Source organism: Saccostrea cucullata, unplaced genomic scaffold (genome assembly GCF_032062105.1).
Source record: "Saccostrea cucullata isolate Sc308-1 unplaced genomic scaffold, CSIRO_AGI_Scuc_v1 ctg2605, whole genome shotgun sequence".
Taxonomy (NCBI): domain Eukaryota; kingdom Metazoa; phylum Mollusca; class Bivalvia; order Ostreida; family Ostreidae; genus Saccostrea; species Saccostrea cuccullata.
In genome coordinates this window covers 2,108-74,196 of record NW_026940953.1, presented here as the reverse complement: position 1 = coordinate 74,196, position 72,089 = coordinate 2,108, and the positions used below count along the sequence as shown (strand labels likewise).

General features: G+C 33.0%; 2 protein-coding genes and 2 long non-coding RNA genes across 4 annotated transcripts; 2 read left to right on the top strand and 2 right to left on the bottom strand.

The window, feature by feature from the left end:
* The first annotated feature begins 20,219 nt into the window (after positions 1-20,219).
* LOC134256702 (uncharacterized) lies at positions 20,220-26,110 on the top strand. The gene is made up of 3 exons (XR_009989772.1): positions 20,220-20,949; positions 24,209-24,393; positions 24,525-26,110. It is a non-coding gene; the product is annotated as an uncharacterized LOC134256702 (long non-coding RNA).
* Positions 26,111-52,676: 26,566 nt separating this feature from the next.
* On the bottom strand, positions 52,677-53,846 carry LOC134256703 (prostaglandin E2 receptor EP4 subtype-like). The gene is made up of 2 exons (XM_062739381.1): positions 53,061-53,846; positions 52,677-52,898 (listed from the first exon to the last, which is right to left on the bottom strand). Exons 1-2 carry the CDS (start codon positions 53,814-53,816, stop codon positions 52,677-52,679), a joined length of 978 nt encoding a protein of 325 aa, XP_062595365.1. The 5' UTR covers positions 53,817-53,846.
* Positions 53,847-55,539: 1,693 nt separating this feature from the next.
* Positions 55,540-59,768, bottom strand: LOC134256701 (uncharacterized). The gene is made up of 3 exons (XR_009989771.1): positions 59,692-59,768; positions 59,331-59,499; positions 55,540-55,591 (listed from the first exon to the last, which is right to left on the bottom strand). It is a non-coding gene; the product is annotated as an uncharacterized LOC134256701 (long non-coding RNA).
* Positions 59,769-67,527: 7,759 nt separating this feature from the next.
* LOC134256704 (uncharacterized) lies at positions 67,528-69,027 on the top strand. Its single transcript, XM_062739383.1, has one exon. The coding sequence runs from the start codon at positions 67,528-67,530 to the stop codon at positions 69,025-69,027; it is 1,500 nt and encodes a 499-aa protein (XP_062595367.1).
* The last annotated feature ends 3,062 nt before the right edge of the window (positions 69,028-72,089 follow it).

The window sequence follows — 72,089 nt, the reverse complement described above, 5'->3', positions numbered from 1 at the left end:
CCCCCTTTTTAACAGAAATTGCGGGTGGGTTTAGACAGTATTGGATAGTTTATAAAATATATTTGTCATTTTTGTAGGATAAATATTAAATCTCGCTCACTTCAATTACTGAAGAAAATACTACACATTTCCCATCAGAATGCAACAGGGAGGACAACGTTATTATTATAATTTTGAAAATTGCTGCTTTTCAAAAGCATATTGTTTAAACATTAATAAGTGTAAAGTGGATCCCGTTTAATCCAATAGTGAGTTTGTCAGCCTTCTGGTATCAGAATAGCCGAATATTCGAATAGCTGATTGCTCCATTTCGAGTCCAAATATTAGGCCTACCATGTGTTCACCAATTTTTACACTCTTTACTGGTATTCTATTTTTTCCTTATTACTAATCGATAGTGGTTCATAAATTGTGAAGTACTAAAGAAGGGTCTTAATTTATATAGATAGGTATACAAAGGGATCGGTTGGTGGGGAGGGGGGGTATTAGGACACATTGTTATTGTTAAAAGTTGTTAAAAGTAGCTTAGTACCTTAAGCCAAGAGGTGACACCGTGACAGTATCTTGTCCTTTTCCAATTTTGGTTTGTTTCAGTACAAAATCCTTTAAGACAACTATAAGCAACACTTGCAAAGATAGTTATATTTTTCTAAGTTTTATATTACTTAGTCACGCAAGGAAACTTGGTAAGAGGTGTTTTAATGATTTAAAAGCCATATAAAGAGTGACAGCTTTTTAAGTAAATTATACAAGTAACCAATGGAAAAATACAGTGTCGGTAAGTATCAACAATGTTAGAGGAAATAGTAGTTGTTTTATACGGACAAGTCCTTGGCTCCTTTTGTAAAACTTGTGTAATCACTTATTCTGTAAATTTTTATTGGTGAATGAGCAGGCCCTGGTCGACGGTGACCATTTGCGTTGAGGTACTGCCGCCGTGGTTCTTGGCACCCCATTGGTGGCGGTTGCAGTTCCATGATTACTCGTAGTAGACACGAGTAGTCATGGCCCTTGCAAGTGGCGTATTCCGTCGCACCTCAACGCAATTGGACGAGTGCAACACATATTCTTACGCTCATTCCATTGTTTATTGACTTGATTGATATTTGAATTGATTGATTGATTAATAATTGATTGATTGACAAGTAATTAACTTGATTGATATTTGAATTGATTGATTGACTGATTGATTAATAATTGATTGATTGAATTTGATTGATTATTGCATTGGTGACGTTCTTCTGAAATAAACTCACCTATCCGAGACCAGGCTCGTATAAGTGGTATTATTTCAGATTCCCTATAAATCAAACAAACAATATGGATGTTATTTTGCTTGTTTAATATGGCGCTTCTGGCCGCGGTGATCAATTTGCTGGGGCTACCACAGGGCTGCCCCACAATCAACAATCAATACAACAAATGTGACGACCCAAATCGGGCGGATCATGCACTGGGTAGGTCACAAGTGCAAGAACGTCACCAATGCAATAATCAATCAAATTCAATCAATCAATTATTAATCAATCAGTCAATCAATCAATTCAAATATCAATCAAGTCAATTACTTGTCAATCAATCAATTATTAATCAATCAATCAATTCAAATATCAATCAAGTCAATAAACAATGGAATGAGCGTAAGAATATGTGTTGCACTCGTCCAATTGCGTTGAGGTGCGACGGAATACGCCTAACAGTTTAACGGCATTTCCCAGCATTGATTGCATTAAAACATATCTTCAGTATTAAATTGTAACATTTGATATTTGTTATTTATTCTTCTTAAAAGGATACCAATTCAATACATGCTTAAACACAGGTACAAATTGTATTATTTTAGTATTTGTATTCAATGGATCAAGGTATTAAGTATATTTGATTTAATGTTTTTCTTAAAGTCGCTGATACTTTTATTCATTAACAGAACAACATAGTGTAAATTCAAATTCAAATTTCAACAGGTCACCGAGTCTGCAAACTTTCAACCTGGTAATTTCGATATGCATTATGTTTCACAACTGCAGTTACCTGATAAATATAATTAAAAAAAGGAAACGTCCTGAAAGAAGGGCGATGCAAAGTAAATTGATCATCAAAGAATTAATATATAAACAATGAGGAAATATGGAAAGCTGAAAAAAAAATTGATAGAATAAGATACAAAGCAAAGAGACATGAGAATAAGAGAGGTAGTTCAGTCGCGATGAGAGCAATTACACTAATTATTATTCGCTGAGAGAGAATTGTTTCACCGGAGAGGCGGATGAAGGGAAATATTGTAATATTGTGCACTTGAATTAATTGATACATAAACATTTTGTCTATAGGTCATAATAAGTGAATAGGTTAATATGCACTAAAAACATTGATCCCCTTAATTTTCTCTCAATGCCACGTTCTAGTATGTAATTTCAATTTATATGTATTGTTCAAATTTAAAGATACTAATCGTGATACAGTCATTAATCCAAAGCATGATTTCTGAGGGAGCAGTAAATGAATTCGTCCATACAGTCGTTTTAAGTCAAATGATGACTTTTTTTTACGTTAATGATCAAGAATTTGTTTCGTGACAGTTTGTATTGCATTCTTTTTTAAATCCACCTCAAAACACTTTTGTGTAGACTTAGATTGATTGTAGATGACGAGTCAAGATATGAAAAATTTCGAGTTCTATTTATATTAAATAAGTTGTTATTATAAGAATGCCCAGTCTTTTTGAACGTGAAAATTGTTATTTAATGTCTAGAAAATTTGGTCGGGTGTTTAGAGAATACATATGTTTGAACAATTTTTTTCGAATTTCCTTTAAGTTCTGAGTTTTTGAGAATTAAAATTGCTTCTTGAATGTGCTCCTGTTCTATGAAGTTGCTCCGTTTCAGGAGTTTAAATCGTTCTGAGGAGTAAAGGTACATGTAGGTACTCGGTAGAGCATATGATGGACCCCATAAGGTATCTCTGTACATGCTTTAATGAAATTATGGAATACAACATACAAAGATCAAACTCAACTTGGTTGACTGGAATATTAAAACTTTTATAGGCTGAACAGTGATTTTAAAGAATTGCACCCTAAAAAAGTGACGTGAGAGCATTAGCTAGATTACCAGATGTAGAATATAAAATCAATTTTTTTCTGTAATACATTTGAAAGTGATTCTTACATATTTACAATATGAGGATAATAACGACCATCCTCATAAATCAATTGCAAGTAAACGAAACGAATCGTAAACAGGCTAAAAGACAAATTTCACCAAAACGAATCCAACAAATGACTTGAATTATCAATTAGCTAGAAAATTTCAAGAAATTAAAGAGATTTTGAACATTCAAATACAAGCTAGTAGATCACCTTTGCTATTGGTTCCATGTTACTTTGACAAACCGTTATTAAGTTTGAAGCTTGAACGAAAACATAAAGAATTAAAGTGGCAATAACTCACATGAAAGGTCTTCAAGTCCCTTTGAACTACATGTAAATAGACTGGAGCTTTGACTTCAGTATCTGAAAAAAAATGATAAAGGTTTTGTGATTTTACGGTCTGTTGTTTTAGATAAGTAGCTATAACATTCTTTGTTGTAAATGTCACAATTACTTATGAAAATGAATGAAAAAAATGAAAAATTTAAGACAGATTCTGAAGAACATATTAAAAACGCAATAATTGTAAAGATAACTTTTATGAAATAAGACTTTTTTATTACAATGTTGCGAAGGATACATTTCTTGCTTTTAAATAGAAAAGGTAACTTAGACAAAATCAAGCTTTTAGTTAAACTTTTTAATCTTCAAAGAAAGTGGGAGGATTTTCTGGAATGTAGTTACTTTTTATTCTTGATTATTAACATTTTTCAAGATCTTGTGTTTGACTCGTGTATAGGTTAATTTGAAATCAATTGAAGCAATTATCGACTCATTTAAGACATTTTTAAGAAAAAGCATAAAGATTTCTTTTGGTCTTTTCTCTATGAATTTGAAAGCATGATGTTTTACCTTTAAAAACTACATTTTCTAAACGACGATCCAGAGACCATCGTTTATTAAATTTTGGGGAAAAGATATCAAGTGGAAGCGTAAAATGTCTGCTTTAATAACAAACTAATTAAAATGAAATGTTAGAGTCCGCTCGCACACTCGCTACACTAACTCAAATTCCATTAACCAATTTAATCGTCGCATGCAAAATCAACGTGTATTTGTTGAAGCGGATATGTCTAGAGTTATTCCGATTTGACCTCTGACGTGACGCTATGGGATGTTGTTAGATGTTAGTGTAGCGAGTGTCTGAGTGAATCTTATTTAGATTAGACAGCTTAAATAATGCTTTTTTTTTTAAATTCTAATGATTGTTATCTCACGAACTACAGGATTTACTACTGAACTTGTAACCGATCTAAGAAAAAAAATGATTCTAGGGTTGAGTAATTTTTCATAACTTCAAATATGTTAAAACGACTTTTGTGAGATTTTTTCTAAGTAATCTTACATTGTAATTTCAATTTAGCATCGCCTTTATGCACAATGGAATATTCTGGAAATATCCTGTTATGAACTTACTTAATCACTGTCTAAATGCGTGGTTTAAGTGCATAATTACTTTTGTGGTTGGTTTACTAATGAATTAAAAAACAAAGACCAGGGTTCTCCATGAGCTGTTTTACTGTGTGGGTCCCGACACAGTAAACATTTCTCCGACACAGTAACTATTCATATTTTATGTGCGCGACACAATAAAAATTTTGACGAAACAATAAGATCCGTGATTATCAGAAAAATCAAACATATATATAAATTCTCTTCAACTGAAACTTTAATCAAACAATTCTACTGTCATTCAATTCTGAAAGATAGATGGCTTAATTAGGGCTTAGCCTTGCATAAACAATTATCTCCTACACCCTCGAATGAAAAAACAAAGACAAATAATTTGTTTTCACTTCCACTTTGAAACGGTTAATTGATAGTTGCAATAAAAATTCATTGTAAAAAAAAATACACGTATGTCTTAGCTATAGAATTATGTTGGCACTGCAAGTCAAATATAACATTGTACCGAAATCATTTAGTCGATGTAGATAAATTGTTTTAATTTTCAATAAATTTTTAAAAGTATATTACTATTCTGAAGTTTCTTTTTTTTTTTTCGTAATTCGGTGATTAAAGCAAGAAGATTGACAAAAATCACGGACAAATTTACTTTCAATCAAAAATGGTAAGTAGTTCGACAGTATCGACTAGAAGTTCCTCTGCTTTTCAGAACATGTGTTTTAAATTGTATCAATATATATTATCATATATATACCCTTTGTGTAGCGCAGTAGTGATTTTAAAAAAAGTTTGTGCATGTATTCTTTAATTTGCCCTTATAATGAATTGCGATTAAGTTGCAAATTTGATCTCAAAGATACCGCGAAATTTTAGTGCTCCGTTTAAACTCTAAAACATTGTAAAATTTCAAACAATGGAGAACACTGCAAAGACACTGGTATTGAACGCATAAACAATCTTGTTTATTTTGGTAGAATCAACAACACACACTAAATGTTTGTTTACTTTATTTTTTAGCAAGCGGATCATAACCCTCATGTACAACTAGCATTGGGGAAACATGGATGTTGCAATCTCTTATTTGCTGGGGGCTGGGGTTTAATCTTCGCTGTATTCAAGGCTAGAAGACTAACTCGAATTGGCATTAATTGCGAAATGTGAAATTCCATATACATAGAGAATAATGAATACCCTTTCCATATCACATCCTGTATCAGCCCGAAACACCAATATCAGCTAGAGGGCCGAAGGCCCAAAGGCTGATATTGGTCGAGGGCTGATGCAGGATGTGATGTGGAAAAGGGTATGTTTATTATATTTATTACATACTTAGTAATAATACAGTTTTGGAAATTTGTTTCTGCATGTACTTCTATTTCATATGTCCTCAATCCTTAATTTTAAAATAATCTATTATTTATCAGTTAGATTATCATTCCACTCAAAACGTTAAAATTAAGAGAATTATGTAAACCTCAAAATATGTGGATGATCACAAATACTGTTTTTTGAGGTTTAATTAACTAGTGGTGTGATATTGATCCGTATCAGCCCTGCAGGGCTGATAACCTATATCAGCTCTGCAAATCCATATCAGCACTGCAGGACTGATACGGCTATTGTGACGTCAGCCATATCGCATATGCAAAAATCCTGTATTTATTTCTAAGTATGTAATAAATTGTATATAACTAATCCACACTTCCCGATTTGCAAAAAGAAATCCCCACAAAACAACATTTTTGTTTTCTTTAAACATAAAAAATTTGATCCAACAGAAAAATTTGATTTTACAGTAAAACTCCCTCTTAATATGACTCTCAACGATTTTCTGTATCATTTCCATAAAATTGATTTTGATCAAATTTATGGAAAGTCGCATTAGAATTTATAAGACGATTTTTATAGGTCAAGAATTATCATTGCTTTCAACACTATTTTGCATTCCAAAGGACTGTGTCTTAATTATTGCCTTTGCATTTACACTAAAAAAAATATATCTGAAAACAAATCAAATCAGTTTTACAACGAATTGACATCCACGGAAATGTATATTTATTATGGATGCATTGTTACAACGCGAAATGTAATAACAACGCGAAATGTAATAAACCTGAATTATTACATTTTGCGTTATTACATTTTGCGTCGATATCAACGAAAAATGTAATAACGCAAAATGTTATAACATTATAATATTTTTAGATTATTACATTTTGCGTTATTACATTTTGCGTCGAGATCAACGCAAAATGCAATAACGTCCTTTTTCGTTGTTACATTTTGCGTTATTTTATTTTTGCATTGAAGACAACGCAAAATGTAATAAACAATATGTAATAAAACAAAACAAATTTTTTTTTTACTGCGTTTAACAAAAAAGATTATAAAATTGATCTAAATATACACATGTTACCAACATGGGAAACACGCTGTTAAAATATTTAGAACTAAAACAATGAGACTAACTTTAGGGCTTTTACGGACATAAGAACATCTAAATGTATCGTTTTTCTGACTCTAATTTTAGTGATAATGAATGCACTGTACTTAAATATACAGAATTGATTTTGATTGGCATATTTATGATATTCTTATTCAATTTCTAACCAGTAACACGTAGTTAATTACCGAAGATTGGCCATAGGTTCATTAAAAGCTCTTGATATGCATATTCGGCATGTATACATTTGTTAACAAATTAGAAGTGTATGTGTGTGTCAAACGAGGAGGGGTAGGGATAGGGTGGGGTGTTTACTTCGTATGTTTATTATTGCATTATTGTAAAATGCAGAAACAATCCATTTTTATTAAAGGATGGAAAAAAGAGAGAGATAGAATTTTGTTTTTCCTTTTCTGCAATGCTGTAGATTTTTCCTTTTTCGTTGTTACATTTTGCGTTATTTTATTTTTGCATTGAAGACAACGCAAAATGTAATAAACAATATGTAATAAAACAAAACAAATTTTTTTTTTACTGCGTTTAACAAAAAAGATTATAAAATTGATCTAAATATACACATGTTACCAACATGGGAAACACGCTGTTAAAATATTTAGAACTAAAACAATGAGACTAACTTTAGGGCTTTTACGGACATAAGAACATCTAAATGTATCGTTTTTCTGACTCTAATTTTAGTGATATTGAATGCACTGTACTACACTTTGAAAACTTTGGCCAAAATTTTGACACTTTGAAAAACTTTAGCGAAAACTTAAACACTTTGAAAAACTTTATCGAAAACTTTAACACTTTGAAAAACGTTATCAAAATGTGTGATACTTTGAAAAACTTAATCGAAAACTTGGACGCTTTGAAAAACTTAATCGAAAACTTGGACACTTTTGAAAAACTTTATTGAAAATTTTGATACTTACAAAAACTTTGACTCTTTGAAAAACTACACCGAAAACTTTAAAATTTGACAAAGTTTATCGAAAACTTTGAGACTTTCAAAAGCTTTATCAAAAACTTTGACATTTTGAAAAACTTTATCGAAATTTTTAACACATTGAAAAACTTTAGCGAAAATTATGAAAATTATGAAAAAAATTATCGAAAACTTGGACACTTTGTAAGACCTTATCGAAAACTTTAATTTAATACTTTGATAAACTTTGACACTTTGAAAAAGTTTATCCAAAACCTTGACATTTTGAAAAACTTTATCGAAAACTTTGACATATTCAAAAACTTTGGCGAAAACTATGACACTTTGAAAAACTTTGACGAAAAAGTTGACACTTTGAAAAACTTTATCGAAAACTTTGACACTTTGATTTACTATAGTTAACTATAGTTAACTATACTTAACTATAGTTAACTTTAGTTTTTTTGTTAGGGATAGTCCGGAGTGTCGAGCATAGGTCTAAATTTGGAACCCTTCAGCGACATGAGTGAAAAATGTCGAGAGGGACGTTAAGCTACATACAATCAATCTTTTTATTCTATCTGTGTTGATTCTTAAACTTTAAAAAATGTTGACCAACAATATATGTATATTGTATTTCCAAGACACTTTAATGCTCTTCTGTATACTTATATTCTCTCTTTTCAAAAATTATAATTTTAAACATTAATTTAATTAAATCATAGTTAATTCTACAAAAAAAAACGTTGTATTTTTATTTTTTTTTTGATTGATCACTGTTTATCTCTTAGTCATATTTATTTTCTAATTGCTCTGTGAAAGTTGAAAAAAATTCAAAATTATTGTGAATAAATCAAAATCTGTCATTAAAAAAAGGTCAAACAAAGTTATACCATTTTTTTCAAAAGTCATTGATATCAAAACAAATGACAATTTTACTTTTTATACAATATCCCACGAACAATGAAAATATAAACATTTAATTTACCGAAAAATTTCATCTGCATTAAAAAGAAAAAAAAAAGAAATCAGAAATCTCCATGTCTCTTAATGGATCATCAGAAGAAAATAATTAATCAGTTAAATATTATTTCATGACTTGAATTTGATTTTAAAAGCAGGTTGGATTTTCTTCTTAACAATATTTATGTAGTTTTTTTCAATGATGTTTTCTGACAAAACACTGAAAAATTTATTGCGACTTAATCCGCTTTTCTGCCAAGCCTTTTTTGATTAAATATGATTAATTTTTTTCAAAGTATCTGCCTCTTTTGTCTCAGATTTCCAGGGTTTTGTTTCTCATACCCTTTTTCAGTTGTGTATAAAAAAGGTTTTTGAAATTGACCATCCTTTGATGTCATTACCCTTTTCATAAAGAAGTGATTTTATGTGACAAGGCACCTGATCGCAGTTTTGATATTTCAATGTTTGCTCTGCCCTAAACTAATTTTCGCCCTATACACATCTGCACTTTCTACGTTGTCGATATCCCCTCATTTCACAATAAAATGAGTTGTTCTTGTTTGTGCAGAGTGTGTAAATCTAACAAGTAATCATAATTAAAAAGGCCTTAGTCCCCCTATGCACCTGATTCCACCCCTGAAATGTCAATGAATTTGCATTCAATGCCCTACTAGCAGATCGGTATTGTTCAAAGATTTCCTTATTTTTAACAATTTCCAGAAAAGACGCTGAACCAGTTGAGAGAGAAAAATATTCAATTTTTGATCTAACATAGTAATATCAAAATCTTCTACCATTAGTGTTGATGGACATAAGATATTTTTTCAATACATAAGCGTTTCATTTTAATTTGTCAGTGTAACGCATTATGTTTCACACGAATTTGAAAAAAAAAGTTAACCTCAATAAAAAAAATTGTTAAAATCCCTATTTTACTCACAACCCCATAGGCATTAAAAAGCCTTAATAAATAAAAACAGGTTAAGGTACCAGACCTGTTAGTCTTTTGCGCGTCGTGTAGCGATTTAGAGCAGAAAATTCCAGACAATCTGCCAAAAGCACACAAATTTATGATTAAAAAGGTAGGGAAAAATCTCTAATGTGCTTTTTGAGTTGAATAGTCTTACGGTCATCTAATCAAGACTGTTCCAAAGTTCAGGATCGCATTTTTAGGTCACCTGAGTAAACTCAGGTGACCTATTGCTATTCGTTTTCGTCCTTCGTCGTGCGTCGTCCGTCGTGCGTCGTGCGTCGTACGTCGTGTGTTAACATTTGAACATTTTCAGCTTATTCTCTGCAACCACTGAACCAATTTCAACCAAATTTAGCACAAAGCATCTATGGGTGAAGTGGAAAAAAAAATGTGGATTTCATGATCCCTGCCCCCCCCCCCCCCTTGGGGCTTGAGAGGTGGGCCAGAACCACTAAAATTAATCCAATCTTTAAAAATCTTCTTCTTTACTCCTGGACATCAAGTAGTCAAACTGTTTGCATGATTGTAATCAGCATTGAGTCCTCTACCAAAATTGTGAAATTCACGGCCCTGGGGTCGGGGTTCTAGTGCTAGAGTAGGGCTAAATAAGTATGTAGTGAAAATGCATCATTTCTTTGAAAATCTTCTTCTCTGCTCCTGGGTATTAAATAAACCAACTAAGTACATAGTTATGATGAACAAGAGTGCCTCTATCAAAATTGTGAATTTTATGGCCCCAGGGTCAGGGGTTCTGGTGTTAGGGTGGTGCTCTATTGATTATATATAGTGAAAATACATGATTTCTTTGAAAATCTTCTCTGCCCCTTTGTATTAAATTAACTAACTAAGTGCATAGTTATGATGAGCAAGAGTGCTTTTACCAAAATTGTGAATTTTATGGCCCCAGGGTCAAGGGTTCTGGTGTTTGGGGGGGGGGGTCTATTGATTATATAGTAAAAATACATGAATTCTTTGAAAATCTTCATCTCTGCTCCTAGGTATTAGATAAACTAACTGCCTCTTCTAAAATTATGAATTTTATGGCCCCAGGGTCAAGGGTTCTGGTGTTATGGCGGGGCTCTATTGATTATATAGTGAAAATACATTGTAATCTTTGAAAATTTTCTTCTCTGTTTGGATATGAAGCAGATGAACTACCTAAATAGTTATGATGAGCAAGGGTCTTAATCTTGCAGAATTGTGAATGCAAGGCCCCAGGGTCAGGGGTGGGGGGGCGGGCTCTATTTATATACTGAAAATGAATTAATTGTTTGAAATCTGCGCCTTTTTAAAATGTGTGCAATGTGTGGACCTAGGGTCAGGGGTTTATGTCACAGTGTTAGGGGCACTACTGATTATTGCTGAATATTACTGATTAGTTGGAATGCAATTTTGTTCCCTACCCTGTGTATGGATATTCAGTAACCAAGCTAAGCAACTGCTAAGTGTATTGTTATGATGATCAATGGTGCCTCTTTCAAAATTGTGAATGCCATATAGCATCTGGCTTAAAACATGAATCAAATTCAATAACTGGAAAGTTGTTGCATTTTGCTCAGGTGACCTATAAGGCTCGTGGGCCTCTTGTTAAGCTAACTAATGGTTTGGTTACTGACTTTGGGTGTCGTATGAAATGAAGTAAAGAGATAACAAACGTTTATTTGATAAGATATATTCAGTGTTACTTATAATAAGGGATAGCAATTCGTAACCGGTTAATCGATAAATCGGTCGGAACGATTCTAATCGGTTAAAAATTCGAAATCGGTTAGTCGGAAAAAAAATACAATATATGTAAATTTGAACGAGGTTTCCTTAAAATTAAAATTTAAAAGGAAGCCGCTGCATAGATGTTTTTTTTTTTTAGTGTTTTTAGAATCTTATAATTAAAAATATTTGCAGATAATTATAGTTCTCCAGATTGAGATAGCAGGGGTAATTGGTCAATACGTAAAGTGTTAATAAATCTTCTTAAAACATCATACCCAGATAGTTCCGTTTTTTTTATGATATGAAAAACACCTTTAAGCACTTTTAATTATGGTATGTCTATATTTTGCCAATATCTATTAAATTACATTATTAGAAAGAACGTTGCAAATTGTAAATAAAGTGAGAGCTCAGACAGTTTTGATCATGTTGACAATGCAGCATTAACTTTTTTAACATCTGTGTTGAGAAATTGTCCCTGTCTAATTTCTCAATCAAGCTTTTTCAAATTTCTTTTCCTTGTCTACTGAAATCAAAATAAAATAAAATATACTCTTGTCTAAATAAAATTCCCCGATCAAAATAATATAAAGAATCTAACTTCGATTCTTTTTATAGCGTTCTTGTGTATATAAAAAGAAAATGTCTAAATGTATATCTTGATCCGATTAACCGGTTAGGTTGTTGGAACGTAATAAGGAATCACTGTCTAGTTAGTATAGAATGCCAGGGCATCAACAATAGTGGGAAACATAGGATAATTTGCATAAATTATCCCATGTCTCCCACTATTGTTCATGTCCCTGGCATACAATAGTAACTAGACAGTGATTTCTTATATTTCCATTTCATTGTGAAATAAAATTGTAGATTTAGACTTTTAAAATGTAGACAGAGATTACAATTACACGAGAATTCCCATGCCAATTAAAATTGTCCGCGCCCAATGACGTCAAACACAAATGCAGCCGCACAAGATTTACATGCATATTTGGCATCAGCGTCAGACACAGAGACAGATGCGGACGAGATTTGCATGCGTATTAGGCCTCCTCAGCTCCTGACCTATCGACCTGCTTAATTTACATTCCTATAGAATTATCAAGAAATCAACTCCGCTAACTTTCAAAGATTTATCATACAGAGAAAAAAATAGCAATGGAAATATTAGCGGTTAACCGATTAATTAGCAATTCTGCAACTGATTGCCATCCCTACTTATAATTATCAAAATTACAATACTTCCGTCATCGATCATTTGTCTGATACCACGAACAGCTCGAAGTTTTCATCTTCTTTAAAAACATTTTAGCTGTCAAACACTCCAATTAATTTCTTCTTTCTTAATTTACTTTACTGTTATTCGTATAATTGAACAATTTTCTTCTGTCATGGACTAATGTATTTTAAAATATTGCTATTCGAGCCTGTTGTTTTATTTTGTCTTTGATCAATCTAGATACATTTTAGATTTTAAAAAAATAGATGAAATATCATGTCCAGTTCTTCTGTTTTCACAATTCTCAATGCATTTCCTATGTAAATGATAAAAATTATGCACTTTATTTTCAACCAAACGACGTACGTGGGTTGATCCAAAAGTAATGTCACCGTGTCCATATCTTTTATATTTGGCGTCATATTATCAAATATAATATACCAAAAGATGCACAAATATAAATCTAATTAACATTGAAATTTTAATTAAATGATGTTTATTTGAATTTTTTTTGTAAATGTTTAAAACATAGAGCATATGGGGTGTCAACGCGTCACAACGGAACGTCACGATCTAAAGTGTATTTTTGTGTAGAATGAAAAAGACAAACACAATGAAAGGATTCTAAAAAAGCACGTAATCTCCCAGTTTTTTAAAAAAATTCTCGTTATTTTCTAGTCTTTAATTGAAAATAAAATGACGGCAGTGGTATTCATAAACGTTGTTTTACTCTGTTGAATTGAACAAAGGAATTGTCGAAATAAAAAAAAAAACGGCCGCTCGAAGAGTTTTAATGCGTTTGTTGCTTCAAAATATGGGAATAATCATATGCGACAGTAGCATAAATTAATCAGACTTACAGAATAAAGAACCTAAATAAGAGACACCTTAATAGATGGTTTCAGCAACTTTGGGCGGGTGATTGGTCACTGCATGATCAGCAGAGGACAAAAAGACCGAAAAACAGGAGATCGGACGGAAACGTTCAATGGTGTCTGACGTCAAAAGAGACAGACGTACATGTATAGAGTGACATGCATATGTGAATTTCTTAAAGTTGTCTTTGCTACTGTTCAAAAAATTTTGGCAGAGGACTTAAATATGAAACGAGTGAGTGTATAATGGTACCAAGAACTCTTATAGAAAGTGGAATTTGTGAAAGTGTTTGCGAATCACAAATATTTTTTAATGAAAGAAGGGGAAATGCTTAAAAGGATTAACTCTTTACAACTTACTAAACTTTTATACAACATACACTTAATGTTCACGTCGTAGAAATAGAAATTTACCATTTCCCCGCAAGCACCTTATAGGATGGCACACGTTTCTCTAAAGTTAGTGTAAATAATATCATCACGTAATATTTTACTACAAATATAACTTTTCTTATTTTATGAGATTTTTGTAAGTAATAAATAGAAGGAAATTGGCATTAAATTTAGGATAAAATGAACTTTCAAGAGTGCGTGAAAATGCGTGATTGCGGGGAAACGGTATTTGCGTGATTTTGTGTTAGAAATAGGAAATGATATATGCCTTAAAATGAGTGGCTGCGGGGAAAGGGGTTAAGGTGCGTATTCGTAATATTACGTTATTTTAAGGTGCGGCGACTACCATAAACGCATATTTTTTAAAATCCTATATTTTGATCTACAAGAAAAGCTAAGACCTCTTTTTGGTCCCCTTGAATGATGCAACATTTCATCAATGCAAAACGTATTGGGTCTAGGATATGGGATACAGAGGGAAACCCAGGTCAAAATACATGTAGTGTAGAATCCTAATTGTTCGTGGGGATCAATTGTCCCGAATATCGTGGGTTACCCTTATCTACGAATAAATCTCACCACGAACGTTTATTTTTTTACCAAATTGAATCACTGAACCATGGTACTTACAAGTAACCCATGAAATGACGTCCCAATGAAAAGGTTAAATTTTGCTAACCAGCAAACCTTGACCCCTACGAATTAAAATGATTCTACAGTATAAGTCAATTTAATTTTTTTTTGTAAATTCTCATTGAATTGTTTCAGAAAACGCACAAAACAAGCTTGCCTATCTACATTTTTTTTTATAATTCATACATTAGTATTAGATAATCTAATGTATACCAATCTCAAATAGGCAAACTTTGTTATATATTACCACTTATACGAGCCTGGTCTCGGATAGGTGAGTTTATTTCAGTAACCCTATGTCCTTCCATTCCGGATGTCTTAAGCCCTTACAGATATATAATTATATGTACTTTTAGTCCCAACCTATCAATCCGGAAAATTTAGGTCCATTTACATATACTAGTCTAATACTTAGTTGTTTCCTCCTCTTCCTTTCTTGATAAATCGATAAAACGGTAAGGTCATGGAAAATTTTGTGAAGTTGAATTGTTGCAATGTTTTAATTTTCGTAATGAAATAAGTTTTATTTCATGAGTAACTATCATGGTTGGTGATTTCTAGTCAAATTAGACGTGCCGAGGGTGTAATTTTGCTTTGGATATTGCCCGAGATTTTTAGTTAAGATCAAACGTCGGCTAATTGGTTGAATTTACACTATATGGTATAATTTGAATGATAGATAACAGCAATATGAAACATATGGAAGTCAAGGGATGGTTTAACTTAAGTGATTATTTTTAGGAGTAAACCATAAACAATTCCAGATTCGCTTTTGGTTGGGGGGGGGGGGGGGGGGGGGCAAGCGCAGAAATATTAAGTCAGGCATACTAATCTGTGTTAAGCTTTGTTTTCCAATGTTATGAAGCCTGAAGAAGGTACTTAGTAATTACACATTTTGCCAAAATTTAATAGTCTTTAAATGGCCTTTACTTTTGAACATTCACGAGAAATGCGTCACTTTCACTTCTGCAGTAATCAAAGTACTGAAAGTACCGAAAGGATCTTGGTTAATATCATCATTGTTATTGAGTCATTTGCAATTTGGCATCGTTTCATTTATTTGCTGGTCTATGGGAACATTTTAAGAAAATGCATAAAGGCATACACAGATAATGTTTTACCGAAAAATAGAAGGTCATAGTTTTATATGAACTGATTTTTTTTCAAGGGGGGGGGGGGGTATTAGGACTTTTTTTTTAAGGGGAAAAGGGGTCTCTCGAAATGAGGATACTCAATGGTTAACCTTGGAAATTGTTGTTGTCCACCTGGTCAACGACTATAAAAATAGAATTGTAAGAGTTTTTAGAGTGAGCTTTTTGCCTCAGGGTAACAAAGGTTCTAGCACAAGAAAGATGTAGAATTTGGGTTCATAAACCGTAGCATAAAGCAGCAATAATCAAGCATTCATATGCCTTAGAATAGATATGCTGGGTTCAGCCACAAACAAGGAGCAAATCATATTAGTGCAAGGCGTTAGAGTCGCACAAGGGTAAAAAGCTGTTACTTTTATCTCAGGATGTCTCGAGCTTCATACTGGTCCTTTAAAAATGAAATTAAACTTCACAAATTGATAAGAAAATAAATCATTCTGCTCAGATTGAGTTTTTGATAACTTGATAGGATTGACTGGAATGCAAATTAAAGCTTGTAAATAAGCATTTAAATAGAAATATTAATAATTTCAATCTCTAATAAGACTAAATTCTCTACCCTTAAATGTCGTAATACTCTGACACATTAAAGCACTTTATGTTCAAGCAAGCATTGCCCAGGAGAAACAAAATTCAGTAACTTAGCAGTACTTAATTAACAAAGATTGCATTGGGGGAAAGGGATCTTTAAGCAAATAAAAATTAAAATAATACTAATAGAATATTATAATTATATACTGGGGTGGAAAGATGTATGAAAACAGTAGAAATAGAATGGCAATTACAAAATAAATAAATAAATTAATAAATTAATTAATAAATTAAAATAAAATAAAATTAAATATTTTAAATTAATTGTTTTGATTAATTTAAATGAAGGGAAATAATACTTACCAAAATTTAAGGTCATAAATTAGGACACATTCCACCCTTACATGCTAATGGTAATAAATGAGAGTTATGTCAAAATAAATTGAGTATTTAACAGTACACTGTAACACATCTTTAATGTATTCAATGTCACAGACCTTCAGCATACTCCAGACTCTATATTCTCAGATATTTAACTAATTTCATCATTCAAAATTGTTGTACATTGACCAATCCATTTTCATTTACATATAGGTATGTCCATTGCCCACCAACGTACATTATGTATCTGAACTATTTTGCCTGTGTGACTGATCGTATAAGAAGCATTGTTTAAGGAAGTTCTCAAGTAACATAAACCAACTACAAAGCCATAAAAGACATATGTGCTTGCTTATTGTCATACATTACAACCTGTTTCAGAGTACATAACCCTCAAAATTCAATTGCCAAAATTTAATGTAGAGTATTTTATATTGTAGATTTTCACCAAAACACAAAATCAACAGATTGATCTTGAGTCTGCATCACAAAATCCCTTATTTTTTTATAATCATATTAACTCTCAAATGATTGTATTATGCTTATATTATGCCTTGTTGTATTGGATAGGATAATATCTAAGGTAACATAATTGATAAGGCACATGTTTTATCATGATGGATCAAAATAAGCTTTACAAAGCAGTTTTTGGGTTAGGTATACCCCAATTTTAGTAATATATAGTTTACCAAAAATATTGGCAAAATTTTAAAAATAAAAATATACAAAGAATCATGCTCTCTTGAAATGAATTTTACATCTAACGTAAAAATAAAAACAATTCCCTTTTAGTGTTAAGGCAACTAAGAATTGGGTGTATCCTTATGTGTGTCAGCATACAATGACCTAGCTTGAGTTAATCAAACTTGCAGATGGCAAATATTAATTTTCGCATGAATAATGATATACCAAATTCCATATGCTCAACAATCTCAAGTAAACATAACAAAGACATATATTTACTAATTTAAGCCAGATTCGTTTAAGTTAGGATCTACCTTAATTACCAAATATACATTTACTAGGTTTAACGTTAAGGGCGTAAACTTGATATAAATTACTATTACCATCATTTCTGAGGGGAAACTATTCTCTTCGAACAATTTTTTTTGGTCAACATTCTTACAATTCTTGTTTTTGTTTTAACTGTGTTAAATTGCCCCGTTGACAAGATGCAATCTAAATCTAAAATATACGGTTCCTTTAATCGAAGATGTATATGAGAGGTTGAATGGAACGTTTGGCTCAACCCCCTTTTTAACAGAAATTGCGGGCGGGTTTAGACATTATTGGATAGTTTATAAAATATATTTGTCATTTTTGTAGGATAAATATTAAATCTCGCTCACTTCAATTACTGAAGCAAATACTACACATTTCCCATCAGAATGCAACAGGGAGGACAAGGTTATTGTTATAATTTTGAAAATTGCTGCTTTTCAAAAGCATATTGTTTAAACATTAATAAATGTACAGTGGATCCCGTTTAATCCAATAGTAAGTTTGTCAGCATTCTGGTATCAGAATAGCCGAATATTCGAATAGCCGATTGCTCCGTAATATTAGGCCTACCACGTGTTCACCTATTTTTACACTCTTTACTGGTATTCTATTTTTCCCTATTACTAATCGATAGTTGGTTCATAAATTGTGAAGTACTACAGAAGGGTCTTAATTTATAAAGATAGGTATATAAAGGGATCGGTGGGGGGGGGGGGGTATTAGGACACATTGTTATTGTTAAAAGTTGTTAAAAGTAGCTAAGTACCTTAAGCGCAGAGGGACAACGTGACAGTATCCTGTCCATTTCCAATTTTGGTTTGTTTCAGTACAAAATCCTTTAAGACAACTATAAGCAACACTTGCAAAGATAGTTATATCTTTCTAAGTTCTATATTACTTTGTCACGCAAGGAAACTTGGTAAGAGGTGTTTTAATGATTTAAAAGTCAAATAAAGAGTGACAGCTTTTTAAGTAAATTATACAAGTAACCAATGGAAAAATACAGTGTCGGTAAGTATCAACAATGTTAGAGGAAATAGTAGTTGTTTTATACGGACAAAACCTTGGCTACTTTTGTAAAACTTGTGTAATCACTTATTCTGTAAATTTTTATTGCTGAATGAGCAGGCCCTGGTCGACGGTGACCATTTGCTTTGAGGTACTGCCGCCGTCACCATGGTTCAGTTGCAGTTCCATGATTACTCGTAGTATACACGAGTAGTCATGGCCCTTGCAAGTGGCGTATTCCGTCGCACTTCAACGCAATTGGACGAGTGCAACACATATTCTTACGCTCATTCCATTGTTTATTGACTTGATTGATATTTGAATTGATTGACTGATTAATAGTTGATTGATTGACAAGTAATTGATTTGATTGATATTTGAATTGATTGACTGATTGATTGATAATCGATTGATTGAATTTGATTGATTATTGCATTGGTGACGTTCATGCACTTGTGACCTATCCAGTGCATGATCCGCCCGATTTGGGTCGTCACATTTGTTGTATTGATTGTTGATTGTGGGGCAGCCCTGTGGTAGCCCCAGCAAATTGATCACCGCGGCCAGAAGCGCCATATTGAACAAGTAAGATAACATCATATTGTTTGTTTGATTTATAGGGAATCTGAAATAATACCACTTATACGAGCCTGGTCTCCGATAGGTGAGTTTATTTCAGTAACCCTATGTCCTTTCATTCCGGATGTCTTAAGCCCTTACAGATATATAATTATATGTACTTTTAGTCCCAACCTATCAATCCGGAAAATTTAGGTCCATTTACATATACTAGTCTAATACTTAGTTGTTTCCTCCTCTTCCTTTCTTGATAAATCGATAAAACGGTAAGGTCATGGAAAATTTTGTGAAGTTGAATTGTTGCAATGTTTTAATTTTCCCCACCCACCCTCCTCTTGTTTTAGAACAAATACTGCTGTTCTTCTTATGTCATTGTAGCTGAAGACTTCCTGCTTAGCCTGTGTCCTTAATATCCCATGTCGCAGTGATAATCGTGTGCTCCAATATTCCTCAATGGTGCCCTGTTTGTTCCAGCGTCTTCATCAACTTGTGTTGCATTAGTGAATTCTGTATGATTGTGTATTCTTCAAAGACTGCCTGTTGGAAACAGCGTTCGCATCAACCAATGTCGTGGTGATGAGGTCTCTATTCTACCTATACCGTGATGACTACCTGTCTTGGATTCCGCATCAACCAATGTCGCGGTGATGAAGTCTCTGTTTTACCTATACCGTGATGACGGGCTGTTTGGAATACCGTCCACTTCAGCCTTGTTGTGGTTGGAATTCTTAGAGTTTGCGTATTCCGTCGCACCTCAACGCAATTGGACGAGTGCAACACATATTCTTACGCTCATTCCATTGTTTATTGACTTGATTATACCCGCACTTTCTAAAGAAAGTTCGGGTATATTGTTGTTACTCATGTCCGTCCGTCTGTCCGTCTGTTCTTACGAGAGGTACATTGTGGGGTAAAATTAACGTATTTTCCAGCAGTGTGGGGTTTTTTGGGTACTGTGGGGTTAACCCCATAATGAAGAGGTCTATTTACGTTCAAAATTACTCTATGAGGTCGAAAAACCTAAAATTAGATTTAACCTCACAAAGACTTTGTCCAAATTTTGGACATGTCCTTAGCCCAAAACGCTCAGACATTCAGAAATCTGCTGTTTAGAGGAGTTCGGTAATTGAATCGAGGAGTTCCGAATACCTGAGCATGCGCATATATTTAAAACTAACTGCGCATGCGCAGAATACGGAAGTAGCTGTATTTGGACACTTTGTATTAGCAGTGAGGAAATTCGGAAACACAAAAAGCAAATGCAGTAAGTCTTACTATTTTGTTGCACCACATTGAAAAAAAGCTTTGTAAGTTGTTTGACATGCTTCATACGTACATTATGCAGTTGTAGAATTCATTTAAAGTCAAGGAAAGGAAATCTGTAGTCCACATAAACACATACCTATTGAAAACGGGCTTTTGTAAAAAAAAAAAATGATAATGAATGCACTGATAGTTCTTTTTTTAATCAGAGGTCTGCAATGAAAATCGACCGATACCCGGGGGGTCGGGCTAGTGGTTTTCTGCAAGAAGGTCGCCCCGTTGGCCAGTAAAAAAAGATAATATTATTTATACACATGCAATACATGCAAAGCACACCTGGTACGTATTTTCACTCGTTTTTTGCTATAAAAATCCAAACCATTTAAATTTTCCATATAACATGCTCCAACTGTCAATAAATCTCCATAATTTTATCCGTGTTGGAGTACTACTTGGCTTATTTACTTCCAAAAACGATCGTGTTTTCTTAATTCGAATTTTCTCTATACCTATGGTAAATACATGCAAATATCTCATAACATAAATACATGTGATTCTTCCGACGGGAGACAAAATCTCTGGATTTTTCACGCCTCTTCCGCCCCTCCCGATTAATTTTTAAATCTTCCGTGTTAAATTTTTTTCAAATTGAATATTTTTGGCTTTAATTTTATTCTGTTTCGTAGTAAAATTGCTCTCTCTCTCTCTCTCTCTCTCTCTCTCTCTCTCTCTCTCTCTGAATTCATTCTAGATACGTACCAATTGTTTATCTACTCTTCACACATTTGTTTACATGTACTTGTAATCATACCTTAATCTATAGAGAGAAAATCAGAATGGAAAAATGGAATTAACAATGTCACTGCAATAAATTTTCACAGCAAGTAGGCTTCGTAGGAATCAACATGGGGTTGTATAATTAGGTTATAAAATTTAGTGGTATATCAATTTGATAAATGACAATCAATGTTTATAAATGAGTGCAGGACATTTTAATCAGTTGTTAGAATACCCAATATGTCACATTTTTACACATTCGCTTGTGTAATTATGTGCCCGATAATAAAATTCACCTATTAAAGAAATTAAACAAATTACCTTTAGATACGCTTATATAACTCTGTTTGTGTTAATTAAAAAAATATAATTCCTGTAAGATCAATTTGTACTTATTTTTCAAGATTGACGATTGAAAATTTAAAAGAAATAAATCACAATTAATAGTTTTTCCATAGCTTAACTTAAAGAAATTCAAGCTTAAAGCTACATTTTGTAATTTACAATATTAATTCATCATTACTTTGAATATTTACAGTGAGAGTATGTGACTTGGCCAATACGGGGCTATCAGTATTTTCACACCTGTTAGATTTTGATTCCGTGTAGAAGCTCTAATTGCAACTTTTGTCAAAACAAATGTTTTGTATAGCATGATCATCTCGTGAATTTCACTATCAGGAGACGATCGATAGGGATTAGTTACGCTCTACTGCACTTGACACCTGTGTTGTGTAGAATGATTTTAAACTGCGTAAATACAAATCTTTGGTCAATTGAATAATTTTTTTGTGTGTGTCTGTATGTTAGATAGAAATTCTGACAGCTTTATAAAAATAATATTAAAAATTTACCAGACTTTAAAAACTTCAGCAAACTAGTTGATCGAGGATTAATTGAAAGGGGGGGGGGGTTACACTGCTGATCATTACCTGAACATATGATAGTGAAGTTTTTAAATGGATTTTATTGACACTTACTGAAATAAATTTTTATACTTTTAATTCACCATTAAACTGTCTTTTAATCAAAGCTTGTGTATTTTTTCTTATTAAAAAAATAGATAGTAGTAAGACACATGTATTTCTTCTTGAATGATACTGTAATTCAATTATCATATATTTGAATGTAACAAAAGAACACTCTGAGTTCCCGAAACTAGTCAAAAATATGTCGGACAATTGTCCTGTAAATATTCAAAATTCACCGGACAGTTGTAAAATTTACCTGACATTAATTTTTTGTATGTAAATTTAACATATTATAGGATTGGAAATTGTGTCGATATAATAAATAATATGTGTAAATAAAAAGATGGCAAATGCAGATTTTTTTTAAAAAAATTATTAAAATATTTTCTATAAGGCCTGTGTATGCAGGATTTGACGTCGCCGACGGCGTGTGATGACCAATGCTTAATTCATCGTATAAAATTATTATGTCCTTTCTGACAGATTTTTTTAAAATTTTTTTTTAAATAAAATCTGCAACATGACAACTCTTGGTTGATTGTTTGGAATTAGTGGGAAATATATGTTGTTTTCCAGGCTTTTTTCTTTTGGATTTTGGATGTTGGTATTTTATGTGCCAGGAAAAATATTACGTAAAATATCAAACTCGTTTTAAAAAGCCTGGAAAACGTCCGATATTTCTGACTAGTTTAAATTTATTATACAACCTCCACATAGTTAAAAATATCTACTAATGATATAAAGATATGCAAATTTATCATGAAAATGATGATTTTAAGTGAATTTGTTGTCGTTTTACTACATTCAAGTCAGTCCGCTATTTTTAGAAAAGGGGAAAAACGCGCATGTATTTTAAATGCTATCAAATACATTAAAAAAAATCCAGAAGTTGGTATAATATTATCATGCTAATAGATTAAATTATAGAGAAAATAATAAATGGTAACAAATTGTTTGTAATCAAGCAAAATAGCAGGCAACTCTTGCAACCCTGCAAATTCGTCCTTCAAAACGAAAGTAGATTGTCACATTTTTTTACTGTCAGAACTACAGAGTGCATATATTTATCAGAGGGAAAATATTTGTTTGACAGTGTTTTTAAACCTGTTTTTCCTCCCAGACTTATGGAAATTATTTCTTTTTTAATATGTAGCTTTTTATAGTAGACAATTTTACACATTTTATTTAAACAAGATCTGGCGCGCCCATGACGTTTTTTTTTTTCATTCCTTTAGTTTTGCATTTGTTTATTGTCAGGACAATTGAATTAAATTATTTTGTTAAGATTATATGTAAACGTTATACAGTCTGTAAAAAAAAAAACATCGGACATTTTGACCGATAAGATTAAGATTTTACCGGTCCAATTCAAAGTTTACCGGGGATCCCCGGTGGACCGGTGCGTTTCGGGAACTCTGATAATTTACACTTATGAATGTATGAAGTTTAACTGTTTTGTAGGAACAGAAACATGCACAAAACCTTAAAAATTTGGAATTCTTTAATTTGATATTTTTTAAATAAGCATGGATTAGTATATATATACACACATACAAAGGTTATGTGAAATTGACATGTTTAATTAAATCAACTGTAGTGGTTATTGCTGTTTATTTATTGACCGACTGGCTACTTCTTGGGCAAACTGGAATAAGAGGCCACCTGGCTAGTTTCTGGACTTCCCAAATTAAAACAAGTTTGACTGTACTTTTTCACCTTTTACCAATATAAGAAAGAAGTTCACAGTACATTACAACTATGCTATAAATAAATTTCGATGAATTTTAATTAGTAACTCGGAATTTTTGTATGTGTTATAAATAAACATTTGCTTCTGTATTCCTTTGTAGAGTTCAGATACCACTGAAAGTGAACATCAGTGGAACTTTGATGATCTATTGTTGCAGCAACACCAGCAGGCGTCGGACATTCATAAAGTTGAAAGAACAAACCTGTGTCTTGAACACACAATTTGTGATCTGAATATAGTTCACAAATTTAAGGAAAGCAACTATTAAAGACATCCAGATCAGTGGTTAGTACATGTTATAAGTGCCCATAAAATCAAGACAACAATATTATGTTACAATAAATTAAAACATAACCTGTAAAAAAAATTCAACATTATCATTTACAAATATATTTTACTGTATTTTTTTTTGACAGGTATACATGAAGTATGAGTTAAAGACTTTTCAGAAGAACAAGCACAATCCCGATTCATTTTTGCCATTGCCTTCTCCAGACGGCGACATTCAGGACCTGACTTACTTTTCAGAAAAAGAAGATGAATCGATTTTTGAAAGTTGATCTAAAAAAGATAATATTTACATGGGTCGTGGATTTGAATTACATTTTCTTGATGGGCAACTAGTTTCAAGTATTTGGATGTCTATTCTCAAGTTACTGCAAACCTTAAATTAACTTCTTGATTATTAGTTAAATGTGAGACCGTGTCTTAGTTGAAGTAATCATTTTTTGAATTGAGCTATGTAATCTCTGATTACTTATGTTTATGAGTAGTGTTCAGCTTTAAGACAAAAGGATCTTTTATGAACATTGCATTCGGCATGGCGAATTTCTATACATTAACAGTCATAGTTTTCGTCTTTTTTAATTAGCGATCTCATTTTAAATGCGAGAAATAATTATTAAACTGAAATGTACATTTATGTTGTTTGATTTTTATTTTTTGAAAAATTTAAATCAATTGCATGTTTTTTTTTTTTTCATTTTATTTTAGGGGATGGGAGTGGGGGTGCAGCTCTAAGTTTGAGTATATTTTCCAAAAGGATGTACATCGTTATTTTTGTTTTAAGATCAATTTTAAAATGCAAAATGATGAGATATTAGACAACACTTTTTTTCTTAAAACTTCATTTTAATTAATATATTTTGTTTAAAATAAGTAACAATAACATGCAAGTTTTAGAGTTATTTGACAACTCACTATATACTTGTTTTTTTTTTTTTACATCTATGAAGATTGTCTCAAATTTTGAGGTTTTTTTTTTTCTGTGTTCTACATTTATTGACATGTTTCTTATCTGTGTTCAACTTGTCGAGTAACTGAAAAGTTTGATTAAATTTTTTTTTAAAAATCAGGATCATCTCTTTTATTTATTATTATTAATTTACAATGAAATTATGTATGCTTTTGATGCATAATGTACACTTCAAATTCATGCACCAGCAGATTCAAAGGAAAAATTCTCATTAGAAATAAGCAGTGAAGATAAAGAGATTATCCAATTAAAAATAGTTTGAAAAATATTTAAAACAAATTTTCGAGTATGTTATCAAAATAGGAAAAAGTATTATGAGTATTGTTTGGTATTTTTAATAGTAAAAAAAGGATATGACGTACTGGCAATCGCATCATCTCACTCAGGGTCTTTCCGTCAGAGTTCGGAAAAACAACCTCGAATGTATTAACATCACCAGATGTTAAAGGTTTTGCTTTTCTTGTTTTTTTCAAATATAGGATAGAGGAAGTAAGAAGTCCCTTTTATAGTATATTTTATGTAATATCATAGCATTGAATAAAGTTAAACTCCATATTCCACAGATAAAAGGTCTTCATGCATTTATTTCGAAGATCATGAAAAGGGGGGTTGTTGCCATGGCGTCTAACTAATACATTCGAGGTCGTTTGTCAGCTAGTCAGAAAGGCTCGAGAAGTTGCGATTGAACATAGTGGGGGTACTTGTTCTTTTATTACCAGTCCCTGGTAGAGTTTTTTGATATTAGAACATACTGGCCATGGAGTTTTCAAACACTTCAATTCATATGGTTACTGGTATCTGTTACATGAGAACACAGCGGGGTTTATTGTTTAACACTCTGAGGTTACTAAGATGTCTGATATTTTCTATCAGAACATATTGTGGTTCTTGTCTAACACTTTGTGGGGTTAATGTTATCTTTTATCTATATAAGAACATAATGGGGTTGTTACACGTTACGGGGTTAGTGTTGTCTATTATCTTTATGAGAGTACATAGTGGGGTTGTTGTCCTAACGCTGTATGGGGTTAGTGTTGCCTATTATCTTTATGAGAGTACATAGTGGGGTTGCTATCCAAACACTTTATGGGTTAATGTTGTCTGTTATCTTTGTGAGAGTACATAGTGGGGTTGCTGTCCAAACACTTTATGGGGTTAGTGTTGTCTGTTATCTTTATAAGAATACATAGTGGGGTTGCTGTCCAAACACTTTAAGGGGTTAGTGTTGTCTATTATCTTTTTAAGAGTACATAGTGGGGTTGCTGTCCAAACACTTTAAGGGGTTAGTGATGTCTATTATCTTTATGAGAGTACATAGTGGGGTTGCTGTCCAAACACTTTATGGGGTTAGTGTTGTCTATTATCTTTATGAGAGTACATAGTGGGGTTGCTGTCCAAACGCTTAATGGGGTTAGTGTTGTCTATTATCTTTATGAGAGTACATAGTGGGGTTGCTGTCCAAACACTTTATGGGGTTAGTGCTGTCTATTATCTTTATGAGAGTACATAGTGGGGTTGCTGTCCAAACACTTTATGGGGTTAGTGTTGTCTATTATCTTTATGAGAGTACATAGTGGGGTTGCCGTCCAAAGACTTTATGGGGTTAGTGTTGTCTATTATCTTTATGAGAGAACATAGTGGGATTGCTGTCCAAACGCTTAATGGGGTTAGTGTTGTCTATAATCTTTATGAGAGTACATAGTGGGGTTGCTGTCCAAACACTTTATGGGGTTAGTGTTGTCTATTATCTTTATAACAGTACATAGTGGGATTGCTGACCAAACACTTTATGGGGTTAGTGTTGTCTATTATCTTTATGAGAGTACATAGTGGGGTTGCCGTCCAAACACTTTATGGGGTTAGTGTTGTCTGTTATCTTTGTGAGAGTACATAGTGGGGTTGCTGTCCAAACGCTTAATGGGGTTAGTGTTGTCTATTATCTTTATAAGAGTACACACTGGGGTTGTTTGTCTTATAATTTATTGGGTTAGTGTTGTCTGTTATATCTATATAGCATAGTGGGGTTGTTTGTTTAACACTTTCTTGGATATTCTTGTCTATCATCTTCATGTGAAAACATGATGGGTTAATTTACTTTGATGCAACAGTTATCCTCAAATAAAAACAATTTTTTGCATTGTTACTGCTATGCAGTAGTTGAAAAATGTTATTGCTATATCCGTTCTAAGTTATTCAGAAAAACAGTAACAATTTTAAGTACTTATAATTAGTTGCCTGTAAAGTTGACTTGATATTAAATAATTAATTTTTAACCCCACAAATATAGATCTTTAACCCCACAAATATAGATCTTAAACCCCACAAATATAGACCTTTAACCCCACAATATACCATTTGTTTGAATTCCTAATGAAACCTCTCAAGTCACCACTGTACTATTAATAACCCCACAAAGCAAAATGATAACCCCGCACCTTCCGTAAAATGCACAATGTACCTCTCAACTGTATAGCTGTCTGTCTGTCCGTCCGTCCGTCCGTCCGTCCGTCTGTCACACTTTTCTTCCCTGAACTCCTCTTACATTTTACACAGCAGCTTAATCATCTTTTGGGAGATGGTTGGTGGTGTCATGTAGATGTGCAGTAAGGTTTTGGAATTTTGATTTTGCCCCAGGGGTTCAAATGGGGGTCGAAAAATCACGTTTTTTATGCAAAAAGCCCCGTCTTCCCTGAACTCCTTCTACATTTTACTCAGCAGCCTAATCATCTTTTGGGAGATGGTTGGTGGTGTCATGTAGATGTGCAGTAAGGTTTTGGAATTTTGATTTTGCCCAGGGGTTCAAATGGGGGTCTTTATATGAGGTTTTTTATACAACCAGCCCCTTCTTCCCTGAACTCCTTCTACATTTTACTCAGCAGCCTAATCATCTTTTGGGAGATGGTTGGTGGTGTCATGCAGATGTGCAGTAAGGTTTCAGAATTCTATTTTGCCCTGGGGGTTCAAATGGGGGTCGAAAAATGACGTTTTTTATGCAAAAAGCCCCGTCTTCCCTGAACTCCTTCTACATTTTACTCAGCAGCCTAATCACCTTTTAGGGGATGATTGATGGTGTCAATTAGATGTGCAGTAAGGTTTCCGAATTTCGATTTTGCCCCGGGGGGTCAAATGGGGGTAAAAAAATGACATTTTTTAATGCAAAAAGCCCCATCTTCCCTGAACTCCTCTTACATTTTACTCAGCAGCCTAATCACCTTTTTGGAGATGGTTGGTGGTGTCATGTAGATGTGCAGTTAGGTTTTGGAATTCTGATTTTGCCCCAGGGGGTCAAATGGGGGTCGAAAAATGATGTTTTTTATGCAAATAGCTCCGTCTTCCCTGATCTCCTTCTACATTTTACACAGTAGGCTAATCATCTTTTTGGAGATGGTTGGTGGTGTCAGGTAGATGTGCAGTAAGGTTTCGGAATTTAGATTTTGCCCCGGGGGGTCAAATGGGGGTCAAAAAATGACGTTTTTTATGCAAAAAGCCCCGTCTTTCCTGAACTCCTCTTACATTTTACTCAGCAACCTAATCACCTTTGGTGAGATGGTTGGTGGTGTCAGGTAGATGTGCAGTAAGGTTTTGGAATTTAGATTTTGCCCCGGGGGGTCAAATGGGGGTCGAAAAATGTTTTTTTATGCAAAAAGCCCCATCTTCCCTGAACTCCTCTTACATTTTACACAGCAGCCTAATCATCTTTTGCGAGATGGTTGGTGGTGTCATGTAGATGTGCAGTTAGGTTTCGGAATTTTGATTTTGCCCCAGGGGGTCAAGTAAGGGTCATAAAATGATGTTTTTATGCAAAAAGCCCCGTCTTCCCTGAACTTCTCCTACATTTTACACCTAATCATCTTTTGGGAGATGGTTGGTGGTGTCATGTAGATGTGGAGTAAGGTTTCATAATTTTGATTTTTCCCCGGGGGGTCACATGGGGGTGGAAAAATGACGTTTTTTGTGCAAAAAGTCCTGTCTTTCCTGAAGTCCTCCTTAATGTTACTCAGAAGCCTAATCATCTTTTAGGAGAGTTAAATATTTTGAAAATTATGTAAAACATCAACATTAAAAAAGCATCGCATGCTGGGAAACACCTTGAATTTTTATGAGTAATTAATGTACAAGTCAAATGTGAGAGTCATATCTCATCTCAATCAAAAGTTATAAGCAAATGCAACATTTTTGAAAAGTAGGTTAGGCTTCAAGGTCAAGGTCACAGAGTAAAAGTCATGATTCATTTGGAAAGGTCTTATCACAGGTAATAATATACATGCATTATAATATGAATGCCCTAACTTTTCTCTTTCAAAATGATGAATTTATAACAATTTAATTTTTTTGCAAGTAGGTCAAACTTCTAGGTCATATGTAAAAAAAAAACCATGCCATTCTCACAGGTAAATACTAGTACATAAGTTTAATATGAATGCCTTGTCTCTTCTCATTCAGTAGATATGACCGTGATGACCAAGGTTAATTTTATTCAGTCAGAAGGACAGTCTGACATACAAATGTACATATTTCTATATGAATTGCATGGGTAAAATTGGCCCAGTGGTTCTAGACAAGTTAAAAATGTAAAAAGTTTTCAGACAAACAGATGGACGACATGTCACGACAGATGTTATATGATAAGGAAACCAGAAATGCTCAAATGAGTGTTTTGAAAGGGTTACAATATGGTTACAGTATTTGAAAAGCTGTTTTTTCATGCAGAGATATGCATGACCAACATATTCATGTTTTATATTTTCTTTAGTAATTTGTTTGTTTGTTGTGAATACATCTCTCTCGGGAATTTTTCCCTCATATGGAGACACCACCAAATAATAATGAAGACAAGATGTGTTTGTGAAACACTGATGTCCCTGTATGGAAGCCTATGGCGAAGGTTGAAGTTTCTCAAATATATGTCAAACTCAAAGGTCAAGGTCAAAGGGTTCAAATTGTTGGTATCAGAAAAAAGTCTTGTCACAAGGAATGCACATGTGAAATAAGTAATACCTAGTACTTCCTGTTCAAAGGTTAATTGCCAAGGTTAATTTTTTAAGTGGTTCAAACTCTAGGGTCAAGGTCAAACATATTTATACCAGTAACCTGTTGACAGTTCACAATGAATACACATGTTAAGCATGAAAGCCCTAGCACCTACTGATCAAAATTTAGGCCAAGTTTAAAGTTGGGTATTTTTCTTGTAAAAATGTGTATCCTAGGTCAAGCGATCAGAGGTAAAAATTAATGGTACCCAAATAAAAGGTCTTAATTGTCACAAGAAATAAACCTATAAAATGTGGAAGCCATTTGTATAGCCCATCCCACTTAAAACTTATGGGCAAGGTTATAATTTCTGCAGACAAATAGACAGACATAATATAAACACAAGAAACAAAATATTTATAATTAGTCAAATGGAAAAAAATATACTATTTAATTGGAATCACAAAATAGATTGTTATTTCAGGGACAGGGAGTGGGTAGAGAGATTGGACCCCCCTCCCCCCTGGAATTTGCTTTGTTTTTCAAACAAGACTATATACTGAAGCAAATAAAAAATGACTTTGGACATCCTCCCCCTAACTTAGAAAACATTGACCCCACTATCATTGTTTTTATTTTGTTTATTTGTTTTCAGTTTATGAGTTTTTTTCTCCTGCTTGTCAGGAAATTCTGGGCTGGAATTTTTTGACTGAGATGTGAACTCCCCTCCCTAATCCCGAAAAAAAAATTCTGGATCCGCACCAGTATTGGCAGTAGCTGAATGTCACATCGACAACGGGAGATAATTTCACAATATGAAATTCGTCTAGTGTGGCATGCGATGATCTTTGACCCTTTTTGAACTTTAACCTAATCGTTTGGGTTTATTTTACCCCCCACTATACTTAAACTTGTACTTACCGACCTCCAAAAGTCTTGTCAACTTCATGAATTATAAATCCAATTATAACACAAAATGAATTAATCCAATGCACACCACACTGCAGTATGTTCTAATGCTATTCCATTCGGAAAACCTTCGTGCCGTCGATTCCGTCACCTCATCAGATGAAGTGGGAATCGGCCGAGGTGTACCGAATGGAGTTTTATCTAAAAATATGATAATGGGTGACGCAACGTGATGTGATGTAGAATTTACATGTCAAGAACAAATTTTAAATTAATTCATAACAAACCATGTTTTAACAAAACTGTTCCATCTAGCCTATTCCAAAAAGTATGTACTGTGTGATTGTGGTGTCGAGGGGGGGGGGGGATTAGTACATTTAAAAGGGTCCTATTATGAGCAAAACATTTATCAAAATCTAATTTACATCATTAATAGAATTCAAACTGGTATATAATGAATTAAGCATGTAAAATAAATATAAGAGGTTCTGAGTTATAGGTCACAGGGAGAATTTCATATTCAATTTAATTTGATGAATACATGTAAATTACAGGCACGTAGCAACCGAGTGGGGGGGGGGGGGGGGGGGGGGGGGGGGGTGCCTCCCCCCCACTTTTTTTCCCAACATTACCTGTACTATAAGAAAATGTCAATTGAAAAGATGGTTGCCCCCCCCCCCCCACTTTTTACCACAGTATATGCATAGCAAGGAAATATGGGGAAAAAATTGGAAGTGAAAGTAATTTTGCCTTGAAAAAAAGGTGGCCTCTACCCCCCCCCCCCCCCCCACCCCAACCCCATTTCATTTTTTTTTTGCTTGTTAATTTTTTTAGGTAAGTAAAAAAGATTCTCTCAGGTTGCCCCCCCCCCACTTTAAAAAACGATGCTACGTGCCTGAATTATATAGAATTATTTTGACTTTTTCCTTGGAAAACCGCCCGTAGGATTGTGTATTTAGAGGCAAACACCTTAGTGCGGGTATTACTGTCTCATGACAGCATCTAGTTGATATTTGAATTGATTGATTGATTAATAGTTGATTGATTGACAAGTAATTGACTTGATTGATATTTGAATTGATTGACTGATTGATTAATAGTCGATTGATTGAATTTGATTGATTATTGCATTGGTGACGTTCATGCACTTGTGACCTAACCAGTGCATGATCCGCCCGATTTGGGTCGTCACATTTGTTGTATTGATTGTTGATTGTGGGGCAGCCCTGTGGTAGCCCCAGCAAATTGATCACCGCGGCCAGAAGCGCCATATTGAACAAGCAAGATAACATCATATTGTTTGTTTGATTTATAGGGAATCTGAAATAATTCCCGAGGTAAGAATAACCTCGAATTGGACAAGCTAAACTTATTTTTAGGAAAATCCGAATAAATGACTCAACAAAAGACGAAATTGTAATTTAAGTAAATATGTTAATTATATGACTTTTTCATGAAAAGGGAAGTTTATTTTGGTTTTTTTTTTCTGTACTATAATTATAAACTCAAATCTCGCTAGACTCTTGCTCATATCATTTAAGAAATTATTTTCCACTTTAAAAAAGTCGTATTATCAATAAAATCTTTTATTTGTTTGTTATTACTGGTATTAATGGAAGCAGCTGTTGCAGAAAAAAATAAATAACCAGCGTAATTAAACGGTTTCTGCAATTTTTTCTGCAATACCTGCGAGCGTTAATTCCATTTATAACAAACAAAGAAAACATTTTATTGTTTATATTTATATCCGTTTAAATGCAAGATTAATTACTTTTTTAATGATGCGAACGTCTTTATACGTTTCATTGATGGCACAACCACTGATCAAGAAATCTGTACAGGCGACTATGGTTGGCCGTTCTACTCACAATTATTCATTTTTACTCAACTGAAATTAATTTTACTGCAGTAAAAATAAAACACTGGCCGTTGCTACTCACAAATAAATATATTTACTGAAGTAAAAATATTTTTACTCCAGAAAAATTATTTTTACCCCAGAAAAATAATTTACTTCTTTACTGGAGTAAAGATGCAACGTAGCCATTTAACTAACAATTTATTAATTCTACTCCTGTAAAAATATTATAACTGAAGTAGAAATATAACACTGGCTATTCTACTCACGATTAAATATTTCTATTGAAGTAAAAATTCGGGTCAACAGGGAAATTCCAAGGGCTGCTTACATATGATATTTAGTAATGGAGAGGTTTAGTGCACTGAGTATATGACATGACCTAGAATATAGTTCATTTACAAACATCCAAGTAATACTTCAATCTGTTAATATAGCTATAAACAAATTCAAAGTTCACCATAACATTACAATTATTTATTTTCATCTCAAAGAAGACCACATGGGGTAAATGGGAGAATTATTGAGTGAGAATACAGATTTTACCAGAAACCACTAGAGAAATCCTTGATTACATACATAATCATTTAAGAAAACCTTTATATACTTATATACTTATCTTTCTTTATTTAATTTTCCAAAAGACAATATTTACATTGTAGCCTAAGCTACATTTACACCACATCTATACACAGTATTGTGAGTTAAGCCTAGAGGTGTATAATCGTTGATTAGATTTTTACTTTATCATTTTATTATTTTCCCCTCGTCTTTGCACAGAATAAAGATATCAGAGAGTAACTGATATATTGATCTATATCTTCTTGTTTGAACATATATTTAGAATACGTACACTGTAAACGATACATTCGAAATTATCTGGGCTGAAAATACTATCACTTTAGAAATTAAAGACATATAAGGAGGAAAAAGCTGCTAAACGCACACAGTCATTGATGGTGTGTTTATTTCTTCTTACAAGTCTTTCATACTTTCCGTTTATTTGTGATGTCTTACGTATGCCATGCCTCAATTTTCCTTGTATTAAGTTTTATAACATACTTTGTTATTAGTTAATTTTTACTTCAGTAAATATATTTAATTGTGAGTAGAAATGGTCAGTGTTATATTTCTACTGAAATAAAATGAATGAATTGTGAGTAATGTGGCCAAAAAGTATTCTTACTTCAGTGACAAAGGAAATGATTTTAACTGGGGTAAAAATTATTTTACTGAAGTATAAATATTTTTACAGATGTAAAAATATTCAATTTTGAGTAGCAATGGCCAGTGAGTTATTTTTACTGTAGTAAAGAAAAATAGTTAAGTAAAAATAATTGTGAGTAGAACGGCCAACCATAGGCGACATATCTAATGTAGTTCATGCAGTGATAATGCAATGGGTTTTCATAAGAAATAAAGGAGAAAATATTCATGGATTTAAATATTTTCTATTTCATTAAAGCAAATTCACGTCAATATCATACCCGTATCGATTTTATTGCGTTTTTTACAATAAATGAATTATAGAATATTAATTACATCCTTTCACTAAAATACATTCACAACTAAAAATGTTTAAACAAATGTATACGGCTCGATAGTCTGTACATGTCTTTGGAAGTACTAGCAATAATTACATTAATCTTAACATTTATATAGTCTTTGGATAACTTGTGTAAGAAAGAGAACACGTGTACCAGAGCAAACAGAATATAAACTGTTGCTGGTGTATATATTTTATTCTGTTTTGTATTGTTCTCTTAGTTATGTCATCTGATGTGTGTTTCAGTGCCTCTTGGTAAGCCTGTAATGCCCCGTGAAAGTCTCCTACAACTTGCTGACAGACTCCAAAAATATACCAGGATAAACATCTTTGAGGAAATGGATCATAATTTTCATTATCAGGAAGAAACAGAGCGTGGAGATCTGAGAGGGACTTTAGATACTTAGGTTTGTTACCTAGTCTATAGTTTGATAACACAGACAGCATTTCTGCCAAAACGAATGGTGAAACAATTCTTCCTTTGTCATATTTTTCCTTCTCTCGATCTTCAAATATTAATTCTTCGATATAGTGTACTTCAAACCTTAGCATGATTTCTATTATCATGCGTTTAATAGTTGTTTTAGCACTAATTTCTTCTCTGTATCTCTCGTCTTCAATACCACGTCGCTTAAGGCGGATCCTCAAAAAAATTTCTTTAATCAGATTAGATATATGAAGGGCTTCGTTATATTTCCCTGTCCGATAGTAATACATAGCCAAATACAGTGAATGCGTGACAGTTCCTATTTTCGATGACAATTTCAAAATATTGCTGAGGTTTCTCTCTAAACAATAGGCATGTTTATTTTTGAAATATGAGGTTTTGTTAAATACAAAAAAAGGAATGTGAGATAAAACATCTGCAGTGCAGTACTGTAATGTCAAGGACTGGTATTGTGAATTTGGCAAACGTAACAAAATGTTTAAAGATTTCAAAAAGAAAAAACAGATTTTGTAATCGATGGATTTACCAAAAGAAATGTCAAATAGTTCAGAAACTATACGATCTTTAATACAACAGTGACACACGAGATCATAGAACCGTAATTCAGAATTTATAATATCTTTAATACAACATTGACAACTGACGTCGTAAATTTGTTCTGTAGCACCCCTGTCTTTACAGCAATGACAAATGCCTGATGTAAGATCAAAATTGTGTGCTCCAGTAAGAGGAATCCCAGATGGCGGGCAGCTGAGGGCTGGTTCAAGGATGGATCTGAGGGTCGGACTTTGGAGTACACAGGACACACCTAGACTGTAATACTGAGTTAGGTGTTCTAATAGGGATTCCTGTGCAGCACCGACAACCTTGTTCATAAACATATTATTCTGTGGAATAAAAAAATTGGGAAATTTTCCACGATTAACACAGTGAACGAGGTATCTAAAACACGTCCAAAAACATTTCAATAACTTGTTCGGACACCAGCTTAATTGCCCTACTTGTATTAGCCAGAACATTGTAGTTTTCATGAAGTAAGAGCACAACAATGGTTCCTCCACGTTCTTAATAATAACTTCACTGAGAAATATCTTAAGGAGTCCATAACATAAGAATTGAGTATGATTCATACTATACACTAGCTTTTGTTCGGCAAGAGAGAAGGACAATCTCCATTCTAATTCATTTTTACCGAGAGTACATTTGCTCCCAATAGCAACACAGTGACAATTATTGTTTAAAATATCCTTAAGCACGCTTGCAGGAGGCCAAGTATGTCTACGACATCTGTCTTTCCAACTTTCTGTGTTTTTTGGCCAATACTTGCTTGCAAAACAAAGTGCAGCATCAATGGTTAAAGAATCATCAATTTTAGTGAGACAAGGACCATGATCAATCAAATTTTGAAACATCTGATATTTTTCTTTGAGAATTGCTTGCTTATATAAAACATTTGACAGATAAATTCTATCATTTAAGGGAACCATTGATGATGTGATTACAATATCTGTAGGCATCGTAAGAAGTTGTAATCTAACAAATCCAGGCGGGGTATAAGTGTCCTCCATGAGAAAAATACTATGCTTGGATGGATCGTATGTACTGAGCTGGGAGATGTCATTTATGACTTTACAATGACAACACCACATCATGTAATCCTTGTCTGACGTATTCAACCTGAATCCCTCCCTACGACTTCCGCTGAGCATCATCCCTCCTCTTTTAGATATTTTCTGGTGTATCATATCCTCCATGTCCTTCACGTCTCGTCTGATGCACACTTCCGTCGGTGTTCCTATCTTATGACATAGTCCGACATATAGAACCTCTGATAGGCGCTGAGAGTTATCCATTCCCTAAAATTTTTATGAAGAATTAATAAAATTATGCATTGCATATTTGGTCAAACAAGATCAAATAAAAAGTTACAGAGTTAAGATTTTTAATGAGAGGGAATGCAAAAAAAGGTCATTGCAAAGTCAAAATTTCCATTTCCTCTGTATATGTATGAATAGAAACGCTGATGTTTGTGGGAGAGGAAAGGGGTGGTACAACTATTTATTTCTTAAATAATATTCAGTATTGTCATGTGTTTCATTGCAACATGAAGATCGTTTCCAGCTAGTTTATTGTAACTGGTCAACAGAAAAAAAAACTTGCTTCCCCTAGGCATATGATCCCACCTTTTGGATTTCAATAATACGTGGTTATAGTTTGTAATGATTTATAATGTGTGAAGTCTATAAGAAATCGATCACTGTCTGTTGTCTTTACCCCTTTTTAACTCTTTAAACGATAAGCTAGCAAAATATTACAATTACCTTAAAATTTCGGCATATGTATGGGCGTTGGCATTTTTTGCATTTCATATAAATACATATCTTTGGAGTTTACCTACCTTTTATATCTTCTACCTGTATCAAATACTTCTGTAACTACAGATAAAAATATCCAGTTTGAGTTTCCAATGTCAAGAAGAGTGAAAACACCACATTTTACTTGAACGAATATATACTTGCACCATTTGTAAAATTCTGCATTCAATAAAGTTCTGTTAAAAATGAATTTTTTTTACAAACTGAAGTCCAGGAAGCCTAAACCAGTGTTATCTTTGAGGGGACATCTGGTAAATGGTATACTGCAGATGTGCTTAAATAGAAATACTTGTCTTCTGTCAATGGTGATTAGAAAAAAAATACTTAGAATGCCGGAAAGAGGTATTTCCCAGCTTCTAAATGGTTTTGGGGAGGTTGGTCAATCCGATATTGTCCAATCAAATTGTTTAAACTATATTTTTGTCGACATGGGGCAGTCTTTTTTTACGTACAAGTGAGTAATAATTGAAACAGCACTGATGAACACACAAACGTAATTTTTAACATAATTACGTTGTCGAAACTTCGTTGGCCAAAGCAAATTATTAAAAAAAAATACCCAAAAGGGTGGGATATTCATTATAAGATATTTACAAAAAATCGAATCTCTGCATTTATCTGCATTATTTCAAAATGTAAATAGCAATATAAATGTTGATTTTCTTTATTTCGAAGTGTTACTTTAAACTTTTATTTCAAAGTGAAAATGTGTTTAATGACTTAAACTTTGTTTTTTAGTAAAAAAAATCTAATCACTTGGATACTTTTAAATATTCGGCAAGTGAAAAATATTTTCTAGAAACATTTTAAAAATGCTTGAACGTGATTCCATGAATTTTTCAATCGTCAACTTGTCTTACTTATGCAGCAATATACCTTTTTCAACTTGCAAACGGCGTTTATATATCTCATTTGATTCGATAAACTCAATGCGTGTTGTATGACCAATTTCTATATAGTGTTAAGTTATTGACAAAAAAGTTGATGATATATAAATACCAACATTTTCGTTTAAAATCGCGATTTCGTAAGTTCTATGGTCGATACAATGGCTTAGTCATCAATGACAATGACAACACCACATCATGTAATCCTTGTCTGACGTATTCAACCTGAATCCCTCCCTACGACTTCCGCTGAGCATCATCCCTCCTCTTTTAGATATTTTCTGGTGTATCATATCCTCCATGTCCTTCACGTCTCGTCTGATGCACACTTCCGTCGGTGTCCCTATCTTACGACATAGTCTGTTGTCTTTACCCCTTTTCAACTCTTTAAACGATAAGCTAGCAAAATATTACAATTACCTTAAAATTTCGGCATATATATGGGCGTTGGCATTTTTTGCATTTCATATAAATACACATCTTTGGAGTTTACCTACCTTTTATATCTTCTACCTGTATCAAATACTTCTGTAACTACAGATAAAAATATCCAGTTTGAGTTTCCAATGTCAAGAAGAGTGAAAACACCACATTTTACTTGAACGAATATATACTTGCACCATTTGTAAAATTCTGCATTCAATAAAGTTCTGTTAAAAATGAATTTTTTTTACAAACTGAAGTCCAGGAAGCCTAAACCAGTGTTATCTTTGAGGGGACATCTGGTAAATGGTATACTGCAGATGTGCTTAAATAGAAATACTTGTCTTCTGTCAATGGTGATTAGAAAAAAAATTCAATTAATCAATGAATCCAATGCTGAAGGATGTATTTCAATTGTTATTTTATAATTTATACAATTAATTGACTACGCAATTTTCCGTTATTTTCCAATCGTGACTAGGAGCAAACAGTGGGAGTAGGAGGGTATGCTCATTCTTCCATGCCACCTGACCCCAACTCTGATATTTTGAGGCTCTTCTTCTTTTTGTATTGCTTTATAAATTTATATATTTGATCATGAATACTGTTCGTCATCTCCATATGTTAGAAAATTATTAAAACATGTTTTTATCTCCAGAAACATGTCTATAATCAAATAAACAGTATTTTATTGATATATTATATAGCGAATACAAATATTTAAAAAAAATTCTCAGGAGGAGCCTGATAACCATCCCCTTTCTTTCTGCCTCAACAGTAGGGGAGATTTCGTCTATCTGTCTCAACATAAGGAGTCTCTCTCTCAATATTCTTTTTTTTTTCTCTCTCTCTCCTGAACTTTTGAGCAGGTTTTGGTCTTGACCTTTATTTCTAAAATTCTGCATCATTCAAAGTACTAACATTGCATCATCAAAATGCAACTTGAACTTTATTCTATGAAAAAATGCGATTTAATTTCATTCAAGTAGGATAAAACCAGGAACTATATTCGGCGGGATGGTATTTTAAAAAACAAGATTATTTTTTTCCGTTTTGAACTATATGCAGTAAGCATGTTAGTTTTAGATTCTTATTTTTTCCAAAGCTTTGTGTGTAATCAGCATGAAAAATATGTTTTTCATATTTTTCCATGCTGATTGCACACAAAGCTGTTTTTTGCAGTGAAATGTGTTTTACTAGTTCTTGTGAATTCTTTCAACGAATTATAACAAATATAGTTGATATAGTTAATATATTCTAAAAGTGACGGAATCAATGAGCAAATTTTGATATAAAATTGACACTTTTTAGTAATATCTAAACACGTACATCATATACCATCATTCACTTTTAATGTTCTTTTCTGAATATTATAACGACTTTGACTAATCTTATTAAATACATCAAAAGTTTAAGACTTAAAATTGTCATCCTTATTTTTCAATACCATTTTGAGAGCACAGAAAGATCATATTGTTGATTTTGGAAAGCAATTTGAAACGTATTTATTGTCAAAATGTAAACGTGTCTTCTTTTGAAAAATACATTCATAGTTTATTTTATTCTACGCTTTATTTGGATAAAAATATTTGAGGGTAAATGTCAAGATATGATTTTTGATTAACACACAGATTTGAGTGATTGGCCATCATTTTTTATTTCATTTTAAATTTAGCTGTTTGTATAGAAACCAGAAGTATTCGTGACAAAGACAATAATGACTTTTAATGTATCAGGAGCCATCATCGTTAAGTCTTACAGTAAGGAATCTTCAACGCTTACGGATCAGGTTCTTTTGTGGTCTGTATGTACTGGAACGTATTTTTTGCCGTTATGTCCTTGATTGTTTGAGCTACTTTTTCTTCTTCCTTATTCAAAATCGTTGAAATCCCGTAAATAGCAACTTTCACTATCTCCATATGTGCAGGCTTCCGCCCTATAACTGTAATACGTGGTGGTTTTTTTCTTAATCATATCTGAAATTATGTTTTTGTAAATCTGTTTGGTTATTCATAATCCATGATATATTTTTTATAAACACCATTAATATAAAGCCTTATTTCTGTACTTAAACACCATTTAGGCATTTTAATTTCAGAACGATCTCTCAATCATCTTAATTGATACAATTCCGCATTAAATTCATTTACGAAGAAATCATTGAAACAAATTTTAATAGAATTTGTTAAAAATTTTCATGGACTTTCTCTTTCTTTGAAATTTAACTTGAATTTAAATAATAGTTTCATAATTTAAATTAGCCCCACTTTTTAGAAATTTATAGATGTGTACACATGTGTTAACAAATTATCACTGTAATTCTAAATTTAATTTGGGCTATTTCATTTTCGTTTTTTAAATTTATTTTTATGATTAAAGGGTTGTACACATTCTATGAATTTATCTGTTTGACTATCAAAAGTGATCAAACCAAAATAAGTAAAGAATGGAGTATGTTGTTATTTCAGTTAACGATACTACAAAAAATGTTATCATAAGAAACCATAGAAAACATTTTACTATAACACAATTAGTTAAATATCTATACGTCAAAGTTTATATTCTTATGATTATAAAAAAATATGCAAAGTCTAAAAAAAAAAAACTGTGTCTAGCTTAAAATCAAAAATGCATCTCTTATTTCTGAGCTTGATAAATTGAACAACAACTTTGACACACATGCCTCTGATTTTGCAAAGCAATTTGAAACGTATTTATTGTTAAAATGTAAACGTGTCTTCTTTTGAAAAAATAAATTCATAGTTTATTTTGTTCTATTCTTCATTTGGATAAAAATATTTGAGGGTAAATGTCAAGATATGATTTTTGATTAACACACAGATTTGAGTGTTTTGGAACAAAGTCATATGAAATGTGCTGTAGCGTCAAAAATGGATATTGGCCATCATTTTTTATTTCATTTTTAATTAAGCTGTTTGTATAGAAACCAGAAGTATTCGTGACAAAAACAAAAATGACTTTAAATGTATCAGGAGTCATCATCGTTAGGTCTTACAGTAAGGAATCTTCAACGCTTATTGGTCAGGCTCAAGTTTTATTTTATGTTCAAATGCAGCATTTTTGTTCAAAAAGATCTTAAAAAGAACAAGACATAATACAATGAAGTGTGTTTCGTGTATAAAGCCTAGAAGTGCCATTTACTTTTGAACGTGTCACTGTTTATGCAGTTTTGAAATAAATGAGGGCAAATGTAATCTGTATGTACTGGAATGCATTTTATTATTTTTTTTTTATTTTGCCGAATTGTCCTTGATTGTTTGAGCTACTTTTCCTTCTTCCTTATTCAAAAATGGTTGAAATCCCCGTAAATAGCAGCTTTCACTATCTCCATATGTCCAGGTTTCCGTATGTCTTTTATACTTGGTGTTTTTTTCTTTATCATATCTGAAATTTATTTTGTAAAACTGTTTGGTTTTTCACAATTTATGATACTAGTAATGCAAAAAAATATACATATATATACTAAATTATGTATCTTTTTTTTAACACAATTAGCATAAAGCCTTTTTCTGTACGTGTACACTAGTTAGGAATTTATTTTCAAAACGGTCTTAATCATCCGTATTGATACAATTTCATCATTGAATTCATAAACGAAGAAATCATTCAAACAACCCATTTCTTTAATCAGGATTCGTTTAAAACTTTTCATGGACTTTCTCTTTCTTTGAAAGTGAACTTAATTTGAACAAATAAAATGGAAATTAAAATTTTATCTTAAATAGTTTTTAAATTTTAAAAATAAGTATCAATAAGTATCAATGTTATTTTAATTTTGATTTAGGCTATGTCATTTTCATACTGACTTATTTTTTTTTTATGATCTAAGGGTCATACACATTCTATGAATTTATCCGCGTGGCTATCAAAAAAGTGAACACAAAAAAAAAAGTAAAGAAATAGATGTATTTTTATACCCCCCGCTTGAAAAGCGGGAGGGTATATAGTAATCGTTAATTCCGTCCGTCCGTCCGTCCGTCTGTCCGTCCGTCCGTCCGTCTGTTACGCTTTGGGGTACCCATCTCTTATCCGCAACTCCTCTCATACCACTGAATGAAATTTGATGAAACTTTCACAGAATCTTTATTACATATTGCCATTGTGCACCTCCTATTTTACTTTTTGATCCGACACATATTTTGGGTTTCCCGGCCACAGGAAAACATGGACTTTTTCACCAGTTATATCCATATGGGAGGCGGGGGGTATCATTTAGTGAGCTCATCGCTCACAGTACCTCTAGTTGTTATTTCAGTTAATGATAAAATAATATAATAATATAAAACTCTTTACTATAAGTGAATTCATGTTTTTAATACGGGTATATCTATATGTCAAGTTTACTTGAATATTCTAATGATTTCTTCTGTGTACGCCTTAACAGAACGCTTTGACATTTCTGAAATTATTCTCTCTATCTTTTCTCTCTCTCTCTCTTTGCTTGCAAAGCAAATGGGTATGTAGTAATCGAGATATCCTTGAGCTTAGTCTGTGAGTATGTCTGTTACGCTCGGGGGACCCATCTCTTATCCCAACTCCTCTTATCCCACTGAGTGAAACTTGATGAATCTTTCGCAGAATCTTTACGACATATTGCTATTTTGGACATGCTATTTTACCTTTTGATCCGACACATATTTAGGTTGCCATAGCAAAACATGGACCTACCATTATATTTATAGGTGAGGCAGGGTATCATTTACTTAGCTCATTGCTCACAATACCTCCAGGTTATATTTGTCGTTTACCAAAAAAAAAAAAAAAACTGACAAATATCAATCCAACTTCCTATATCCTTAAAACCCCTTAAAAGATCTACTCAGGAATGAAACGTTATATTATCCATGCCTTCTGTATTAAAAAAAATAATGAATTCTTTTTCATTTTAACATTATTTTTTTCTTTTCAGGGACTTTCCAGAGTTTCTCTCATATTTGTTCTCATTGTAAAAAATACAAATATAGCTCTGTGATTTTCTTAAAAAATGAAACTGGCGTTAAAGTTGAAAACGCATGCTTTTTAAATAATTGAAATACAATGCAGAAAAATCACACAAGTCATTTTTCTCACTTGTGTTTCTTATGCCAATTAAGACGTCATAAACATGTGCATTTTCCCGTATTTTCTTAAAAAGATGCAGAAGACACCAATTTTCAATGGAATTTCCTTTCAGATAACATTGTCCACAGGCATCGCCCACAAAGCTCTTGAGATATGTGATTTTTTATTGAGTTTTGCACAAAATATCAAAATATAATGGAGCGACGGCTATGGAACTGTTTTCGAAAGGAAAATCACCCTTGAAATGTGCCATTTTGAGGCTTTTTCTGTTAAAAATAGAGAAATGCTTCACATTAATGACGTCATATTTTCAGAATGGTAAACCTTCATTCCATCTTCTTTCCTGATTTATCAGAGTAATCTATTTAATTAATATTTAAGCCAGTTTCAAAACTTTTTGATGTCATTATATTTTTAGGGCGCAATAAAGCTAAAACCATACCTTCTTCTTACCTTTCTATGAACATCTTGGTAGATGCTAAATGACGTTTTCATACTAATTTTCATTCCATTGTTTATACACTGAATTGAAAACGATTTTTAACGTTATTTCCCGATTACGACAAGGAGCACACTGCGGTTGCGATTGGTCGGCAGGGGATGCTCACTCCTCAATGGTACCTGATCCGAATTCTGATGTTTGGAGGTCCGTATTGGCTCTGATCCTATTTTGTATTATTTATGGATTTTTGAGCTTGAATACTGTTCGACATTTCCAAACACTTCATCTTCATAAACCGACTTGAAGCAGACCTTTAAGAAAAAAAAAGAATTCCTGCTACGGCTTTCAACCCAGCATTAATCAATTAATAATATTTACTTTGATATATATGTCGAGTTGATACATGTATCAAGTTGGGACTTATCCAGGACAACATTTTTCCTTGGTAAACACCAGATGTTGGGACCAGTTGTTTATGTAGGAGGAGTGAGTACATTCCACCCTCACTGTGAACTTGATCAGGTAGACGCCGTTAAATGTTTTGGAGTCAGATTTAGCACGACAATAACATATAGTTACATGTATGAATTATGTCAGATAGAGTATACAACGAAACGATAATTGATTTACATATCTCCAAACAATTAGTAGGCCTTTGGTTCGAAATAAATTTGACTAAAGAATATTTCATCCGTCTGATCTCTTCATAGGGATCTTTGCTGGTGTAAAGGTCGACAATTAATGTTTAGACTGTTTTCGGCATTTGATTCACCGCTGGAATTTCACGAGGTTGTGTTTTATGCCCTATTTAAATAGTTGAAAAAAGATAAAGATAATGAGCAATCCGGCAAATCTTGTTATCTCTAGAATAATGAATATTGTATTCCAATACACAATGGACTTACTCAAAAAGATATGTTTAAAAAAGAATTAGTTATTTAGATAAAATGTTACAGACATGTGTTTTAATTAAAGGAGAGTATTTTAGGTACAATTAAGTCATAAGGCAGATCCACTGAAAATAGTTTTTGGTTTCTTTCCTAACAATGAGGACACAATTAACTGAACAGCACTCATATACCAATTATTCTTTTAAACTATAACTCCGGGAAATATATACTCTACATACTGTGTAGGATGTCATTCTGGGTACAATTGATGATAACTGTTTAAAACATACTTATTTCAAGAATCTGGTGTGACAGTTAATAAGCAAATTATGAAATGGAGAGAACCCATATGAAATGTTTCACTTTCCGAAAACTCTGGTAAAACACAGGTTAAGGTAAAAACTTTTTAAAACGATCATTAAACTAAAGCTAGGTAGAAACCAGGAAGAATGTTGATTTTGGTTTAAACAACCTTCGAAATTCTGACCCACAGCCAAATAATGAAAAGTCAAGAAAATTGCCTCAAAGGATTGTTTTTCAAAAATAAAATGAAATAAGATAAAGGGAAACAATTTTTGTACTAAAACAAACTGGCCAAAACTTACCAGAGTACTTACCTTCGCTGTAACATCAAATTATCAGTGTTTAGCCTTCCTCGCTTTAAATATTAATCGTATTCAGAGCAAGTTTTTGATAAGCGACTACATTAGGAGTTATAAATATTATAAGCAGGTTATAGTGACTCGTTTTTTTTTCTTCCTAGCTTGTGACATTGAATTAAAAATTTATGCGATGCTCTGATGCTATGTTCCACTATAACGAACAACTTTCAGAAGTGTATAAAAGAAAAAGACTTCCACTAGCAAGGATTTTCATTCCCAACAATTAAATAACGGGAACGTTTTCTTTTTTCAGGGAATCATTTTCATTGGAACTACCGTTCACAGTAGCTCAGTCGGTAGAGCGCCCGCTCCAAGATCGGGAGGTCGTTATATCGTATCTCGGCCGCGACTGACCTAAGTCGATAAAAAATGGGTGGCAACCGTTCCTTCGCCATGCGCTCGGCACTTTGAAGTGAAAGTTGCGGGTCCTTCGGATGAGACCTTAAAAACTGAGGCCCCTTATCAGCGGCAGGCTTGGCACGACAAAGATTCCTCACTGCTCAATGGCCCTGAGTGCTGAGAAAAGGTCAAGATTTGAAGCCCTTCACCTGCATACGGTGACGTCTCGATGTGAGTGAAAAATTCTCGAAAGGGACGTTAAACAACATACTATGAATCAATCAATCAATTATTGGAATTTATTATATATATACGTTATGATTATATATATTTCGTCATATATACATATAAACGTTTGTACAAGAAATTCGTGGATAATTACGTTTTTGTTAAAATAAATGGTTTAATATACATTTTTTGATATTCAATGTTTTACATTGAATATAACGTGTTTTCTAATCCTTGTAGTGTCTTGAATTCGACGCACCTTTGAAAAATGGTATATACCAATCTCAAATCATTAAACAGAATATATTCTAAAAGCTTTGAGTTTTTTGAGCAAATAGTTTGTCTCTGACGTCTTTTCAACCGTTTTGAAACATAATTTTTTGATCGGACGCTGCCCCGGTCGGACGGCCGACGTCGCTTTTTCTGTCGAGTATAGTATTGGAATAAAATATAGTATTGACACACAATTGTTAGGGTTTTTGTTTCATATTTTCAATGTCTATATAGTAACCGATACTTTAGATAGGGAAAAATGATAATAGCCTCTTTATTTGTGTTACATATAATTTTTACTAAGCTTTGACTTGTTTTATATAAGATATAATCATTTTATTCCAAACACTTTATTTCAAACTTCGTGGCATTTTAACCTTGGTCCATGCGCACTATCTGCGACATTGAAAAACATCGGTTTTTATAAAAATATAAAGTTACATCAATAAAAATGATATCTATCTGACGTTGTTTTTCATAAGAAATATTTTGATATACAAAAAAGTATATAGAACAATTTATCTTAACAAAAACACCATTATCCAGGAACTTTTTGGACAACCCTCGTGTATGTATATATATATATATATATATATATATATATATATATATATATATATTATAGTATAAACAATGCAGAGCAGAGAAGAATGAATGCATTATAAACCATACGGGGGTTGACTATAACAAAGAATAAAGACAGAATAACCTCAAGTGATGACGCATTGAATATAAGTAGTTAAGGGATTACACATTGAATATAAACAGACATTGTTTAGAAGTGGAATAGGTAGTTCAATTTTCTTCTTGTTCCCCGAGATCACAGAATTATAGGCATTTAGGCGTTGTAGCAAAAATACCCATCTGGAGTAATGACAGTGTGATAACGTCCAAGTTCTAAGATGGAATTCAAAAGGGAAAGGCGTATCGCATTTAGTTTAATGGAGTATTTCCGAAATTATATCATTCATAATAACCATCTGTTATGTCGAGAAAATAGATTAACAATGATTGGCAGTTTTTGACATGGCTTTATTGATTAACAGACAAAATGAATCATCAATACAATGATGTACTCAATGTATGAATACAACGATGTAGACAAAGTGTATATTGAGTAAAGGCTACGGATACAATGATATACAATGATAGTTCAATGATATACAACGATATTCAATGATATGCAAGGATATTCAATGAAATACAATGATATTCTATGGTATACAATGATACCTACTTTGCAATGAGCAGGTAATGTATTACCAGGACATTTACATCGACTTTTTCAACAGTGAATGATGTAGAATGTTCATAGAACTATGATACAATGACTTAAGTCCAATAATTGGCCACGGACCCTGGAAGATAACAGGATCAGCACGCAGGTACAATAAGGCTTCCCAGAGAATATTGTAGTGTACTCTCCGCATGAACTTCTCTGAACTACAAATGTATGACGTCATAATTGAAAATGACGTAAAGTCGCTGCATACTTGAGCTGTAATAATGGGGAGAGTGTCATAAACTTTACACCTCATTTCAATCTGCATATAAAATTGCAGAATGCTAGTTTAAAATAAAGGTGTTTTTATAATTTTTTCAAAAGTCTAATATATCCGAATAATTAAGATAGCTTTGCTTCATTACTCTTGTATAAGAGTCAGCGTGTTCAAACTACATACGGAAATATACGTTTGACATTTACCCTTTTTTACACCCATGGACAGAGGCAGAATTCATAATATGTGTATAAAAGAGCCTGGCGCAGGTTGTTAAGGAGGATTTATCTAATATCTTTTGTGGAATATGTAAGAGGAGTTTCCCCTCTAACTGAATCCTGCTTGGGAAAAATGAATGATGGCTTTGTTTTAAAAGAAATGACGATATTCAGCGGAAAATACCCTCAGATTTGTCGGTAAGTTAAAGTTAATATGAAATAAATTGTTCCAAAGAAAAGGTTTAAATTTTCCCAAGGACTTTTCGGTTTCACAATGATGCACTGAGTTATTTATGTGACAAAAAAATAATAATAATTGTGTTAACAGCCTGCGCCGAAGCGATTTATGAGGAACATTTCCAAAAAGAAGAAATGACCGTCACGTGATCAAGAAGGTCATGTGACATCGTAACAAATGTTTTTATAAATACCCTAGAGGATTCTCTATATAAATTTGGCGTACTGAAGTACAAAACTTACAAATAAAACTCAAAATAAACTTTGCAATGCAATGTTACTTTATAAATACATTTTCAGCTCCGGGAAGCCTTAACGGTACTGCGCAGCGAGCTTCTAGCAAAATTCGGCCATATATCTTCGCATGAGAGCTTATAAGGCTGGGCATGTGAAGACATCGGCCAAATTGAGGGCAAATTTTGTCCATGTCATGACAAAACTGCTATTAATTACAGTTCTGCAAAATTAATTGCTGTTTGACATATGCAATATACCATAGAACAAAAGAATTTTAGATGAATTTTCGATTAAAGATTTCCAATAACTATTGCTTTTTTAAATTGGTTTAAAAGAAAACAAAAACACTTTTCAATAGTAATTTTAGAAACGGAAATATTTACAGTCATGTATTTCAAAAAGGTAACATTTAAGATTGACCTGCATGACTCAATTATTTGGTTAATGCGATAATAATTTATCAAATTACGATTTATTGATTGATTGTATACCGTTTAACGTCCCTCTCCAGAATATTTCACTGATATGGAGACGTCACCATTGCCCGTGAAGGGCTTCGAATTTAGGCCTTTGCTCGGCACTTACGGCCTTTGAGCAGGGAGGGATCTTTATTGTGCCACACCTCAGTTTATACGGTCTCATCCGAAGGACAGCCCCATTTAGTCGCCTTTTACGACAAGGAAGGGGGTACCGAGGACCTATTCTAACCCGGATCCCCACGGGGCTATAAAATTACGAGAGATGACCATAAAGTTCGCGAACTAATTGATAAAGTTATATACAAGAGGAAAAATCAAGTTTCAGCGTTCATTATTTTTTTTTCTAATTCGTCCACTTTCATGAAATTATGATGCACATCTGCCATCGTTCTGTCCATGCGCGAATCACGTGATCCGGCGGTCACATGACATGCTCCGTAGCATTCTGATCACAGAAGCTTTAATGTCAGATTTTGAAATAGAATGGGTTTAAAAGGATGTCTTATGCCAGAATGTACAAGTCGACCATTTCAAATCTAGTCCTCTCTCTCAGGAACGGCGTTTACCCAATATTGATATTGTATAGGTGCCTTCTTTTTGTCATATCTGAAATGTTTAAAATCTATATTTTGTTTTATCTGTTTACATGCTGCTGGTTATCCTAAATACCTGGGTTAACTGGCGATTGTAAATAGGTATTGATGATGTGCAATTAAAGATAAAAAAAATCTAAAGATAACGATATTTTAGGCATTTAATAATCATATTACTTTTAGGATATATTCAACTATGTTCCTATCTGTAACTTGGCGATCTGTCATAACAAATGGCACTATGAAGGACACATCTTTGGTCTAGCTTGCTTTCACTGGAAAACAGAACAAACACTATATCTAAGCATCTCTATTCCTTCACTTAAACAATCAATTCAATTAACGATTGAATTTCTTTTAGAGGAACTTGGATTAAATTCTATACAAGTGGTTATCCAACCTATACCCATAGATTCCTTTCCAGGGAGGAAATTCTTCAGCATATCATATGTCAATTTTGACAATTTTTAATATTGTAAAATTTAAAAAAAAATCAAAATCAGCAACATATAAATCAGAGTCTTTTCAACTTTATTTCAACCGATCCCCATAATGGATAATCCCGTTATCAGCAGTTCTATTACTTCATGCCAATGAAACAGACTTTCTTCAAAACTTATACGGGAAAAGAAGAAAACACTTTCTGTTGTCTTCATCTCGACATTTAGATGTATTGACGATGTATTAATAATTGACATTGGTTATTTCCATTCTTATCGGTATGTCGATGTGATGAAGCTTACGATTTTAATATCTTCTAGTAAGTGATATGTTACCAATGTGTTTAGTTTAGCTAGTGTAACAGTCTGTCAGCAGGAAAGGAAAAGGGGAGGCCCTACCAAATTTTTTTTATCTATCCTAAAAATCCGAAAAAGACAAATAAGCCGAGTTAAAAAAAATCAAACTTTGATGAATGACTAAATTAACACTTGATAGAAAAACAGAACAACAAATCAAATTTCATTCAATAAGCTTCAAAACACGGAACGATCAATCACCAAATAAAGTAAAGAAAGGAGCCTCAAGATTTTTTTTCAAGATTATTCTTCGGTATATTGCACATTTTTGTCTACAGAAAAGTCATAATTTGAAAAGTTCTTGCAATAAGCTAAACTGTATATATTGTATGAGGAATTTAAATGAAAAAAATATATTATAGTTTAAATTAAGTAGTTTATGGACAATTTTTGTTTTTTAAACGTCACAAACTTCACCTGACTGTGTTGGGATTTTGTATTAATTTTCAGAGAGAAAAAATATACAGCTTTTGCTCCAAAATATTGAGGTCACAGGTCTGCTAAAGGACAATATTTACATATTTCAATGATATTATTATTCTATACTTCATATCAAAATATTGATCTTTAGCAGACCTGCGCTCGGTGACTTTTGCTCAAAATAATAACGTAACCCTCGTACATCATTTAATGTAGACATCATGGAAATTTTAAACTTACTTCATTATCCTGACTTCAAATTAAACATATGATAACATGGTATATGAATGAAGGATATGGAGATAACGAATAGTATTCAATATCAAAGTCCATAAAACAATACAAAATGGGAGCAGAATAAACATTGACCTCTAAAACATCAGAGGTGGGATCAGATGCCATGGAGGAGTGAGCATCCCCTGCTGCCCACTCATACCCGCCGTATATTCAGTGCTTTGAAGTATGCAGATAACCCCCTCCCCCCCCCCCCCCTCTCTCTCTCTCTCTCTCTCTCTCTCTCTCTCTCTCTCTCCCCCCCCCCCCCGTTTTAAAAATAATTATATATTTCTCCGTCAAACTTTGATTGTATGGACGAATATTGACATTTCCGCATAAATCCCTTTAGAAATTGATAATAATAAAATGTTTACTATGGTAAACTGGACGTGACTCTATATTTGGGATTTGAGGAAGTGAATAGTCCTAAATGAAATTATTATTCAATGATTTGATCTATACATTCTTGTATTTTTGTCTCTCATGATATGTTCCTCGAAAAAAAATACTTAATAAGTACTGTCAACATCCGGTCGTCAATTGATTGATGAACATAATGTTTTTTCGGCTCAGGTGAGCTAAAACAGTTGGCTAAAATACAACCCTGTGACAGGTTATTTTTGCTAAAAAGGCCTTTATAAAACTATAGAACTAACAATATGCTGACTTTAAACTAGGTTGTCGAAATCCCTGTAGCATCAGTTTCGATTTGAAAATTGATCTTATTCTAAGCATGGTATTCAGTAGCGAATTTCATGGGGAGACATAAAATCATTTTGCAGGTGATGTTAGATTATTACTATATAAATAAGGAACGCCTTGTTTATCGTCTAATTTACATGCTAGTTGGTCTTTGTCGTCTATAGTCAGTAGAATATCCAAATATGTGTCAGACGCAAGGCAAATATTGGAATGCCCATGGTATTTCAAAAATGATTTTATTTTTATATGTTAAGTAAGAAAAATATGATGTTTTATACAGATATATATAGCTATATATTATTTATTAAAAATTTCAGATATCATGTATTTACATACAGGTTATACCATAATTGTCTTTACAACAGAAGAAGTATGTTTTTGTTCTTTGTCTAGATTTGTGTTTTTCAACTTAAGCAGCCACCGTTTTTAAGTCTCGTAAGAATTGTACTAATGAATTTTCTAATTCGTTGTTCCAGTCAAGCTAGATTGACCATTTCCAGCATACGGATCGCTAGAAGGGCTTTAATTTTTGGAGGTTTGAGTGCCAGAGGTAGATCTAGAGCTTGATACTGAAATAAATCCAAAACTAACGACTCTTCGCTTGAAAAAATCGAATGTATCCTTCCGAAATAAAATGTAGATCCAAGGATCAATGATTGAATTCAAAATGGAAAGACGAATCGAATAAAGTTCAAACTCTCCATTTCCCGAAATGGTCCCAACTGCATGGCCAAATATATTAATCTGTTGAGAACATAAAAATAAGCATCTTAGTTTTATACACTCGGTACAGAGATACTATTTATTGCTAATACTCTCATCGTAGCTCAGCCTTTCAATTAACCATTAGCATTCTAAAATTTTATAAAATGTCTACCATCAACTTAAGGATAATTCAATACTTACTAAAAGTGATGAAATACAGGAAGAAAACAAGACCACGATTAGGAAGAGGAAGACAATGATGTGGATATTCTTCTTCTTTGTTATGTTTTTCTTCTTCTGTTGGCTATCGTAACAGACCCGGACAATCACCACGGTGTTCAGTACGGCGGTGGTGGCGAGGATCAGAATGCCTGTCAGGGAATACAACATTGCCAGGATCCTACTCCATGTGGCAGAATCTGAAAAATCCATAAAACACCAAGAACCCGGGAAAAAATTCTGGCTTTTCTGACCGACCATCAAATGGAGGCTGGACATAAAGGCAGAGAAAATCCAAATTCCTGCCAGAGTTAAAACAGCTTTCCTGTTTTTGGTCGGGGAGTTATAAACGTGGGGATACAGAATTGCTATAAAACGGTCAAAAGACATGGCACAGACAATAAGTGCCGAGGCCAGGATAGTAAACATGAATATAAATGCCATGTAGTCGCACAATCGCTCAGGATAGGTAAATTCGAAATAGGAACCATATCGCACCATGACGATTGGATGGGAAAGTAGCACCCCGCCTCCATCTGTGATGGCAAGTCCACACACGAAGCGGTAGAACGGTCGCCATTTGTGTGTTTTTGTAGAACAGCAGAGAATAACCAAAGCCAACATGTTTCCCGATGTTCCAAAGACAAACAAAAGAGTCGGTGGGACCATCGAGGGCCATTCTTGTTCCGATTTGGGTGTCGTCTGGTCGTATTGTATCATTGCTGATAATTCAGTCATCGTTATCTCGTTACCTAGTTGTCTTCTTAATTTTTTGTGGACTTGATGGATCCTTATATACATATATTTTTTTTAAAAAGTGCTTGATTTTTTCTTCCTGTTCTAATTCTTATTTTACTGCAACAGGAATTTTATATATAATGCGATGATACTATACATGAACTAGTATGTCTTAACGAAGAAGGGCTTAAAAAATGAATCTACACTAACCGGGATTTTCCATCACAAAAAAAGGAATATCGGAAACACATTCTCTGTGCAATGAATCAATTTTATCAAAGCAAATAAATAAGACTTTGTTTACTTTATAAACAAAGCAGAGTAGAGAAGAATGAATGCATTCAGTTTGTACGGGATTCACCACAACAAAGAATACATTCAGAATCTCCTCATGTGATCACGCATTGATACCACAGAGACTGAAACATTTATTTCATATTTATATATTTTACTAGAAAAAGAATAGGGTAATGGTAATCCAGTTACAAAGCCATTTTCCTGATCATGACAAGGAGCACTTGGTGGAAGTGACCTATCGACAAGGAATTTTCACTCCTCCATGGCACCTTATCCCACCTTATGTGCATTAGAGCTTGTGTTTCCTATGATATTGATTTGTTTTGTTTAATTGAATGTACAAGTTAGAATATTTTAGATTTTCCACACTTCATCGTGAAAAATAATGTCCCATGTATATATTGCTACGGTCAAACTGTTCAAGTATAATGAAATCTTACAGTACGTGCCTCACTATTCCTAGGTAATGAATATTAAAATCAAAATCCTCTAAAGGGGGTCAATGCACAATAATTCGCGCATCACAGTAAAATGAAGAATAAGAACTCTTTCAAAGCAGCTATTTCCACATGATTAATACAATTTAACAAAATTAAGGAATCAAGGGTTTAAAAAAATCTAATTGCAATTTTATAAACAGGTAACTGATTTTAAAAACTATTTTATTTTTAATGTAGTAATAGTGTTTTTTTAATGTTTTAAAATTTTAGATTTTAAATATGTTATGAAGAAAAAATTAAGTTTTCCTTATAACGTTACCATGAACATTCTTTTGAGTAAAATATCCTAATATGAAGCGGATGTGTCAGACTCGCTGGTATCTTAAATTTCAAGTTCAAAAGGATATATCGAATCAATGTAGTGGTGGAAATGAACAATGTTAATTGATCGATATATCTAAATTTTGAATAGACCACAGCAAGAGTCGATCGACTTTATTTCAGTTTAAATTTTTTGTCATAAATCCTGTTCCATATGAATACAAAGATAGGTCTGTTAATAATGGAGCACAACCAGTACCCATGGAATTTCCGAGAGTATAAAATGCAATTGGGTTTTGCTAGGGAAAATTGAAAAATAAATCTTAAACGTACCATTGTTAAATTTTATTGATAATTTACGTATAAGGATAAATTTTCTTTATCAAATTTAGCCAAAGCAATATATATTTTGATGTTCCTTGTGTATTAAAAATGTATACATGTATAGTTCCTACTGTGTATTCTATCGTCGATGATTGCAACCGTCATAAGATATTGAATGTTTAAGACTTCCTATGGATTTTTTAAAGAAAATTTCGCTGTATGTAGATATAAAAAAAGTAGGTTCATTGGTTATTTCCCGAATCTATCTATACCGTGTAACATATCACCCTTTAATACTTAATACTGGTAATTTACGAAAATAACTATTAATATTTTAAACCCTTTATTTGCAATTCGTTACAACACCGTGAATCCAGTTTTGCCTGAATTTGTCTGAAATATAAGCAAACATGTTTAAATAAAAAAACAAATTTCTCTCTCCTCCCTATCCTTAGTATCAGAATAACAGAACTACATGCATTATCTGACATATGCTGAAAAAGATATAAAGTAGACCCAAGTTTTCATTTTTCTATAACTTTGACATTTCAAAAAAATACACCAAAAAATATTTATTTTTGCTGACCTGAAAGAGCAATTGACCTATTTGGATTGAATTTTATTCAAGATTACCTCGGTCCTCCATTTTAATACTTTTATCATGTTCAATTTCTTCAGTAGAAGAACTGAGCAAATACCATTATGATACCAATTTGTCATGAAGCATTGTTGTTGATACATGCGTTTAATATTGTTCAAATAAAAGGATGCGTAATCTATCAAAGGGAGTTAAAGAATATTGAAAAATAGTGGTAACGTTTTTTTTTTATTTTCCCCCAAAAACAAATCGTTCATTAATGATATAATGTATTATAGAAATTCCTTCCGTAGTGACGATTTAAGCTTGAACATTTAATGTCCTCTTTTGTGAGTGTGGTTTCACAACAGATCAAAGTTTAAAACACATTAAAAAATATTTTTTTAAGGATTCACGTTAATTTGATATAAGCAAGCTTCCGTATCTATGTAGTTTCGATTGAATTCTGTTCATCTCATCACCTCTCTTATTAGGATAAATTGAGGCCACAATAAGGTTTTGCAGTTTTCAGAAAATATAGAAAAATTCAAGTTTCATTTTAAACCACAAGGCATTAATTATATCGATTCACAAGCTACGTATATTCAAATTTTATCAATTTATTCCCCCGGGGTGAGCATAAGGATGGGACATGGAACATATTCGTGATTAATCATGATCATTTATATTGATATGAAATCATCCTAATATGCAGTCATTTCTAAGTCGGAGGCACAGGTGAAAAACAAAAATTTTTAAAACCTTCTTCCCTAAAAGAACAGGATTGCGATTAGTGAAATAAAGACGAAACATGATACAACAGCCTTTGCCCAAATTTCGTTACATTATATTTCGTTACATTAACAAATTCATGTATGCCTTTATATTACAGTTAAGGAAAAAGATAATACACACTTAATGTTTCATTCTTCATTTAAAGTTTTAAGTAATATCCTTTCTTTTAAAGTAAATTTAAAGAATGTTTAGATATGCAACGATGTTGACCAAGATAAAAAAAACAGTAATCTGCAGTTTTGCACGACATAGAATGTTTAAATAGTTTTTAATATTTTAGAGATTTAATATTTGTGCCATCAGATTCAAAAGTATATACAAATAATTTCGCTTGAAGCATACGTATTTATTACAAAATACCCTGTCCCTGTTAGTACAGGAATACTCTTTTAAAATCATGTTCCTCGGAAGTAGGGATTGCTACAGTAGGGTATTAGAGTTTAATATGGAAACGTGCATGAAATTAAATCAATCTTTTAAGGAACAGATTTTAAAGGGGTATGGACACAGTTTCAACTGAACTTTATTTTTATCTATTATAATGTTTACAACTCTTCAGTAAGGCAATTTTAATGATCAGCAAAACATTTGAGGATCATTTGTTGATTTAGAAATGAGATACAGAGCTTAGAATTTTTCATGGTGTAAATAATGTTTATATCATGTTTACAATGTATAACAAACTGATTCAGCAATACAATATAAATTGACTAAATGCATTTAGAATTAACAACCTTTTTAAACCCACGCTTGAAAAACGGGAGGGTATATAGTAATCACTATGTCCGTCCCTCTGTCTGTCCGTCTAGCTGTACGTCCGTCCGTCTGTCTGTTAAGCTTTGGGGTACCCAAATCTTATCTAAAACTCCTCTTCTACCGCTGAATGAAATTTGAAGAGACTTTCACAAAATCTTCGTTATATAACGCTTTTGTGTACCTCCTATTTTACTTGTTGATCTGAGTTACGATAAGAATATCCGTAAGCTTAAAATGCCTAAAAATATACATTTTAATTGAGCTAGATTTTAATTTTAATATGTAATCCTTGTTTGAAATTGCAATCAACTTCAGATAATAATTTAATCAGGTTCTTTTTTTTTAGTATTTTGTGATGTCAGATGACTTTGATGATCACATGACGTAGGTTTATTATATTCCTAATTGTTGCAAAAAACGCTTCGGCACAAGTGCAAAACAAAACTAGAGATACTGTGAGCAATGATCTCATTAAATGATACCACCACCTCCCATATGAATATGGGAGTGTCCATGTTTTGTTTGGAAAGCCCAAAATATGTGTCAGATCAAAAAGTAAAATAGAACATGCACAATGGCAATATGTAATAAAGATTCTTTTAAAGTTTCATCAAATATCATTCAATATTATGAGAGGAGTAGCAGATAAGAGATAGGCAGACCAAAGCGTAACAGACGGACGGACAAGACGGACGAACGGACGGACATACCGAATACAATATACCCTCCCGTTTTTTAAGCGAAGGGTATAAATATTGTGCAAAGTTTGTTACATAGATCAATTCATCGTGATCTCTGGGACATAGAAAGTGCTGGGGGCAGGTTTAATTTTTACTCGCTAAGAAAATATTTTACGAGAAATTCAATTTTTCAACATAAGGGGTATTTTCTACTCTTTATCGCGATTTATACAAAAATGGATAAATTACACAAAATCCCACAGCAAAATTCAGTTAAAAGACATACTTTTCTTGTAGATTCACACAGTATATCTTCAATTTCTCCTAGTGAATAACTTGTACCAGTCCACTTTAAACAGAGGGTCATATATGGTAGTACAGAGAAGTTATTACAATTTGAACAGTTTGATATTTTACGGACAGCCTTATCCTAGCTGCTTTTTTTGGGTTTTCCAGAGCAAAACATTGACTCTGCCATTCTTTCTGTAGTATTGAAAATTTATTCGCAACTTCTCCTATACGACTGAATAAAATTTAATTATACTTTCACAATTTTTTTTTACATGATGTCATTGTGCACCTCCTATTTCACTTTTTGATCTCACACTTATTTCCAGTCTCCAAGAGCAAAAAAGCGACTTTGTTATTATAATCGTATGAGAGGCTGGGGGTAGGGGGTATCATTTGCTAAGCTCATTGCTCACAGTACAACGAAAAAAATGTACCTCTCGTTGATAATATCTGTTTGAACGAACATATATCAGCAATACTAATTAGTATATTTAATCTATATAAACAAAATTTCCTATGGGTCTTGTTTGCAGCAAAGGTTTGGAGTTCTAAATTATTCGAATATCTCGACAACTGATATTCAAAGTTTTAATTATCATTCGAAATATATTAGTTTAGTATTGTAAAGATTTAGCTGAAACTTTACCCATTTCCCTTTACGGAATAACACTAAATCATATTGTCATGCAAACATTCCTAGCTTATGTGGATTGAGATTATTGACCCTTGAGTTACGTAGGGACTTAAATCGGGTATAAATTTTTACATTGAATTTTCAGAAGGAAAAATTCACTTTTTCTCCGTAAAACAAAGGTCGTGCTAGATATATCAATACTGAATTACCTTCGGTTAAAGCATATCTTTTTAAGGATGAAATATTTTCATTGGAATATAGGGGAAACGACATAATGGCCAAAGTAACTCATGAACACGTAATAGTTAAAGGGTTTCTTGTTAATAATATAATCAGACATAGAAATTAAAAAGAAAAGATATCTAACTCATTTACCCTGTAAACGTATTTGCATTTTACCTTTCCAGTTCTCTTTACGGAATACAATAGCACACGAACCAATATTTTCTCGAATTGCAGAATCCGCCACTTTTACCGAGGTTAGCCTTGCAATAATCACTGCAATCTCTGTCGCTGTGATATAAAGGACCATAGCAACCATGTCCCGCCATGACAACTTCCACAGAGGCTAAAAAATATTCAAATGCTTTTATTTTTATCTATAATAAAAATGTTGGAGTGTTGGAGTGGAAACCTTTTATTTTTTTCATTAACTTTTCTCTTTATTATAAAATTAGATTGTTTTAATTATTGCATAAAAGAAAACAAATATTATTGATTTAGACGTATTGCATCATAGATTAAGATATAACATACGAACCAATAAAAAAGACACACAGCAGAATCAAGAGGAAGGCTTTCATCTCTATGTTTTTGGATTTAAATCTGTTAAATCTATGGTATGAAAAGATTGTTTTAGAAGTCCGAAAAATAGCTCATAATTCAACAGAATCATATTCCTATTCTTTATAATTCACTACAAATAAATGACAAACAAAGAGTCCTTGATCGTTTGATTCCTTGTGATCAAGTTTTCACAAAATCAAATAATTCATAGATTTTGCAACCAATTTGACAAACTGAGAAAACTAAGTGAATTAAATATCTGTTCAATTTTCTGAAATTAAAATACTACATGATCTAATATATAATCATACTTTTAAAAGTTTATGATTTAAACGTTAGTGAAAAAGGCCTGTATCCATTGACGGGTAATGGATTAAAAGCAGAATGATGATTATAATTATAATACAAAAAAACACATCGAATTGATTCATGGGTTAAATTGTATTGTGTTGCTAAAGGGAGTCGATGATTAATCAATGATAATTTGAATAACGACCTACAGATTCCAAACAGAAAATCCAGAACGAGGTCAAAGCGTACGAAAATCTTGTATATAGCGTATGAGGAAATGAAATCATAATATAATCTGTAAAAATTAATTAGAATTTTTCTTAGTTATTTATATATATATATGAAGACACGTTGCTTGAGAACACCTAAACATTTTTAAAAAATCCTATATCTATCCGAAGGATCAGTGAGCATTCCGATTTTATTCTTTATAAGATTTCAATGCTTCTAAGTAACAAACATACGTACCAATGAAGGTTCAAGTAGTCTTTAACGAATGCGTAGCTTCCGAGGTTCCTTGAAAACAACAAATTACACTTAGGAAAAACGTCTTTTATATATTTATCGCCAGTAGCTTGTGTCATCTATACTGCAAACATATGCTTAGGGGGCTGTTTCGGGAGTCTCAAATTAAGTAATTTTAGTGCAACCAAACACCGTGATACCATTTTTGACAAAAAATAGGCTTAGATGTATGTCATTGACTAAAGTCGTTTTAGTAACATGTGGCATACGAGATTTAAAATATACGCAATTTAAATGATAAGTTACAACTGAAACGTCGACGTTATCTCAGAAAATAACATTAAATAAGTTTTTCCTTCCCTTTTCATCTCGGTTCATATAAAATAAGTAATATTATGAAATGAGAACATGAAAGTATAATTAATAAAATATTCAAAAAAAAAAAATGAATCAACAACAGATATAAGATATATCAGAAGGCTAAAAACAGGATATTTTTCAGGATTTTTTCCCATTTCCTATCTAAAATTTATAGGTTTAAAATTGTAGCATATAAAGTAGATACTAGAACGAAACTGACTTAATGATACATTGTATTTGATGACATTATCATTTTATCGACAATGAAACTTGTGAAATGATGAATTTGAGCGAGACCTTTTATATACTTGTTTCAGTAACTTGTTTGTAATAGCTTGTCTTGTTTTAGAAATTGTTCGTAAAAAATTCTAATAGTTTTTGGTTGATAATTTAGGATGCCTTATGTGCATATTTATTTCTTATCTTAATCCAGCATATAGAGATACATGTAGGTACAACCCTTTCAAAGACTTTAATTATGAAACAAGTAATTGTTTTTACATTTGAGTTTGTATCTCTTAAAATTTTTTTTTATATTTATTGTTTGAATATTCTCGAAATTTCTTGAAAAAAATGCTTATGTCTGAGTGTGTTTTCTAAAAACACGATTTTGTGGATAAAAAAAATCCCTGCCACTTATGTTTACAAAGAATTTAAATATTTTCATCCATTAAATATAAATCGTAAATATAAATGAAAATGAAATTTGAATATAAATCTTTCTTTATTTAAAAGAAAACATGGTTATTAATCAAAAAATAATCGCCGCTAAGCAAGCCGCCTGTTTAGATTTCTTGGGCAATGATATTGTAACGAAACAGAGGGTATCGTGTAAGTTATAATTATCTCGTGGGCCGCTATTAGTTTTCTGGCTACTGGTCGAGATTTGATGGTTCCGTTGGAAACAGTTTGACCAATTTTAGTCACTTAGTTGGTTGAGGTTATGACCAACTTTTGGTCACTTATTTGGTTGAGGTAATGACTAACTTTTGGTCACTTATTTGGTTAAGGTAATGACTAACTTTTGGTCACTTATTTGGTTGACGTAATGACCAACTTTTGGACACTCAATGGGCTAACCTAATGACCACTTTAATAATGTTTGTATCTAAATAGTTAGGAATAAAACTTGTTTAAAGTTTGTTACATTTATTGTGAAGATAAAATGGTTCACTCGTAAACACACAAAATGGTACACTATTACTTGGTTGGTACAACGTTATTTGGTTAACAAAAAGGTGACCAACCGATGGTCAATCCAGGACTTTCCTAATACTAACAGTAACTTGGTTCCCTCATTGGTTTTGTATACATAGACTTGGTACCGTCTTATAACCGAAGTATACGGAGTCGTTCCCCAAATTTACTTAGGTCACTTTATCCATACATGTCCCAGAACGAATTCGATGTTGATATCGACGATATCGACAATATTATGTCGATATCGTATCGATATCGATCGTGATCAGCACTATTAATTGGAAATACTTGGTATCATATTTGAGACTCTATATAATGTCGATGTCGTCGATATCGACAATATCATGACGATATCGTATCGACATCGATCCTGTTTGCACAATTCATTTTCACAATGAGGTATAACATGATTTTACAAAGTCAAATTGAAGTCAAAATTGATTCATTATTGGCATGAATATGAAAATAAATTATGATTAAGAAAGTATAAGGGTTGTTATTGTTTTAGCTTAGATTTAAAGTGAGATGTTGGGTTAGGGTAACAATTCTTGTAAATGTTTAAACAATCATGATTCGATATCGATAGATATCGTCGATATCGACAGAAAGGTAAACTTATGAAACACAGAAGTTATGTAAAAATAAAGATTGTTAAAGTAATATGATTTTAACAATCATGATTCGATATCGATACGATATCGTCGATATCGACGATATCGATGGGAGGTAGAATCTTCGTAAAAATAAAGTAATTAAACATAATCACAATCAAAGTAACAGGGCAGGTATTTACCAAGGGCTGAGCAAACATGATTTGATATCGAAGCGATATCGTCGATATCGACGATATCGACACTACAGGGAAAGTTATATAAAGAAAGTTTTAAGTAATAGTTGTTAAACACACAATATTAAGGATGGAAACCACAATTCTTGGAACAACCATGATTCAACATCGGCACGATATCGAGGATATTGACAGTAAAGAAATAGTCTTAAAGCAGAAAGTATCGTAATTAACACATGAGAACAGAGAAATATCATAGAAAACTATTTAAAAAAGTAATATGCCGATATCGTAACTACATCGTGTCTTGGACATAACTCGCTTTATATAGACAAATGATGTTATGATGACGTAAGACTATCAGATATCTATTACTTCATAATTAATACAATCAATAATTTGCGAGTTTTGACCATCAAAATTACCTAATAAATCAATAAGGTTGTACCCATATAAAACATACAACATACACCATTTTGTCATTAAATTATACATGTTGAATTAATAAAGTCATTAAATCAATTATTGTTTATTTCTTTCGTTAACTCTTAATTGACAAATATTTATTTAGTTTATAAACATCGCGTTCAATGTCCATTTATTCCGATTACTCAATCCTTAATTAACTTAATATCATTATTCATACATATATCAAAATAAACTACATAAACTGTATATGTTTTTGTTAGTACTGGAATTAATGTTGAAGTCAATTGCAGAATCCGCATAACCCGCTGAAGTTATTTATGTTTTTGCCGCAACAGCTGCAGCTCAATTCCCATGCTAATATACAATGAAAATTGATCCAAGAGAGTTCATGTATTGATAATGATATTAATAATAGGACCAATTAAATAACACGAAAGATGGAAGATGGATACGCTGAAAAGATGCCAATAAAATGAAACTTAAGGTAGTGCAAAGAACACCTGGATTCTATTTCAACTTATTTCTTAAAAAGTACCGGAGGAAAAAAAAATTTTACTCTATTGACAACAATAAATGATCTCTGATAGAAAATTAGTTTTGGCATGTTTTCATCATATGTTGGAAAAAAATCAGAAAATCCTATTAAGGTAGATCGCGGGTTTGCTGACGTCACAATAGGATTTGACGTAAAAAGCTTACCGCGTTCAGATAAGCAAGCAAAATATATCTTCAGCAGTTGCAGTAAAAAGTGAAATAAAATGTATAAAGCTTGCTTAATGTATTTAAATATTTTTGTATGTAATTGAAAATAAATGATGTTTTGATCAAGGCGGTCTTTTACATTACAAGTAGTTTTTAACGCTGCTGTCTTCTGCATGTGTGTACGTACCTTTCTAAAATACCATTACCTTTTTGTTGCTACAATACAAAGACAGATCCACCGCCGGAATGTCTGACCTGCAGTTTAGTATTTTTGTTCACTTTTATGAATTTTGTTTTGTTTGACAATGTTTAATTAAGCCTACATACTAATCTACTTTATTTTTGTTTCTTTTAAACAACAATCATCTCTAGATAAATCGATATACAAAGTAACTATCCATTTTCTTCGTGATGATGTACGCCTTTTACGATATTACGATTGGTAATATTCTTATGTGCAATAATATTGTATGACCTAAGTACAAGTATAAGATTTTTCAAACGAGAAAGAAATAGACAATATATGATATATTTCATTTGTACACGAAATTTGTCTTACTGATGTTTTTTTTGGAGGGGGGGGGGGCAGTAAACTATATGATAATCAACAGGAGAGACGTTATTGATTTAGGTAACATCGCCAAATAAAATTTCACAAATGAAATATTACAAATAAAATATCTACGTCCTATAAATTGTCATCTATTAACTCGGACTCTTTTATTATTGACAATGAATAGCGATTCGACATACAACTCCAATTGATGTTTTGTGTGTGTGCGTGGAGGGGGGGGGGGGTGTCAAGGCAAAAGTTGCTGGCCCGTAGGAAGCAAAATTAATTAGAGGGCACAACCATATTTTTTTCAGTTAGTGTCCTATTAACCTATTAACAACAAAAATTTCCTTGACAAGCAAAAGAAAAAAAAAGGAGGGGGTAACAGGCGTTTCCACTGAGGGGGCTCGAGCATATAGTAGTAAACGTTTTATATAATATTGTAACCTGTTTTCTATAGTAAACTGTATGCTATCTATAGTATTCTATATATCTACAAAATAATGATAAGATATGGCCTTTACGGCAATTTGGAGGGAAAACAGAAGTCTGTTAATTCAGTGATAGACAAAATGAATTCATTCTATGATTTATTGATTGTTTGATTTTATATTGTTTAACGCCGAATCGGCAATATTTCAGCCATATTTCGGCAAAATTTATTCTATGAAGTATAAATGTATACAATGTAGGCCGTAAAGCCATTTTAATTCAGTTGCACTATTTCCGCTTTAAAAGCTGGTACATTTTTATCAATAAATGAAAATGATACGCAAACATATATGTTTGAAAATGTTCTTATATCCGGTAGGCCTAACATGTTTTTTTCCCCTTTCATCTACAAGTTTACGTTTGTTATAATTTTTCCCTACTCCTGCCCTTGAGTTCAATGAGAGAAAAAACACATGACATTGAAATTGTGCCATGCTGTTAGTAAACAATGGCAATGATTATACCGAAAAAATTGAATTCACGGATTGCATGTTTTATTTTGACTGAATTGTTGATTAAATCAATTTTTTTTTGTCATGCAATCATACGAAAATAATGACGTCGCACCAACGTTATATAACGTCGTGAAGAAAATATCATATTTTCGATCGAAAATTGGAAAACTTAAAAGTTTTTTGCAAGAAATTGAGCGAGAACACATATTAATTTTTTTTAATAGATCGATTCTAAATGAACTTCACATTCATTGTATCGAGATATATAAAATTCGTCTGCTTCGTTTTTACGTATGACCATTGTTTTGAAATGCGTATTCAGGCTGAAAAGGGGCATTTTACTATATATTAAATTGAAAAAGCGTCACCTGTTCTCATCAACATTAGAGCATTTGAATTACGATTACAATTTAACCACTCAGACGAATCTCAAAAAAATTTCAGAAGGAAAAATTTAAAACGAGAGGTGTTAGCTGACAAATTTTAAGCCTATGTTTTCAGGCATACAGTAAACCAGCGATCTACCTTAATTGGTCACCTGGGAGCTTACATTTTGGAATAAAGTTATGCTATCTAAGTGCAATGAACAAGCATGTAACTGACTTAGTCTGCAGATTCCCTTTACACAATACTGAACCTTGAGACCAGATGTGCTGTGACAGTATCTTTAGTTTGTGTAGCCTTGTGTTAAAGTTTCTCAGAGGTACATCTACAGTAAGAAGTCTGTCCTGCGATGACTTCTGTGTACGAGGTCTGTCCTGTGATGACTTCTGTGTTTCCTCAGATTCTCCACACATCAGGTGGTAGGCGGTCTGACTTAGTACTGCCTTGTGAAGACTTTCTGGATCCTAAAGCATACAGTTTATGTGATAAACAACATTAATCAATACTTTTTGAGTTGTATCTGGTAATACGTTATCATAGGATTACTTCATATGAATGGATCAAGAGCACACATGCAATAATACATTAAAGTACGAGTCCGTTGTTACTGAGAATTGTTCTGTCATACCATATACCTGATCGAAGTTCTTTAAGTTTTTTCCTGGTCTCCATTCTCGTCACAAATGGTTTAAATATCAGCTTTTGTTAACTTTCATTTTTATTTAGGCAATTTCTGTTACGTATTTGCTTTGAGAGAGACCAGTGAGACAAACACACTAGACTGTATAACATTTGAATACATGTAGTTGTTGAATTGGCTTTTGTATTTTATGGATTTAATCTAATTTGTTTTTGTTTGAGTAACAACATGATTGTTTGTTCTTTTGACCTTGGAATATGACTTGCATTTGAGAATATTTAATCAATCTTTGCCATAAGATATCCTTTTGGGTCTTAGTAATTTTTTTTTTTTTTTTGGTCTTGTTTCTGATCACATGAAGTTTACCGGTATGTAAGTTTCAGTTTTAAGTAGTAGACAATTTCTGCAACAAAATATTTGCTTTGTGACAGACAATGAGACTGTTTAGCAACACATGAAATGAGGACAATCAATATTTAAAATCTTCTCATAATCAGATAAGATCTTGTAATCATTAAACGGTACACAAATAACCAACCAATATTGTTTAACCTCATTGTTCCCATTTCGTGCTTGCCTTATCTTTTTTTTTAATTTGCGCATATAATTGAAGCACAATTTTATTTCTTATTAAATCCCACTCCTTTGAAAAGAATACAAAGAGATTTAAATGTTTTTGTTTGAAGCAGGTAGTGTACTGCGTTATTCCTAAATGAACATAATTGCAAATGACCAACACCAATCATGACAGAAAGTTATTGTGCAAGGTATAATTTAGCAGACCACAAAAAAGGTAATAAACTAAATAAGTCTCCTCTCCGTAAATGTAAAGTAAATGCGAGTTGTTATTATCCATGAAAAAAGTGCCTCACCTGCACTCTGATTATATTTTAGACTTTTTTAATCAATAACAATGGATCAAGAACCAGATACAGCCCAGCACTGTATCGAGTGTGACAAGGAATCCTGTAGGAACTTTTCTGCGTTTTACTGTAACACCTGTCATCAGCGAATCTGTGACCAATGCAAACAGCGCCATCAAGAACAGAACAATGGACATGAGATTGTCCTTTATCACGAGAGGAAAAGAAAAATGCAGGATCCACCCCAAACGAGATTTAGATTTTTTTTGTGATGATTGTCATAATCCCATCTGTTCTACGTGCGTTGACCAACATCACAGTGATCATGAAATTAGTGACCTTGAAACAATTTACAATGATATTCTACAGGATTGTCAGAAGGCAATAACTGAGGTTTGGAAAAAAGACATTCTTGAAGCTAGAGATAATGTTGAATTACTAGTAATCGGGAAAAAGAGAAAAAATGTCAAGAAAGAAATTGTCAAACTTAGAGTTTCCATGAAAAATAGAGCAGATGAACTGAAAGAGGTTGTTGACAATATACTTACTGATAATAATAAAAAGTTAGATGAAATAGAGAACTCCGTCCTAACCGAAATGAATGAACAACAGAAGAAAAAAGAGGACTACATAAATTACCTAGAAAAACTGATTATAGATTATGAGAGTAAAATGTCTTCAATAAAACACACTGAACTCATGAAGTTCCATTTAGATATTTCATTGGCTACCCTTAAGATGCCTAGCAAATCTGAACCCAAACTTCCAACTTTTACATTAGGTACACTAAATAAAGAAGAAATTGCCAAACAGTTTGGTGAAATAGAACTAGATTTATCAGAAAGGTTTAAACTTTCCTCTGTCACAAAAGTAAGTGAAAAAACTATCCATAGAGAAGGAACTTTTCATTTGTCTCTCTTACCTCCAAACAAATTTTGGGCTAGTGGAAGGTGGGGTAATATCAATCAGTATGATATGGAAGGAAACATCTTACAAAAAATATCCACCACTACTTTGGATTTCCAAGGTATCCACACAGTCACAACAGAGGAGGAACTGCTTTACACAGATATGAATGAAAACGCTGTATACAGAGTAAAAAGTGACATGTCCATCAACAAACTTATTGAAACAGGGAGCTGGGAACCTGGAGCCATCTTCTCCTCTCCTATAAATGGACACATATTAGTTGGTTTCCGAAAAAGAAAAAAGTCAAGCAATAAAATAACTAGATACAACAGAGAAAGAACGAAGTTACAGGACATACAGTGGGATGATAAAAGAAAAACTCTCTACAGAAGTATACATTTCATCACAGAGAACATCAATGGTGACATCTGTACATCTGACTGGAAAGCCAGAAAGGTTGTGATGGTGACCGCCTCAGGAACGTATCGCTTCTCTTACTCTGGTCTCCACCCTCAGTCTGGATTTATTCCCTGTGGAATCTGTACAGATGTTCTGGGAAACATTTTGGTGTGTAATAACTATTTCACATTTATAAAGAACTGCTTTAGTGTCGACCTGCTGGACATCAATGGTCAGTTCTTGTCTTTTATACTCACATCAGAACAATTTCCTCCATCCCCCCATGCTCTTTGTATTGATGACCAACACAATCTCTGGGTTGGGGGATTAGACAGTTCTACTATCCTTGTGTACAATTATTTGCAGAAAACAGAAAAATGATACTATATTATATTTACTGTCTTATGTTTATGCTTAATCAGTTTGTGTAACAAACAACCTCACTTAGTTAGACATAAATGTTAACTTAATGGAGAAATAAATAACAACAAAGATTAATAAGTCACACAAGTATATTCACCTATCTCCGGCGTTTGGTTGTGATCAATAGTATATGAATTTCCAGAATTTGTAATATATACATAATTATATTATTTTGTATTTCCCAAATAATCATTATAATTATACCCGCACTTTCTAAAGAAAATTCGGGTATATTGTTGTTTTTCATGTCCGTCCGTCACACTTTTCTTCCCTGACCTCCTCCTACATTTTACACAGTAGCTTAATCATCCTTTGGGAGATGGTTGGTGGTGTAAGGTAGATGTGCAGTAAGGTTTCGGAATTTTGATTTTGCTCCGGGGGGTCGAATGGGAGTCGAAAAATGACGTTTTTATGCAAAAAAACCCGTCTTCCCTAAACTCCTTCTACATTTTACTCAGCAGCTTAATAATCTTTTGGGAGATGGTTGGTGGTATCATGTAGATGTGAAGGAAGGTTTCGGAATTTTGATTTTGCCCCGGGGGGTCAAATGGGGGTCGAAAATTGACGTTTTTTTATGCAAAAAGCCCCGTCTTCCCTGATCTTCAATCCACATTTTACTCAGCAGCCTAATCATCTTTTGGGAGATGGTCGGTGGTGTCATGTAGATGTGCAGGAAGGTTTTGAAATTTTGATTTTGCCCCCGGGAGTCGAATGGGGGTAGAAAAATGACGTTTTTTAATGCAAAAAGCCCCGTCTTCCCTGAACTCCTTCTACATTTTACTCAGCAGCCTAATCATCTTTTGGAGATGGTTGGTGGTGTCATGTAGATTTGCAGTAATGTTTTGGAAATTTGATTTTGCCCTGGGGGGTCAAATGAGGGTCGAAAAATGACGTTTTTTATGCAAAAATCCATGTCTTCCCTGAACTCCTTCTACATTTTACTGAGCAACCTAATCATCTTTTGGGATATAGTTGATAGTGTCAGGTAGATGTGCAGTAAGGTTTCAGAATTTTGATTTTGCCCGTGGGGGGGGGGTCAAATGGGTAGTCGAAAAATGACGTTTTTTTAATGCAAAAAAGCCCTGTCTTCCCTGAACTCCTTCTACATTTTACTCAGCAACCTAATCATCCTTTGGGATATAGTTGGTGGTGTCAGGTAGATGTGCAGTAAGGTTTCGGAATTTTGATTTTGCCCCGGGGACTCAGCAGCCTAATCATCTTTTGGGAGATGGTCGGTGGTGTCATGTAGATGTGTAGGAAGGTTTTGAAATTTTGATTTTGCCCCCGGGAGTCGAATGGGGGTAGAAAAATGACGTTTTTTTAATGCAAAAAGCCCCGTCTTCCCTGAACTCCTTCTACATTTTACTCAGCAGCCTAATCATCTTTTGGAGATGGTTGGTGGTGTCATGTAGATGTGCAGAAATGTTTTGGAATTTTGATTTTGCCCTGGGGGGTCAAATGAGGGTCGAAAAATGACGTTTTTTATGCAAAAATCCATGTCTTCCCTGAACTCCTTCTACATTTTACTGAGCAACCTAATCATCTTTTGGGATATAGTTGATAGTGTCAGGTAGATGTGCAGTAAGGTTTCAGAATTTTGATTTTGCCCGGGGGGGGGGGGTCAAATGGGTAGTCGAAAAATGACGTTTTTTTAATGCAAAAAAGCCCTGTCTTCCCTGAACTCCTTCTACATTTTACTCAGTAACCTAATCATCCTTTGGGATATAGTTGGTGGTGTCAGGTAGATGTGCAGTAAGGTTTCGGAATTTTGATTTTGCCCCGGGGAGTCAAATGGGGGTCAAAAATGACGTTTTTTATGCAAAAAGCCCCGTCTTCCCTGAACTCCTCCTTCATTTTACTCAGCAGCCTAATCTTCTTTTGGGAGATGGTTGGTGGTATCATGTAGATGTGCAGTAAGGTTTTGGAATTTCATTTTGCCCCGGGGGGTCAAATGGGGGTCTAAAAAAAAAGCCCCGTCTTCCCTAAACTCCTTCTACATTTTACTCAGTAGCCAGATAATCTTTTTGGAGAGTTAAATATTATGAAAATAAGGTAAAACTTCAACATCATAAGGTACAAAATCATAGCATGCTGGGAAACATCTTGAATTCTTACGAGTAATGTACATGTCAAATGTGAAATTCATATCTCTTCTCAGTGAAAAGCAAATGCAACATTTCGAAAAGTAGGTTAAGCTTCAGGGTCAAGGTCACAGATTCATGATTTATTTAGGAAGGTCTCATCATAGGTAATAATATACATGCATGTATAATATGAATTCTTTCAAAATGATGAATTTAAAACAATGAAATTTTGTTGGCAAGTAGGTCAAACTTCAAGGTCATGGGTAAAAAAATCATGCCATTGTCACAGGCAAGTACTGAATACATGTAAATATGTTTATTACCTTAATGCCTTGTCTCTTCTCATGACCGTGATGACCAAGATTAAATTGACAAACTGGCAAACAGATGCACATATAATGATTTCTATGTGAAATGGTTAAAATTGGCCCAGTGGTTGTAGAGAAGTTAAAAATGTAAAAAGTTTCCAGGCAAACAGATGGACGACAGACGTAATGTGATAAGGAAATGTGATGTGTGTGTTGAAAGTTCACAATGAATACACGTCTTAAGCATGAAAGCCCTGGCACCTATTGATCAAAATTTAAGCCAAATTACTGATCAAAGAACAAAAGTCAGAAAGTACAATATACGGCCTGTGAATTTCTTAAAAAATAAATCATCGTTTTCTTGAAAACTATTTGTGGTTTCCGTATCTACTCAACTTTGTCAATGCAGGGGTGGGTAGTTTTAGTCAAACCGGATGTTGGCTTCTTCGTCGTTACGGCTGAAACCTATAAGGGTTTTGACTTTTCCGGAATTTTTCACCGATTTTACAGATTCACTTTAAAATTTCAAGTGGGGCGCATTCCTCTCGGAAAAAAATTCAAGTATAAAATCAAACATTGGTATCTTACGCGTATTTTTCAACAAGTTTTTTTCTCTGAGAGGAATGCG

What these genes read in the sequence shown, in the direction of transcription:
- LOC134256703 (XM_062739381.1), bottom strand. Translation starts at nt 53,816, where the DNA reads ATGACTGAATTATCAGCAATGATACAATACGACCAGACGACACCCAAA. An exon ending in CCTGTATTTCATCACTTTTA is followed by an intron (nt 52,899 to 53,060) that starts GTAAGTATTGAA and finishes TGTTCTCAACAG; the next exon opens with ATTAATATATTTGGCCATGC.
- LOC134256704 (XM_062739383.1), top strand. Translation starts at nt 67,528, where the DNA reads ATGGACATGAGATTGTCCTTTATCACGAGAGGAAAAGAAAAATGCAGG.